This window comes from Chamaea fasciata, unplaced genomic scaffold (genome assembly GCF_029207755.1).
Source record: "Chamaea fasciata isolate MVZ Bird 193981 ecotype frontalis unplaced genomic scaffold, bChaFas1.0.hap1 SCAF_50, whole genome shotgun sequence".
Classification (NCBI taxonomy): Eukaryota; Metazoa; Chordata; class Aves; order Passeriformes; family Sylviidae; genus Chamaea; species Chamaea fasciata.
Window position 1 is genome coordinate 32,795 of NW_027094135.1, and position 70,418 is coordinate 103,212.

A 70,418-nucleotide genomic window follows, 5' to 3' on the forward strand; every position below is an offset into this window, starting at 1 on the left:
GCCTCAGGAGAAATAACCTGCTGCCAGCTAATGGCTTAAGGACCTTTTTTTTAAGCAATATTTCTACATCCCTCCTGAATTCTCCCATAACTTTACCAAGGGTCACAATTCACAGGGCAGAAAGGCAACTGAAGCACACACTTTTCAATAGAAAATTAATGCAATATATCCACTGTTACTGTCTGATGAGCAAGACTGGAGGCCATGATTTGTTTTATGTTTATTGACTCTATGACCTCAAAGTTTTACGTTAGATTTACTTTTTTTTTAATCTGCGTCACCAAAGACTTTCTATTTTTGCAAAGTTCTAGCAGTTAGCGTATTGCTCTCCAGCAGGAGACTTATTTATTAAACTACCAAAGAAGTTTAAAGCTTTTCAGGTAATAATAAGAAAATATATATATTTTGCTTCTCATCAGTGCTCTCGACCTGGTTTGCATTTTAATTAGGTCATGTAAATGACCGTGCCTTAGAAAACAAAAACCCAAATGCAATTATGAAGTACCTTTTAATACCAGCACCTGTGCCAAGAGTGCATTGCCGCCAGCAATGAGAAAGGAGAGCGCAAACTGAATACAGGCCATGCGGGCATCTGTTCTCCCCTGGAAACATAAAAATGTAAATATAAAATTAAAAAAAAAAAAGTTGTCAGCACACAGGCTGTACCCAACTGCAGAATCAATACTGCAACTGCTGATTACCTGTACCAGTGCCACAAATGGGCAAATGAAACAACTTCTGTAAACATGCTGCATGCAGCCACAGACCCACATTTACATGCAATACATCCACAGTGTATTCAGCTAAAACACTTCTGGCATGAAGCAGATCACTTTTACCTAAAAAGGAAAATGTGCTAGTTCACGTGCTCTTCAATTCCGGAGATATGAGACCAGGCCACAGATCTAAAGAAAAAGGAAACATTAACAGCAGTTTCATGCCAAACCCTGCATCACTGAACTTCCTCCCTTGTGCCCTGCTTGGTCAGGTCACAAAAATGCCCATTAAAAGGGGCAAGTATAAAACTACCAACTCAGGCACACTGGAAGCAGCGACACCCTGACCTGTAACAGCACCACAGGATATGAACAACGGATCACGGAACGGTTCGAGTTGGAAAGGACCCTAAGGATCACCTCATTCACCTCCTGCCATGGGCAGAGATGGCTTCCACTATCCCAGGGTGCTCCAAGCCCTGTCCAACCTGACCTTGGACACTTCCAGGGACAGGGCAGTGACAGCTTCTCTGGGCAACCTGTGCTGGACAGCGTCTCACCACCCTCATGGCCAAGAATCTCCCCCCAATATCCTATGTAAATACACCCTCTTTTAAAAAAACCCTCATCCCTCACCCAATCACTACACTCCCTGACAGAGTCCCCCCATGATTTACAATTTTTTATAAACCTGCTGTGCAAAATAATCTGCATGTAAAGATGATTCTGAGTAGGCAAAAGATAAGGCAGCAGGGACTCATGAAAAGGCTGAAAGAAGAAATAAAGAGAAACAAACGAAATTTTGCTGGAAGCTTTGGGCCTGGTATTTTTGTGTTAAAAACTCACCTCTGATAACCAGCTGTGACATGATTTCATTGAAAGCTGTACAAGAGTAAGACCTTTGGGATGCTTTTTTCCTTGTACCTTACTGGAGTACTTAAGCAGCTTGCGGTCAAAAGACTGCACCCAAGCATTGAAAATTAAGGGTGGAGGTACTCCTGCAGACAACTCCTGCAGTGAGGTCAAAACTTGTGGAATCTGACAGTTCCAGAACTATAAAAGGTGGTTCCAGGGAAAAAGGGATGTTTGGTTTTTTGCCTTCCCTTTGACTGCTTAATAGAGAAAACGTCTGAATTTTCACCTCAGATGGCACAAACCTAACACAAACTTACACATTCACTCTGCAAGTAATCTTTAAAATCTAGAAACAGTATGTCAAGATTGCAACCAATACTGGATTTATTTTATACTTGCATTTGGAATGACACTTAGATATTCTTGTCCTGGTTTGGATCAATCCTGACTATTTTTAGCAAACAGGGAGGAAACAAGAGATAGTTTCTTCAGGAAAAAAAGGAGTGACTTCTTCCCCTAATTCACATATTCCTCTTAAGGATTTCCAGTTAGAGATAATTTGGATTATTCTGTTTATGCTTTCAAACACAATTACCCTGTATTAGTACTGAGCAATATCCCCTCTCCAGTTTCCATTTATTTCAGTGGGACCAAACCACAAAATGACTGACTAGTTTTCAGGAGTGTACTATCACTTTCACTCTGTTTAAAACACCAGAAGGACAGTTGACAGAAACTGCACATTTATGTTTCTCCACAGCTCGTTGGCAACACGTACGGCATTTTCATGTGCCCAGTTAGGCACAGTCAAGGACTTCAGCCTGACACAGGACAGGAAGGGAGAGTTAAGTTCTTGCAGATGAAAATACAACAAACATTGGCAACAGCTTTGTTCCCAACAGTTAGCTAAAAATGCTGGTGGAGCCATGGCATAGCATTTCATTGCATGCAGGACCTTAATTTACCTTCTTGCATCTTCTTTCCAACAATCCAGGCAGGTATTTGTCATTGAAATCCAAATGACTATATACATCCCTTGCTGAACCCGGGCCCTGAGCCACCATTGCTGACAGCAGTGTAAGGCACCCCTGGCTCACCCTAAAAAGACAAAGCAGAGGGAAAACCTGCAGGTTATTTCCAGGATCATGGTTATACTAATCACCAAACCAACAGATTAAAACTTAGAGAGAAAATAGAAGGGAAGTTAAATAATCAAAGTAATTATTTTAGGTAGTAATAACAGCAGCTGGGAAAGAGGGGTGAGGGAAGAAGGGAGAAGGAAATGCCTTTTTATATTCTTCCCCAAAATTAAGCCATAAGGTGAGGCTGGATAATCCCTTTATAAAATAGTTTTAAAGGGTGAAAGTGCCAAAATGACCAACTCTAAGATGACCCGTACATGGCAGTGGGGCAGGACTACGCAAGCCTTAATTATGATTCTATGAACTCCTAAATTCATAGAGGTCTGCCATTTATTTCAACAGGAATACGTAAGAGGACAGCAGACCTCCATCATCTGAACAGCCACTACCATGAACAGATTTGTAACCTGTCCATCGTGCATCTGTCATGGACAATCTGTAAAAAGCCGTGTGGTTCAAGCAGAGATTCTATCTAGACATGCAATAAAGAAAATCCCTCTGCACAGCAAAGAGGTTGCACAGAAAATGCAGAGCATCTCCCACCAGAAATCTGCAGCCCCCTCTGTGCAGGTTCTAGAAGGATTCCTCCAGAACCTGCAATCTTTAAACATTTTATCAGAAGCGCACATCTTGCACAGCCTCAAAATTTGTTTCCGGTATACAGATTTGAGATTCTTTGTCAGGTTAAAAAGCCTGCTGCAATAAGATCATCTGCACAGCTCAGGAAGCACAGCTGTGCCTATGAACTAGGCAAGCAGAGAAAAGGTTTTCCAGTTCTGCTCAAAGACTGAAAGATGAGACATTTGCCTCAGACAAGTCAATTTCAGTCTGTTTTTTTTCTCTACTTCCCTCTTCCTCCCAGGTTTGTACCGAAATGTCTCTGGAATTTGCAACTTTTTTCCCCATCCACAGGAGCACGAGAAATTGTTTGGTCTGGACTAAATAACAACAGTTATTGAACAACCTAAAATGACCTCAGTTTTAAGAGACTGAAAAAATTACAGAAGCAAAGCCAGTCTGAAAGAGAAAAATCCATTATAAACATGGCAACCTGACTCCAAAAAATACAGGGAAACACAGAACTCAAGAGCCGCTCTTTTTGCTATCACAGGAAGACTGCCCAGCCCTGTTCCACGCAGTACATTCCACCCCACAAATCAAGCAGCAATAAAGTAAGAGGACTCAAGGTACCACCTGTGTTAGCTGTCACTAGGGCAGGCCCAACCGATGAAAACTACACCTTCAGGAAATTATCCTACAGCACTGGATTGTATGATGCATCAGAGCTTTCACTTTGCAAAGACTTCCACAGGCAATTATTTTATGACAAGTGGAAAAGGATTATTAAATAAAGGTGGATTATTAGCAATAACTCAAAATGAATTTTGCAACGTCCAGTACAGTCCCTCCAGATCAACTGACAGAGATTCTCCAGCAGAGCACCAAGAAGACTTACTTGTGATTTTCAGAATACAAAGCAGCATAGACCAGTCTCATATAGGAATGAATCAACTTTCTGACGATGTTCATTCCCACAAATGTGAGCGGTCGCTGGCTGTCCTCAGTAAAATGGCTTCTAGGGCTTGAAAGACTAACAGCATCTGCAGGATAAAAAAGTATGTTAGCATCTGACAATGATCAGGTAAGACTTGAAATTATTAGCTGAGCAAATAGTAATAACCACCATCAATAAAGGGTAACCCCACCCCAAGAGGAAAGCTTCCACACATGAAAGTGACATTAACTTCTAGATTCTCTCCCAAATTAATGCTTCCTCTCTGAAAAGATCACTTGGGAGAGCATGCAGTTTCAAGGAATCAGTGCTTCAAGAGACGGCTGCTCCTAAGTGGACGACGAAAACCAAAATGCGCTGGAGAAAAACACTGGGGCTGTTCCGGTCTTGCAATTATTTCCCTGCAGAGGAATCCGGAAACCACACAGCACTGGGCTGCGCCCATTACAAACACCAGCCCCTGTGAGCAATGGGATATTGAGGGAAGGCTGTCACTGAACACGACACAGATAAAAATGATACTGGAAGACAAAGAATAGCAAGCGATGGTTAAAAAGCCACACAATACAGTACTATGTTGTAAGCAGTCAGCAATGCTGCACCAGCATTCACAGTGAAAAATTACTGAACTCTTTGTTCATTCGTCATATTCCGATGAGGATAAATTGTGTCCAGCTAAAATAAGAAAAATGAGGTCAACTTTACCAGCGGCTTCCTAGAAATACTGATATATCAGGGAGATACCTAAGAACATTTACTTTCACCAGACTATTGTTTTGCTTACTTAACTGCTTTTATTGATCCCCTTATTTCCTAAAAGATCTTTTGATAACATTTAAAGAACTTTAACAGCTTGATTTGGACGGGACTATTGGCTGTGTGTGTCATTAAATCCAGGAACATCTATGAACTGAAAAGAGCATCTCCCACTCGGTAGGTGCTTCTGCCACTGCTACTTCCAGAAAAAAAGAAAAAAACCAAACCAAAGCCATATTCAATTATCAGAGTTATCTACACTGTTACTGATATGTTTGTTCATTAAATCCAGGATGTGGGTGACAAGTTAAGTGATAAAGGTAGTCTCGCATAATTTGCGGTTGTAAGCAGTATTTTCCAGGAAGTCAGCGATTCTGAGTCTTGAAACGCGGCAGGGGAAGAGCAGACCCCAGCAACAGAGACGCACATGCGCAGAGTACTATTCAAGGAAGTCACGCACGCCGGAAACCGGACTGTATAAGAGGAAGAACTAAAACCCTGACTGGCGCGGCAGTGGCGGGACAATGGTCCCCCTGTCGCCCAGCGCTGCATTACCTTATTGTTACGCTTGCTGTAATTAATAAAATCCTTGATTGGGACAAGCAACGGTGTCAGACTATTCCGTGCAAAATTTCCTCTATAACAATTTGGTGCCGTGACTCGGATAAGAATACGGATCCGACAGAGGGACTAGGGGAGGCGCCCCGCCTGTACAGGTGGCCTCTGGTTCTGAAGTCGGGATCTTGCTCTTACCGACGAACCCAAATTTGTAACAATAAGGTAAGGAAAACCCTATAAGCTCGGTGCACTCGAGGTCCGGACGAAGACGCAGGAGACGCCCATTGTGCAGGGGAATCCGTCCGGGCTGGGTTGGGATCCTGGAATACAACGTGTGTACGTGTGAGTGAGAGGAGAACTGGCAGCCAGATTCTCCAAGTGAGTGCGGACCCTTAAGTAGTGCGTTTCCCATCGCCCGCGAGGGACTGGGCCACGAAAAAGGGGAAGTGAGTGAGTACACACACGGCTGAGAGAGGGTATTCCAGAAGATGGGACAGGGGAAAAGCAAGCCCCCTCCACCCATGAGACCCCCTTCGGTTCTTAGGGATTCACCGCTGGGGTTTATGTTAGAGAATTGGAAATATTATCCCACCACGGGGGACAAGGACAAAGTTAAGATGATACACTTTTGTGTAGAAGTCTGGGGAGGACAAATCTCCAAGGCAGTTTGGTGGCCCAGGTTTGGGTCATCAGAATTATGGGTTCAGAGATTTTTGAATCAGTGGGTACGTAGGTAGGTCCCCTTTAATCAGGAAGAGGCTGATTATGCTGCAGTATGGGTCACCCGCCCAGGGGACCAGGGAGTAGCAATATTCAATCTCTCCCAAATGGAGTTTGGGCATAAAGATAAAAAGACTGAAAAATTGCAGGAGGAGGAGGATGCTCCCCTAATACCACCCCCGTATGCACTTCCCCCATTACCACCGGTGCCTCAGATATTACCTCCTCCTACACCCCCTCCCTCCCCTGGAGATGAAGGTATCGGAGCCGCAGTCAGAAGGAGGAGAAGGGAGCAAAGAGAACATAAGTTACACCCCTTAAGGGAAGTGCCAATAGGAGGAGCCCAGCCACAACTAGGATTTGTATCTGTCCCTTTGAACTCAAATACTGTTAAGAAATACAGTCTATTTTGAGGATTTTGTTTACTGCAGAAGAAAGGACACATGAAAAGAGACTGCAGACAGAGGATAAAGGATGAGGCGGCATTCAAAGAAGATTAGGGGGGTCAGGGGCTCTATGTATTGGGGACCCGTACGAACAAAGAGCCCTTGATAAAACTGAGACTAGGTCCCCAGTCACAGGAGGTAGAATTTTTGGTAGACTCAGGAGCTGAGAGGTCTACCCTCCAGCAAATACCCCCTGGGTACAAATTATCTAAAGATACTGCCCATGTGGTTGGAGCAAAGGGAAAACCCTTCAAGGTAGGGATTATACAACAAGTTTTAATAGAAACAGAATCTAAATTAGGTATGGGAAATTTTCTCTTAGTCCCAGAAGCCGATTTTAATCTTTTGGGAAGGGATTTGATGGTAGAATTAGGAATAGGTTTGGAAGTTAAAAAAGGGGAGCTGGGAATTAAAATATGTGCCCTTAGGGTTGAAGACGAACAAGAAATTAATCCCGAAGTCTGGTATACCCCTGAGACTGTGGGCAGACTAAACATCTCGCCATTTAAAGTAACCCTCAAGAACCCGGAGAACCCCGTCCAAATTAAGCAATATTCTATGTCTATAGAAGGGCGGAAGGGGTTGAAACCCGAAGTTGAGAGATTAATATCTCAGGGACTATTAGAACCGTGTATGTCCCCATTTAATACCCCAATTTTACCAGTAAAGAAACCCAATGGCACTTATCGACTAGTGCACGATTTAAGAGAAATCAATAAGCGCACTATGTCCAGATTCCCAGTAGTAGCAAACCCCTATACCCTTTTGAGTAAATTGGGGCCAGAAAATTTGTGGTACAGTGTAATAGACTTAAAGGATGCTTTTTGGGCTTGCCCTTTAGACGAAAGCTGTAGAGACTATTTTGCATTTGAATGGGAAGACCCTGACACAGGGCGCAAACAACAATTGAGGTGGACCGTGCTTCCACAGGGGTTTACAGAAAGCCCTAATTTGTTTGGACAAGCCCTAGAACAGATTCTTCAAGATTTTACCCCAGACCCAGAAATTACTCTGATTCAGTATGTGGATGACCTATTGATAGCAGGAAAAATGGAAAATCAAGTCAGAAAAGAAAGCATAAAACTTTTAAATTTTCTGGGGCTTAAGGGGCTGAAGGTATCAAAATCTAAATTACAATTTGTAGAAGAAAAGGTAAAGTATTTAGGACACTACATTGAGAAGGGAGAGAAGACAATTGACCCGGAACAGGTACAGGGAATTTTATCTTTACCCCCTCCAGCAAGTAAAAAACAGGTTAGACAATGGTTAGGACTATTGGGATATTGCCGCTTATGGATTGAAAACTACAGTAGTAAAGTTAAATTTTTATATGCCAAGCTCACCGAGTCTAATCGTATAAGCTGGGGAAAGACAGATGAAGAGCAACTCTGGGCATTAAGGAGAGAATTGGCAAATGCACCAGTTTTAAGTTTGCCAGACTTAAATCGACCATTTTATCTATTCGCCAACATAGAGAATGGGACAGCATATGGAGTATTAACCCAAGATTGGGCAGGGAAAAAGAAGCCCATAGGATACTTGTCTAAATTATTAGACCCTGTGAGTAGGGGCTGGCCCACATGTTTACAGGCCATTGTTGGATGTGCCTTAATGACAGAGGAGGCTCGAAAAATAACCTTCAATAGTACCATTAAGGTATTATCCCCCCACAATGTGAGGAGTGTTTTGCAGCAAAAAGCTGAAAAATGGATCTCTGATTCCAGATTATTAAAATATGAGGGAATCTTGCTGGAGGCCCCGAATTTAACATTAGAAACTACATCTTTACAAAACCCTGCTCAGTTTTTATTTGGGGAACCAAAACCATCAGAAGAACTGGCCCACGATTGCCTCCGAACTATTGAGGAACAGACTAAGATTAGGCCCGATTTAGAGGAGGAGGGGCTCTCAGAGGGAGAAGTAATTTTTGTGGATGGCTCATCCCGGATAGTGGATGGAAGACGTAGATCAGGGTATGCACTAGTAGCAGGGAAGGATTATGAGGTATTAGAAGCAGGACCCTTGAGTCCATCATGGTCAGCCCAAGCATGTGAATTATACGCCATCTTGCGGGCTCTTAAAAAATTTCACTGAACTTCCCAAGGTGGGAAGATATAAGTATGTGTTAGTACTAATAGACCACCTCACCCACTTCGTAGAGGCATTTCCAACCGCAAGGGCCACTGCACACACGGTGGCCAAAGTGTTACTAGAACAAATTGTGCCCAGGTATGGAGTAGCTGAAAGTATAGACTCAGACCAAGGACCACACTTTGTATCAAAAGTTATTAAGGCCTTGTCAGAAGCCCTTGGAATAAGATGGGAAGAACATACCCCGTGGCATCCTCAAAGTTCGGGGTTAGTAGAGAGAGTTAATGGAGAATTAAAGAAACAGCTAACGAAGTTAACTTTAGAAACCAAACTTAATTGGATTAAGTGTCTCCCCTTGGCCTTGTTAAATCTCAGAACTCTGCCCCGATCTGATGTGGGGATATCTCCTTTTGAAATGCTGTATGGGATGCCGTATGATGCAGGTATGCCTCGAGACCATCCCGGAATAATAGATAAGCAAATGAAAGCATTTATAACTGAGATGATGGCCTTTAGGAAGAAGTTATGGGAAAAAGGGCAGATATTGCAGAGACCACCCTTAAATATCACTCTACATCAGGTGCAACCGGGAGACTGGGTCTTAATCCGAACTCGGAAAGAAACTACTCTCCAGCCCCATTGGGATGGTCCATATCTGGTGCTTCTCACAATGAATACAGCAGTACGGACAGCAGAGCGGGGATGGACTCACACCAGTCGTATAAAAGGACCAGTGCCCGAGCCTAGGTGGAAGGTCATCAGCCCAGCCGGAGACTTAAAGTTGAAACTCACTCGGGGAACTGCAACAGGAAATTAAGAAAGGACATTCTTGATGAATAGAAAATATTGGTATAAAACTTTTAGGATAGAATATCAACTAGAGCTTGAAAGAGATCATAAGGGAAATATATATGCTGATTGTGTTTGTATTAAATGTAATGATTCTTATTGTAATGGGAATTGTTACCCCTTTGTATGTTACCAATGTTTAGTTTGTGAAAACAGGTGGTGGACCCATTGTCACAGAGGCAGGCCCCCGAGAGGTGTTTGCTGCCTCTGTCTAGAAATTCAGCGGGAGCTTACTGATTTGGTATTGGCTCAGAAAGTAGCTCAAGGGGAATTACAAGTAGACTCTAAAGAGTGGTGGGACATATTTGCAGAAGGCATAAATCCCGAACTATATTGTTACCATTCCAATGAACCAGTCCTTTTTGTGGCACAAATAATAGCTGGAGTGTGTCGCCGTCGGATAAAAGAAGTAAGGTGTGACGCTCCTCAGGTTAAAGACCACAACTGGAACACCTATATCCAGAGATCCTTAAAGAAAGGGCGAAAGTCCCCTCCTGAAGAATATCCCTGCTGCCGAGAAGATGGGTCTCCCCATGGCTCGCAGCAACCGAGTCGACGGGCGAGGCAGAGGGAGAGAAAACTGCGGAGGAAGTCGCCCTGGGATAGGTGGAACCAGGAGGTCATGGAAAATGAAATGCCCAAGGACTGGGACTAAAATCAGGGAAGAAGAAAAGGAGATGGGAACAAGCCACTGTTACAATGAAAAAGCCACCTGTAGACAACTGTTACTGTCACTACTATTATTATCCCTATGGGTAAGGCAGACAAGAGGTCAAACACACCAGCCTTTCAAATGGTCCTTGATTCGTATGAATGACCACAAAATTTTAGACTCCCTTGTGACCAGTCAGACCCCAGCCTTTAAGGCTGGGTTATGCAACATGACAAACATAGAATAGTGCGGGAGAGTTTTGAATTTAACTGGGTTTTATATGTGTCCGGCCTCAAATCCTGGAAAGAGCTACTGTAATTACCCAGGGGAGTATTATTGTGGGTATTGGGGCTGTGAGACTATTGCTTCCGATTGGACTCCAGGGGGAGGTGCAGATCAATTTATTAGAGCAGGATTTGGTCCCACAGGGTGTGCACAGCATTGGTTAGGACCATCTGGAGAAATTTCTTACTTGGGAACTTGTGAATATGTGTATATAAATGTTACAAATCCAGAGAGCCCTGACTGGGTATTAGGAAAATATTGGGGAATTAGACATTGGGAACCTGGGCGTGATAGAGGGAACCTAATAGTGATAAAGAAAGAACCCACCCCAGCTGATACCTATGGTATGGGACCGAATAGAGTTTTAGAGGAGGATGAAGAGCTAACACCGGTTACAAATTACCCTGAGACTACAGGCTCCCCACTAACCATATCCAGTCAGCAGAAAGCACCCTTGCATACCTATAGTACTTTGTGGAAAATTATGCAAGCTAGCTTTGAGATATTAAATAGAACATATCCGAACCTTACCCGGGAATGCTGGCTATGTTATGATATCCGACCACCCTTTTACGAAGCAGTGGGGTCAAGTGCCAAAATCAAAAGGGCCAACGGAACTAACCCTCGAGAATGTAAATGGGTGGAAAGAAACATCACTGAGGAGGCCCCGGGAATCACCATGTCAAAAGTCACTGGAAAGGGGACTTGTGTAGGTAAAGTACCCCCTCCTAAAGAAACACTGTGCAACCGAACGGTTACGGCCAAGGATTCACAGTGGATGATTCCAGCCAAGAACGCTAAATGGGTATGTATGAAATCCGGAGTGACTCCTTGCATTTCGACAAGAGTCTTAAATGATACACATGACTTTTGTGTCCAAGTAATGATAGTTCCACGGGTAATTTATCATCCTAAGGAGTATGTAATTGAACACCAAAATACTGCTGAGCATCACCTAACCAGAAGGGAGCCTTTCACCGCCTTGACTTTAGCAGTCCTATTAACATTAGCCGGTACTGGGGCAGGAACTGGAGCTGCAGCCTTGATCACACAACCTGGTAAATTGAGTTCTTTAAGACATTCTGTTGATGAAGATCTCCGGAAAATTGATGAATCAATTACCGCACTAACTAAGTCAGTACGCTCTTTATCAGAAGTAGTTTTACAAAACAGACGGGGCCTGGATTTATTATTTTGGCAACAGGGAGGACTCTGTGTAGCCTTAAAAGAAGAGTGTTGCACATATATAGATCAAACGGGAATAGTCTTTGACACCCTAGGAGAACTAAGAAAACAACTAGAAAAAAGGGAAAGAGAAAGAGAATCCCATCAGAGTTGGTATGAGAGTTGGTTCAATCATTCCCCATGGTTGACTACCTTACTGTCCACCATAGCTGGACCAATATTTTTACTAGTTCTTGTATTAACTTTTGGTCCCTGTATTTTTAACAAACTTATTACAATAGTAAAAGGGCGACTGGAAGCTGCCCACTTGCTGCTGGTACAGGCAAAATATGAGGACTTAGAAAATAGAAAGGGAGAAACGGGAGATGGATTGGAATGGAGCAGACAAGAGCTTAAACGATTTAATGCACAACATAAATTAACCTAAAGACAAAGGGGGGATATTGTTACTGATATGTTTGTTCATTAAATCCAGGATGTAGGTGACAAGTTGAGTGATAAAGGTAGTCTTGCATAATTTGCGGTTGTAAGTAATATTTTCCAGGAAGTCAACGATTCTGAGTCTTGAAACGCGGCAGGGGAAGAGCGAGACCCCAGCAACAGTGACGCACATGCGCAGAGTACTATTCAAGGAAGTCACGTACGCCGGAAACCGGACTGTATAAGAGGAAGAACTAAAACCCTGACTGGTGCGGCAGTGGCGGGACAATGGTCCCCCTGTCGCCCAGCGCTGCATTACCTTGTTGTTACGCTTGCTGTAATTAATAAAATTCTTGATTGGGACAAGCAACGGTGTCAAACTATTCCGTGCAAAATTTTCTCTATAACATTCTCTAGCTGACATTGCCACCCCTCAAGTCTCTTGATACGCATTTACATGACTCCGTAACCGTGTCCTCCTGACCCTTCCCAAACTCAGCCTGATCTCCAGGCCTACAGCCTCTCCCTGCAGATGAGGGACTGTGAGAAGGGCTGCAGACAGACCTTTGCATGACCCCAGCTATACAGCCCATGCTAATCCCAGCCCAAACCTGTCCTGCTGTTGGGATGCCCCACTTACAGTTACAGTAACCCCTGTGGTGGTTTCACTTCACTTCATCTGTGAGTTGCAATCTCCCACCCTTCACTCCTTTGGTAAGAAATGCATTAGTGTCTTAAAATAAATATTTCATTTTATGTATAAATTAAGTATAGAAAGCATTCAGAGGGAATACATTTAATCCAAAATCGCACCTTAAAACTGTAGCTCTCAATGTTCGCTCTCAGTTTACACAACTATTACACAGAAAAGTTTCCTTCAGTTTTCCCCCAAATCAAGTGTGATATAGAGCGCTTTGTCAAATCTTCCTGCTTCCCAGCCTTTGGCACCCTGAGGCATGGGATGACAGAAGGAGAGAGGGTGACGCTGCCCAGAGATGGGCTGACAGGACCACCTCCTCGGCACAGCCTCCCAAGAAGGGAATGCTCCCAACACTATCACTTCTTTGTCATCACATGTCCAAATGCCCTGTGCCCTGCACCTCCATGATCCTTGCTGGGATCAGCCCAGTGCCAACTCACACACTTGGACACATTCATTGCAGAGCTTGAATTCCAGGAGTTTGGCATCGAGGAGTCCAGGGTATGTGCAAGGTCCGTGTATGGACCCAGGAGACGAGTGGGCTGGCATGGCTGAGGTAAAACCACAACTTTTTTTATTCTAGATGCTGTAAAACAAAATCATCTCTCCTCCTCTTCTTCCTCCGCCTCCAATCCCGTAGTTATTTCAGCTGGAGTGCAAGGGTGCATTTTAAGCCTGACTAATGGCAATTTATCTTCCTCCCACGAGGAATATTAGAGCCTGTCGATATGGAAGGATCTGCTGACCAGGCATTATGAGCATCAGGGGTTTGAGTCAGAGCATGGGGAGACTCTGGAACTGGGCTGCATGCCCAGCTGCCGAAGATGGGTGGAAAGACCAGAAAAAAAGGGAAGAGGACAGAAAAGTGTCAATGAGCAGGCTGTGCAGAGCCAGAGGAGGCATTTGCTGAGAGCACCTCTGAGTATCTACTGCGATTCTCGGGTATTTCTGTGTACTGAAATCCTTCCCACCTTATACACATGGAATAATCTTCAAGCATCATCCAGTCTGAGTTTGACATAGTCACTGAGTCACAGAATTTACCAGGGAGCCCTTACAGTCTTGACGGGAAAAGCAGGCACTTACAAGCACTGCAATATCATTTTAAATTTTTGTTATATGCTTCTAATTTCACTGTGCTCAGGTCGAATTAGCCTGAGGTCTGGTTCTCAAAACTATTAACTCTCTCTGATTAGATATTGATATGGGCTATTCTTTTCTGAAACACCACCAGTTTTGCATGCCTTTGCATACCTAACTTGAGAGATCTGGAAGCCCGATTTTTTCAAGGCTCTTGGAAAAGCCACAGTTTTTTCAGTGTTTTGACATTGATTCTGTGGCTTTGAAAAGCTTCTGTCTTGAATTTCAAGTACGTAGTCATTGGTCATTTTGGAAAATCTTGTCTTAAATACTTACGGAAGGGGAACAGTGTCATGATAACGACCCATCAGAGGCAGGCTCATAAAACCGTAGTAAAGCACTTTGACAAAGAGGTTGATTTCCCTGACCGTGCTCCACCCAGTAACTGTGGCCTAATGTCCTTCCTAACTGAGGGGCAGGACACACAGTCTTTCCCAGTGTGTCTTTGAAACATCATGTCGGGAAGTGACCAGGGACATTCTCTTGTTTGCAGCGTAAGCTCTCTGAGATGGGACATGCCTCTTACTTCATGTCTATACAAGTGCCAGGTGCACTGCTAGAAAAAATAATCTGCGTACAGGAGAAGTGCCAGCAAGACTGGCAGCATTCAGGGGGGTGGGGAGCGGGGACGTTCTGCTGCCTCTCCTGAGGAAATGGAGTGAGGTTTCATTCCAAATGAAACGTGAGGAGATTGGCTTTGCAAACTTCATGGGTCACATCTTCTGTCTCGTGAAGTGGTGGGGGTCTCTATGGTGTTATGGCTAGTTTGGCCAAGGAGCAGCTCATGATCACCAAACTCAGAACTTGCTTAGCTCAGCTCACTCTCTCTGAAGCAAGTCAAAAAATAGCAGAAAACAGCAAATCATTCCCCTCCTTCTAAACCTGCTGGGTGGAGTACTTCACTCAGAATTCATTCCAATTTCTATTTACACACACAAGAATGTTTCCTTACTCTGGCTCACAGAATTGGTCCTCTCCAGTTCAAATTACAGCACACTTGAAGCTCTTGTTAGATCGTATCATCCATAGCACCTTGTGAGAACTTAACAGCATCCTAAACACATTCAGAATTGGAAAAAACTGTGGAACAGGCTTCTCTACAACGATTTTCAGCTTGTATCCATAGGAATAGAGGTTGGATTGGGGAAAATTCGCTCTGTTATTTCAAATAATGAAAATGCAGTGATTACTGTGAAGTATGTGCTTTGTTTTAAGTGGTCTGACACTCATTTCCATAGAAACAGAGAGAGGATAACAGCCCACTTGTTTGAACTGTCCTGTGGATTCTGTCTGTGTCAGAATGCAGGAATATAAAGCTTTTAAAAATGTGGGAAAGGCCTGGGGTTTTGCTCTTAATTTTTTTTTTTGTTTTGTTTTGTTTTGTTTTAATCCTCAAAAGCCAAAAAGAACATTAGGGAACTTCTTGGAAATTTTATTCTGGGAGAATAGAATGAAAATGACAAATATCAGCTCTTAAAAAATTACAGGGGAGAAAGCAGGAAGAAAAAGCAGTAGGATGGGGAGAAGTGTACACACACACAGAAGAGTGAGAGAGTGTGTGTGTGTGTGTGTGTGTGTGTGAAAAAGTATTTCTGAGATATTTTTCTGACAACTCTTGTTATTCTACATTAGATCTAGTGATTTTTTTTTTCACTAATAGAAGATTTTAGGCCATCTAACTGAAGTATTTTATTTCAAATTACTATTTTCACATTCACTTGCTTTATTTCACATTGTTTACTTCTTAACTGACACACTAATTTTATCGGAATTTCCATACACTAAGCAATGATATGAGTTTTGAATTGGCAGTTTGGCTGAAATTCAGGGGAAAATGAATAACAAGGAGAAAAAGAAGTTAAGTGCTCAAATTTTGGCTTTGCTTTTTTAAAGCTTCCATGTAACAACACAATTCCTGCATTTCTGGCACAGTAAAATAATTCCTCCCCAAGTTCAAAAGAGAGAAACTCTCTGAAGCAGATGTGATATTTCTCTTGGATTCTAACTTCTGGACTTTCAAGTGATTTTTTCTGTTTGGGGAAAAAATGAATCCAATTCCTGTTGCTCGTGAGGGAAGGACAAGGCTGAGATACTGTAATTCTACATGCTGAACATGTCTGGATTAGTTATATTGTCTTCCAGCAACTGAATGTTGCCAGCTTGTAGAAGCAGCTTTCAAGGCTGTAGCAAAGAGGTGCATTCTGCACATCATGATAAACACTCCCTTCCTGCCTTTGTGTTTTACACTACTGTCTCCAAGTTTTCTATTCACACACTACCCATCACAGGGGATAGCAGAGATTCGCAAAAATACTTTCTATATTTTAGGGTAGTTGGTTTTTAGGTTAATGTTGAATAGCAAAGTAGCCCCCATTCAGCGGGAAAAGAAAAAAAAGTGTATATATATATCTCAGTGCCATTCCACTGAAAGCATGTCTTCAGTTCCTGTCAGCCACAGTGTCCGTGAGTTTTCCTTCTCCACAGGAAGGCTTCCCTGGAAGATGTGTACAAGCCGGAGCACCCAGCTGCCTCTTGCGCTGTCGTTCAGCCCTCCCCGCTTCACCTCTCTGGAGGTTACCTACATTTCAAACCTCTCCCAGTTCAGTCATTCCACTTGGAAACTGCCTTGGCCTTTGGGTTATACTTGCACAGTGCCAAAAGCATGCCAGGCTCATTCCTGCGCTTTGGGATGGTCTTTTGCCTACAGCATCACCAGGCTAGAAGAAGTTACGTTATCTCACTGGGAAGATTCACAAATACTCATCAGGCAACAGCCCTTGCAGACCTTCTGATTCAAAGCCTTTCAAGCACAAGTATGGGATACTTCCCAGTTATTTTTGATGCTGTCTACATTCTTCTGCATTGGTTGAGCTTCAATGACCTCCCACAAAATTTGTTTGAATTTTAAAACCCCACTGTGTTAAGAGATTCTTCCCCTACAAAACTGGGGGACAGACAGTACAAAAGGTTTGACTGTAGCCATTTGCATTAAGTGTCCTTTGCAGGCTTTGACTATTTCCACCCACCCCTGAAAGAGCCTGGGAGACGGGCATTAACGGCCAATCATTAGGCCAATGGCTTTTTGAGATAACAATCAGGCTTGCCTAGTATCAATGAGACCTGTTAAAATTCAGTCTTTGCCTTGCAGAGTCACTTTGTGTTGACATGTGGGATGCTGAGATGCGATACAGTGCATCCTCTTCCCCTAGGCAAGTTTGATCTCATCTTCTCATAATCTCAAAATTCTGCTTGTCCCTGCCATTGCCATCCTGGTTATCAAACCAGCTGTGCTAATTAAATGTGTCTTCCTCTCTGTCTTGTGTATTGCCACATCCCAGCATTCATTTCTGCCTTTGGCAGGACTGACCTGAGACAGCAAGTGCAGGAAGTGTCCAACTGAATGATCACCCTGAAGGCAAGGTCCAGGGGAAAAAGAAGGAGAGTAGGGGGAGACTACCACAAGTCTCCTTCCAGCTCCCCAGGTGGAAGGCAGAGGGTAACTGACTGAGTTCAAAGGCAAACACTGTCCTTATCTGAGGCAAGGGTTTCACCTGCAGACCTACTGTTTTCTCTGCCCATCTGTGTTTGCAGTTGCAGATGTTTCAGAGTGATTTTATACTGTTATTTGGGAATCTTTGATCCCATTTGAGTTCAGTAACACTTGATGGAATGTCCCTGACCTCAGACAGGTTCATGTGAAACCTGTTTTGCTCTTATCTGCCCAAGACTAAGGAGGAATAGTCTGATATATGTGATACCCAGTTGTTTTTCTGGGTGTGAAGAGGGACAAGGTGAGGAACAAAAGTGGATTCAGATTCAAACGTGAAGACCAAGTTGGTCAAAGTTCAGTGTAACCTCTGAAAAGAGGTGCCAGACTTTGGAAATTCAAATCTGGATGCATTCCAACTTCAGCTGGAACAGGAGGAGAGGAATAGTTTTAACACAATTAGTTTGGTTCCATCGTCTTTCACCTACTCACTCATGGGGTTTTGGTTTTGTTTTTTTTTTTTTCAGGAGAAAGATCAGTGTGAACATGCATAGCATAATGTAAACAGTTGGATATTCATGTTTACCTACTGTATACCACAGCACAGCCCCAGGAAGAAAAGATGCTTTCATTCCCCATTTTCAGAGTTGGTTCTAAGCTCTCTTTCCTGAGGACAGCTCTTACAGGAACTGGGAAATGAGTGTCCTGATTTATCCCCTTGAGTCCCTCATACCTTAAAAGAAGCACCAAATTACATTTGAAGGTAGTTTAGCAGGTAGTAATGACAATTTGCTTGAACTTCTCACCGGTTCACTTTTCTGTATCACAAAAGATTACAGGGAACAACTTGAACTCTCTCAAAGTAACTTCAAGATGTTTCCCCACTTTGCAGTGAAGGTTTTAAGCCAAGCCTACACACTTCAAACTCAAGACCCGCTGGAGTCGGAACGCTGCGGGGATGAGGTAAGGTGGTGTCACCGGTGTGAGGAAAGAGAGAAGGTCCTTTTGCAGCCTGGAAGAGTCAGTGCTGTTTGCCCACTGAAATCCCTCATCCAGAGATCCTGTCAGGCGTAGGTCCCGGCTGGGTCCCCTCAGAGACCCGTGAGCCGAGGTGTAAGGGCTGCAGCGGCAGACTTGGCAGGGTCTGGCATGAGGGCCGAGGGCATCTGGAGCAGGCAAGGCAGGGAAGTTGGGCTGCGGGGAACAGGGAGTGATGGGGAGCACCTCGCACCTGTCTCGGGAAAAACACAAGCGGGGAAACGTGGTCACGAGTCGCAGTGTGTGTAAGTCCGTGAAAGTCCTCCAACCATTGCAGTTGGCCTTCCTATTGCAGTTAATATATTTGAAAAACTTTTTTTAATATCCTGTACAAAATTGCCAAATTAAGTTTGAATTGAGCTTTGGACTCCCAAACACTTTTCCTACATGCCTTAGCAATCCCCTTAAATACTCCTTGACCTGACCCTCCTTCCAAAGATGATACATCCTCTTTTTATTCCTAAGTTCCTTCAAAACCTCCTTGCCCATCCAGGCTGGACGTTTGCCTCGTCAGCTCATCTTTTGGCACACAGGGAAAGCCTGTTCCTCTGCCCTCAAGATCTCTGCTTTGAAGCACGCCCACCTTCCCTGGACTCCTTTGTTTTTAAGGGCTGCTTCCCTAGCAACTCCCTGAATAAGTCTTGTAAATAGGCCAAAGTCTGCTGATTGGAAGTCCAGTGTAAAAGTCTTCTTGATGTTCTTCCTGATTTCACCAAATATCGAGAACTCTATAATTTCATCATCACTGTGTCCCAAGGAGCCTCCAACCACCACATCTCCCACCAGCCCTTCTCTATTTGCAAACAACAGGTCGAACATAAGCCCTCCCCTGGTGGGGCTCACTCACCAGCTGCAACAAAAAGTTGTCCTCCATACACTCCAAAACCTTCCTGGACTGCCTCTTTCCTGCTGTATTAAGTTCCCAGCAGATATCTGGCAGCTTAAAGTCACCTACAAGAACAAGGGCTGGTGATCCTGAAACATTCTCCAGCTGCTTATAGATTAAGTTGTCCACCTCATCTTCCTGGCTGGGTGGATGATAACAGACTCCCAGCAGGTTCCCCCGGTACCCCGTCCTGTTTTCCTAGGGTACAACGGTAACAATGGAAACCTTACCAAGGGCACAACTCCCAAGTCCACAAGGAAAAGAACAGACAAGCTGTCAAGTTCTTCAAATATTTGTCCTGCTTTGCTGCAAGACTCCTACTGCACACACAGTGTGGAAAGCCAAGGGAAGCTGCAGTTGGTGGCACGTCTTGTGACAGAAGCTGCACCTCGTTCTCCAGGAAGTGTTCTTGGAAAGAGCAGACAGGAGTGTGGAGAAGATTCTGGGAAAACTGAAGGATCTTTTAAGAAATGAAATGGAAATGTAAAGAAGCAATCAAAGATGTCCTTGTCAAATGATTTTGATGCTCCCCTTTTCCATCTTGCACTACTTCTCCATCCCATGAACTACAAATGGATCTCACCTCTAAGATCCATGATTTGGCAAGTTTGAGATGCTGTAAAATACCATGAGCTACACACAATTTGCCTTCCCCTGTTTTTCTTGGAAAGCAATGCTGGAGACACAAGTGCAGTGCTTGGGCCAGGTACGAATTCTGCATTCAGGGAACGTGCTCTGACAGTGTCTGACCCTCAGCAGGGACAATGCACAGCAGCAACCAAGGGGATTGCTCTGCCACAGTGCAGGAGTCAAGACTCTGGGTCTTGGCTCCTGTGGGCAAAGTTCCCGTGTTTGGACAGGCTCGGGGCTGCCCCCGGGGAGCGCGGGGCTCGGCGTGGGGCTGAGCGGGCAACGGACAACTGGACCTGGGGAAAAACGGCCCCGGGGCTTCAGTTGCTACAGCAGCAGCGGCAGCAGCAGCAGCAGCAGCAGCAGAAAAAGCGACTTTTGTCGACTTCCTCCTGCCTTTCCTCTCCCTCTCGCGCAGGCCCGCACCCTCTCCCTTAGTCCCGCACCCTCTCCCGATCTCCCTGTCCCAGTGTCCCCGTCCTCTCGCAGTCTCCCTCTCCCCTGCAGGGCCGGGCCATGCCCCCGGCCCGCCCCCGGCCCCGGGTGGGGCTGCCCTGTCCCCGCCCCCGGCCCCGGGCCTCCCGCCGCGGTCTCGCCTCCGCCGGGCTCTGGCTGTCCTGGCGATGGCGGTGGCGGACGAGGATCAGTGCCTGGGGCTGCGGCGGCATCGCCGCCCTTTGCCTCCGCCTGTGCCGAGCCCGGCCCCGGCCCCGGCCCCGGCCCCGGCCCCGGCCCCTCCCGGGCCCTGCGGAGGACACAGGCGGCGCGGCCGCTCCCGCAGCCTCCGCCGCAGCTTCCCCGGCCCGAGCTCCGCCGCTCGGCAGCGTGGCCGCCGGCCCCGAGCTGCCGCAGTCACATTGCCAGGAGCGAACGCCTGGGGATTCCCGGCCCGGGGCGGTTGAGGGGCGCTCGGGGGCCGTTGCTGGCCCCGGGCCGAGCACTGACAGCCACGTCTCGCCGGCAGGGAAGGCGCAGCAGGGCCTCCAGGAGCAGTACCGGCTGGGTTCGCTGCTGGGGCGCGGCGGCTTCGGAAGAGTCTTCGCAGGGACGCGGCTCTCGGACGGCGCACCGGTGAGCGGCGGGGCTGGCGGCGGGCGCAGGAGGAGGAGGGCGGAGGAGGAAGAGCATGGGGCTGGGCAGCGTGGGCAGCGTGGGCAGCGAGCTCAGGCCGCTGCTCCCCTTGGCTTGCAGGTGGCCATCAAAAGGGTGCCACGGAACCGCGTCCGGCACTGGGGAGAGCTGGTGAGTGAGCGGGGGCCAGCGGGAGAAGCCGGGGCGTGCCGGGCGGGGACGAGCCGAGGCCCGGCAGGGTGGAAGGCGCCAGGACGCCTCGAGGGAGAGCGGGCGTGGGGCCAGCGGAGGGTGCAGAACATCCCGGGCTGGGTGAGGGCTTCCCCACCCCTGGCACGGCCTCAGCCCCACTGACGGCATCGTGGTCCTCCCACAGCCCAACGGCACCAGCGCACCACTGGAGATCGTGCTGCTGGACAGGGTCTCCACTGGCTTCCCTGGTGTCGTCCAGCTGCTGGAGTGGCTTGAGCTCCCCAGTGAAATCGTGATGGTGCTGGAGCGCCCGCAGCGGTGTCAGGACCTCCAGCATTTCATTCGGGCACGGAGGTTCCTGTCCGAGGAGGTGGCGCGGGAGCTGTTCCGCCAGGTGCTGGAGGCCGTGCGGCACTGCACCAGCTGCGGGGTCCTGCACAGAGACATCAAACCAGAGAACATCCTGGTTGACCTGGCCACCGGGCAGGCCAAATTGATCGATTTTGGCTGTGGCACCTACCTTCAACACACGGCATACACGCAGTTTGCAGGTGAGCCCACGCAAGGATGTGCTCCCAGCCCCTGACATCTCATGGCCCAACATCTCACAGCCCAACCTGGGTGTGGCAGTGGGGATTCTCCCTTTTGCTGCCACTCATGGCACTGAGACTTCAGCTGAGTTGCTTTTGAGCAGGGGTGGGTTGGGGCCCAGCTTCCAGCCCTGCTGGCAGCCTTTGCCAGCCACTCTGCCCAGGACTGGGGCTGGGGCAGCCAGCCCGACAGAAACACCCGTGGGTGGGGCTATCAGAGAGCGTGGAGTCAGAACCTGTGCACCAGCCAGTTTGGTGTGCAGGTGAGAAAGGGCTTGGACTGCTCCTCTGGCCTTCTTTGCCTTGTGTTCATAATGTTATTTGGGGCAATGCAGGCAGGGAGGAGGAAGGCATGGTTTTCCTCCTGCTCTGAGTGGGTTTTTTCTTGTTCTGGTCAGGCCTGTCCAGGGCTTCTGCCGCCCTTTTCCTACACCAGTGGTTTCTTTTCCAATGCCAATTTTTCACACAAGGCCCAGGTCCTGGTGGGAGGGCAGCGGGTCACACCATGTGCCACTGGGGCAGTCCCCACATGCCCAGGGATGCTGGGGCCAGGCTCTGGGAGCAGCAGCATCCTCCTGATGAACTCCATCTGTATTCCACAGGAACACCAGCATACAGCCCCCCAGAATGGACCGACTTTGGCTGGTACTATGGCGAGCCAGCTACCATCTGGTCCCTGGGCATGCTCCTGCACCAGATGGTCTGCGGGCAGCACCCTTTCAGGAGCGGCTGGAACATCAGCTGGGGCCAGCTCCCGCTGCCACAACGGCTCTCTCCAGGTGGATCTTCATCTCTGGGCACGGGGGGAATACCAGTGCTGGGAGACAGCAGTTGGCTCGTGAGCGTCCTGCTCTGGCAGCTGCTGAGGAGGTGGCACATGTCCTGCTCTCCTGCTCTCCTCCAAAGCAGGGAATTGATGGGAAAGTTTAGGCCCAGCTCTGAGCACATCCAGCATGGCCTGGGCATGGGAATATGGGGCAAAGCAGCCAGGGGCCTTCTCCAACTGACTGGCAGTTTCTGGTTTCTCTTCCCAGAGTGCAAGGATCTCATCAGGTGCTGTTTAGCCGTGGATGACATGGAAAGGCCTTCATTAGAAGACCTTTTTGGTGATCCTTGGATGCAGGATATTCATCTGGAGTAGAAGAAGGGAGAGAGCCAGAGGTTCATTTTGATGCAGGGCCCTGGTAAGTTCCAGCTGCACACATGCCTTGGCAATCAGAAGCAAAGAAAGCCAGACTTTTTGTGCTGCCTGTGTCACTGCACAGGGGTCATCAGGTGGGCACAGGCAGCCCTTGTGCTGGAGCTGAGCTGCTCTGCCCACCACTGGTGGCTGCCGTGCGAGTTGTTTTGGCATGTGCTGGTTCACTGACAGCTGGGGCCCTGGGCAGAACACTGACAGCCTGGTCTCACCCCCAGGGAAGGAGAAGGAGCCCCTGGAGAAGCTGGACCAGGTGGGGCTGCTGCTGCTGGAGACAGCGAGGACGACAACAAGGATGACAACCTCTTCCTGAACCTGGCCACCAGCAATTGAAGGTGATGGACTTCAATTCTGGCACCTTCTTCAAAGCCAGGCTCCACAGCCAATTTGCAGATGAGTTCACACACAGGGGGATGCTCCCAGATTTGGGCATTGCACAGCCTGGCCAGGAACCAAAGGTTCCCCCCTTTCCTGGGGCTGATGCAACTGATTGTTCAGTGGGCTGCCAAGCTGCTTTTTGGCAGGGCTGGGGGCACGGGCTGGGGTGGTTCTGAAATGGGAGTCGGCTCCTGGCCCTGCCAACAGCCGCCACCCCCCACCATGCCCTGGGCTGGGGCTGGGGCAGCCGGCCCGACACAAACCAACCCCCAAGGTGGGAGCAGAGGTGGGACTCCAGAACCTGTGCTCGGCTGCTTTGCTTTGCCGACAAGGAAGGGCTTGGGCTGCTCCACTCCCTTTGTTTTCTTTGGGATCACCATTAGTTTGGGGGGCAGTGTAGGGGGGGAAGAGTGAAAGCATGGGCTTTCCTCACTGGTGGGTGGGTTTTTCCCTAGCATGCAGGGCATGGGGGCTTCCTCAACCTCTGACAGAAATAGGATCTTTTACCTTTTCCCTTTTCTCCCTTTCTTGTCTGTAATCTCTTTTTGTTAATTTGATGTTTGTTTTTCTAAAGGAAGCCTTCTAGGTGGTGTCCAGTCTTGACTGGGAAGTGCTTGGGACCAGCTGTGGAGTGGATGAAGGAGAAGGCTGAGGACGTGGTTTGGGAGCAGCTTTTCTTTGCGCGGCGGATGGCGTGAGGTGTGTCCCCGTCTTGTTGGCATGGGTGGGGTAAGAGCTTTTGGGAGATGGCAGCCAGCACAGGAGCATCCTGCTCTGGGCAGCTGCTGGGGAGGTGGATCTGGCCTGGCTGGCTGCAGGCTGGGCACGTGTCCTGCCCTCCTGCTCTGCTGCCAAAGGCAGCAATGATGGGCAGCTTTGGGCCCCGCTCTGAGCACGGCCAGCATGGCCTGGGCACCGCGGGCGGCTGGGACAAGGGCATAGGAGCCTTCAGCTGACGGGCGGTTTCTGGTTTCTGTCCTTGCAGCCGGGCTCTGCGGATGCTGAGGCTGCTCTGGGCTCTGCCAGGGCTCTGCTGGAGCTCAGCACCGGGCCGAGATCAGCCAAAGAAGAAACGGTGTGACCTGCAGCAGACTTGCCTTGAGCATTTTGGCAATGCAGCTCAAGTTTGCAGAGGGCGCATCTCCAAGGGAAAACATGACACCTCCCCAAAATAAACTTGTTCAATACCTTCTGAAATGAAATCAATATGGGGTGACGCCAAATGACATTTTTCAGCTTGCTCAAGCTGTAGCTCAGGCCTTCTCTGAACAGTTCTGTCCCTCACCTGCATTTTCCTTCACAACTGCTCCCTATTTTCCCCCAGTGAGTTCCCAGCTGATTGCAGTCTCCATCACACACAGGGCCCCCCAAGTGCCCGCCCGGACCCCGAATTATCCGACAGAATCCTTTAGTGCCCCGCCAAGGGCCCACGCGGCTCCCCCAGGTGTCCTCCAGACCCTTAAGTTCTCTAGAAATTCCTTCCCCAGCTCCAAAACATCCCCAAATGGGCCCCAGAAACGTCTCAGTGGACCCCAAAATAGCCCCTTTTACCCTGTCTGAGAAAATGATGAATACGATTACAAAAGGACTAAAAACAGGACTAATTAGCATAAGAAGGGACAAATCAATAGCCAGTAGAGGTCAATGAATTTATGAAGGGAATTGTGTTACTTAGAACAAATGACCAATATTGTCTTTAGTTGCTAAACATGAGTACCTTTTTCAATTTAAATCTAAAATTAGGTATGTAAAGAACAATAATAACATAAATCTGGAAAATATAATTTTAAAATTAATTACATTTTATTTTTTAACGTAATTTTTTTTATGTTTTGTGATGTCAGTCCTTGGTGGGTGAGGTAAGATATGGTGAGGTTGGGGTGAGGAGCAGGTTGTCCAAACAAGGTCAGCCTGCAAGGGGCTCATTCTTCACCATGCCCAGGCCTCCTATGGAGACATTCTGAATTAAGATCACTTGGGGAATGCTTCTGTCACTTCTTCAATGAACTGAAATATTAAAAATGTGCCCTTGATTAAAAAAAAAAAAATACAAAAAATAAAGAAAAGCACACTTGGCAATCTTCCTCCTTAACAGAACTCCAAACTGACTCCAACCAGCTGCACAAGCCTTAGGTGATAAGAACGGGCAAGGAGACCAGCTCCTTCTCAATGCCATTACTAAGATCAGCAATGGGTGTGGGGGGCTCGAAGGGCTGCGCCCACCGCCACTGCCCCCAATGAATAACGCAGGGAAGAAGCTATTCCCCACCGCCGCAGGGCAGAGCCAGGCTTTCCACCCTCGCGAAAGTCCCTTGGACAGAACCCCAGGAAAAACACTCATAACTCGTGGTCTAGAGATGCCTGTCTGGTCGAGTGCTGTTGCAGTTATAGGGACGAGGCGAAATCTGGCCCTGATTGTTGTCAGGTTCTCTATGGTTCTGCCGACCCAGAGGGGTTTGTCTTAGCCCTTGGTTTCATGTTGGCTCGTTGTTTTTAGGGTTTTTTTTCCGCTCCTTCTGGGCACTGAGGTCCGTGGGAGTCTTCTTCATTTACATACCGGGTGGAGTCACCGGTTGCCGTGCGGGAGCCAGCAGGGCGGGAGCCGGCAGGGCAGGAACAGGTACTCGACGGGGAAGAATACAGTTCTAAAGGAAGAGACTTTGAGGTAAATAGCATTTACCAGGGAAAGCATTACAATAACAATGGGTATGGGGTAAACAGTGTTTAACAAAGCAGACCTTTCAATAGGTACGAGATACTGCGATAAGTAGCCTTTAACGAGAGAAGGCAGGTATGGGGTAAACGGTATTTAACAAAAGAGACCTTTCAATAGGTACAAGATAACAAGGTCACCAGTATTTTAACTGAGAGAAGGCACCTTACAGTAGAAATCTTTAACTGAGTTTAGAAACTTGTATTTTATTTCTTACATTGGAGACATGAAGACAACTGAAGAGAGAGAAAGAGCTCGTGAAGGTATTCTGTATTTTCATGAGCCCCACACTGGATTTGGGGCTGAGTCCAGGACGCTTAGGCATGGAGAGAGGGTTGAAGAAGCTGCTCAAGGAGGCAGAAGCCAAACTCCAAGTCCCTTGGAGCATCCCTGGGCCCCACTGAGGGCAGGGAGTGCCAAAGGCTCCCCAGGGACTGCTGAGAGCAGATCCTTGAGGCCAGGATTGCAGGGAGCCGCAGGCTGTGAGCAGGGAACTGCAATGCTGAGCAAGGCCTGGGCTGGTTGGAGGCAGCAGAAAGGCCAAGCCCTGAGCCCAGGCCTGGCACAGCAGGGCCTGTCCCTCCCGGGTGGCTCGGGGCTGCTTGTGGGGCAGTGGGATGGGAGGGGCAGCAAGGACAAATGGCACAAAGCTGTGTGACACTCCCGATCCTCATGGCACTGCGGGCCAGTGTGACACAGCAGGGCCTCATGGAAACAAGAGGCCGTAATGAGCCTGCGGGGCTGTAACACCCCAGAACACTGAAATAATGGGGGTACCCAAAGGTTCTCTTACTCGAGTTTGGTGCACAAGGAGAAATGCCAACCAGATAGTCTCAGGATGAACAGATGCACAGAATATTCTTATTTGCAAGGAACAGTCAAGGATCATAAGTCCAATTCTGAAGTTAATGGCCCATGGAGGGATGGAACCCTAAACCTCGGTGATATTAGCACCATACTTTAACCAACTGAGCTAAGAGGTCAAAGCAACACACAGCTCTACTGGCAAAATATAGAAAATCAAGGAACTTGGAAAACCATTTAATAGTTTTTTTGTGGAGCAGGCCCAGCTGAGACACCCTGAGAGGAGCCCAGCACTCCTTGCCCCTCTCCGCAGACACGTGAGCCTTGTCTGCTGTCGGGATGACCCCGGCTGTGTCAGGGGGTGCTGCTACGTGGACACGAGACAGCCAGTCCTGTCCTGCTGGGTCCCAGCAGTGCCTTGCAGCAGTCCTGCATCCCCGTCAGGATGCCGGCCAAGAGAGGTCCTGGAAGCTGAGGGAGCTGATTTGAAGCCGGCGCGGGTGCCTACAGGTCAAGGCCAAGGGCGTTCCCTCAGGATAGAGCAGTCCTGAGAGGTCTCTAGAATTCAAAGAAATCAGCAGACAAATGCATTGTCCACCAAAAGCTCTTTGATTGGCAGGAGGTTAGGCCTCTGCACCCCACCACAAGGCTTCTTTGCCACGTCCAAATTGCAGTGGGTTTCTGTAGGAATTCTATCAAAAATACCTTCCGTCTTTAGACTGCTGAGGTGATTCCATAGGCAGGGGCTTAGAAAGAAACACATTGCGTCAGAATCCTAGACTTGAAGCTAATGTCCACCTGCTGGCCAGGAGGAGCCTCAGCGCACCAAAGCAGCTCATCTTCCTCACCCCTTCCCTGCACAGGGCTGATTCTGTAGCTGCCCTTAGGTCTTCCCCAAGGCTATGGCTAAAGCTTTTTGTCAAGTCACTCTCTTGCTAAGTTAGGCTTCCAGATTTTTCTTATGTTAACTGGCACTAAGTACTTCTGGATATGTGTGCTAAGTACTCTTTCCTTCTGTCAATTGCCTGTGCTTCCTTACATCAAACAAAGGCCTTGTTTCATTCCTAAATGTGCCTGATGCTGGCCCAAGTCTTTTGGCACTACTTGCTCTCCTGTGGCATGCTCTATCTCCCCCGAGACTAAAGAGGGAGCTGGAGAAGGAGCTTGCCAGGCTGCTCTCCATCCTTTACCAGCAGTCCTGCTTAAGCGGACAAGTCCGAGCTGAGCGCAAATGGAACAGCCGAGCACGGGAAGGGTGGGTGGGAAGGATGATCCAGGAACCGTAGGCCTGGCAGCCTGAGCTTGCTGCCGGGGAAGGCCTTGGAGCACATCCTCCTGAGTGCCATCCCACGGCACATGCATGGAACCAGGGGGTGGGAAAGCTCTGCGGAGGGATGGGGACAGCTGCGGGTCTTGGCAGGGCGTTGAACTGGGGTTGGTGTTGCTGGGCGTGTTGGGGAAGGAGTCGTCTGGAAGAGGAGAGGTCTAGGCTGGAACTGGAGTCACTTTGAAGGCACCACCTGTGGTATGGCACAGCTTTGGTTATGGAGGACAGAAGGAATAGCTGGGACTTTTTCTCTTAGTCATCCTGCTTCTCCTGCAGAGAAGAGGAGGGGAGAGCTGTGCTTTCTTGGTCACTTAGATATCTGTAGCAGGGGCAGGATTAGGCCTTTTGCAATCTACTCATTTGTTTGGGCTACTTTTGTAACACTGAGTGGACTTTCATTCGTGGAGAGCTTTTATTCCTTAAGAGAATTAGGCTCTTAACATGCCTTCCTAGAAAAATGTTTGAAACCAAAGCAAGGCCTTTATTTTGCCTCTGTGTGGTCTTAAGCTTTGTAAAGTGACATTCAGTGGATGACCTTAAGGCAAATGTGTTGCTGCTTTGAGGTGGGAAGGAAACTTCCAAATCTATCAGGTTCTCAGGCCATTGTTATGAATTTAGGAAGTTTGCAACTTTTTGGAACTACTTGAGTTGAGTAATGGGAAGAAAAGCTTTCCTGAATTGAAGATTCTTAAATGCCAGATCCTTCTCTGCCTCTGCTGCCAGGGTGATTTTGTGCTTCAGGAAATGGCTCCAAGTAGAAAACAATTTCAGCATGGAGTAACAGCTTCTGACAGAGCGCAACAGTTGCCAGCACTTGCTCCAGGTGCTCCTGCCCACATGCCCTGTAGGAAGGAGCACGGCCTCCAGCGCACGTTGGCTTTGGCTGCCCTGTGGCAGAGAAGCGCCCCGGGGCACAAGTCTCTGGGGCAGGAGATGACACCAGCACTGCCAGGGCTCGGGGGGCAGCAGCTCTGCTTGGGCGGGGGCTCCGTCACACCTGCCGGTTTCAGCGCTCCCCTGGCCCCAGGGCTCAGAGCAGCATCCGTGCCCTGGCCCACACGTTCCTCGTCTGCGTCACACCCGTGGGTTTAGGACGGCCAGCGGATGGGGACGTGTCCCAGGGAGGCCGTGCCAGCTTCTGTGCAAGGCCCCGTGCCCTTCCCGCTGCGGCCGCGTCGGCAGCCCTGGGGGCTCCTTCTGCTGCCCTGGGCCCGCAGAGCTGGACAGCGTTTGCCCACGGTTTGAGCCGCTCCGAAAGATGCTGTCTCAGGGCTGTCTTCGACACTTGGGGTGAGGGATTCCTTCCAACCTGGGCCACCTTGGCTGGGCTGGGGGTGGCCCCAGGGCAGGTGGCAGTGTGTGCATTGGCCCTTTGTGACACGGTGCAGCAGCAGGGTCACCATGGCATGGAACGGGACAGGGTGTCAAAGGACCCTTTGTGACCCGTGGCGACATAGGTGCTGGCGGTGACTCAGCCAGGCCACAGTGCTCGGAGCAGGCGACGGGACAGGACGGGATAGAGCGGTGTCGTGAGGAGCCCCCCCAAGGCACACTCATTCCCGTCTGATCCGGAGCTTTTCCGAGGCGGTATTCCTAGAGGTGACCTCGAGGCCAGACCACAGGACTTGGTGACCTGTGGCCTACCCGAGGCTTCTCTTTTGCACGTACCATCGAGGACTTGTTGACTCAGAGCTCTTCTGAGCCATCTCTCTAGAAGGCGCCCTCAACACCACACTCTGGCATGGCGGGCAGATTTCTTGGCCTCTTCAAAGTCTTCAGGGGGGAAAGAAAGCAAGCCCGTGGAGCACAACGGCCTGAAGAGCCAGAGCAGCTCCAGCCAGTGCAGGACGGTGAGTGGCAGAACTGGGCCACAGGGCTGATGGCTGCAGCCAGCTTGGCTCCGTCCTCTCCCACCTGTTGTGGACATGCCCAAGGACAGGACGGAAGAGGGGCTGGGGCTGAAGCTGGCAGCACCCATGCTCCATCCCCTGGGGCATCCCGGGGCAGTCCCAGCCTGGGGAGGACAGGGCTGGGCTGTGTTCTCCGGCCTCTCCCGCAGCCCCTCAGCTCTGCCTGCTCTCGCTCTTTGCCAGATGCAGCCACGGACGGCACACAAGAGCACAGGCCTGCTAGTGGCCGCTTCCGCAGGACACTGAAGGTACCTGCAGCCCTCCCCACCTGGGCTGGGCCTGCTGTCACTGCTCGGCCGAGCACCGCGCTTGGAGCGCTCCACGGAACATCCATGGCTTTGTTCCCCTGCAGATGTTCCCGAAATTCCTGCGCATTCGGCGTAGGAACACCAGCAGCACTGCAACTGCAGGTACAGCCAAGCTTAACTCCAGGCTGACCAGCTGCCAGGCAGAGCCTGATGTCAGCACAAATTTGACTGCACACTCAGAAAATTTTGTCACTGCAGTGAATGATCTCCGGGCGAAGGCTGCTGTCATGGAAATGACCGAGGGCACGAGCATCACAAACCCTGCCACCAGAATGACTCAAGGCCTCCCAGATACTGACAGCACCCCCACTCCCACCATGACTCATGCTCCCACCGTGCATTTTTTCGAGGAGAGTTCTTTTTCTCCTCAGCAGCGGGTAAGCAGCCTGGGGCCAGGGCTGGAGGCCTCCCAGGATTGTGTGTCCCCTCCAGCCACTGGGTCCTCTCAGCCTCTGAAGCCATTAGAGTACTGTGGGAAGGGAAGCTGGAGAAGTTGCTCCCTTGGACAGTGCTCCAAGTCTTCCCCATGCCTCCTCCAGGTACCAGCCATTGTTAGGAATATTCACCAGACACTAGCATCCCATGCCACTGTGGATGCCGGAATGGAAACTGACATTGTGAGGCTGGCTGAAGAACACCCAGCGGACGTGGTGCTGACCCTCCTGCGCTGTGCCCCAACATGTGACAGGTATGGGACCACCTGCCTTGAGAGCTCAGGGCTCACCGGCCTTTAGGGCCATGGCCCTGCCCGGCCTGTGCAATGGGCTCTGCCAGACAGGCAGACAGGTCCAGGACCCTCGGGCCCCTCTGTTTCCCGAGCCTGCTGCCATGGTCCCTCCCTGCCCTTCAGGGCACCGGGGCTCTGTCCCCTGGCCCCCAGACCCGCACAGGGCATGGTAGTGTGGCTGAGATGTCCCTCTGACAAAGAGCTCTGATCCCACAGAGCTGCTGCCATGATGTGGAGAACCATAGGTTCATCGAGTTCCACGGTGGAGAAGGTGCTGCCAACACTCCTCAATGTGATGGAGGACTGGCCTCTGTCTCGCATGGTTACCTCTGATGGGGACAAGGAGGACGTCTTTGCCCTGGCTGTGAGTTCCTGGGCATTTGCTCACCCCCAGGTCGCCTCTCCAGCAGCTCTCCATCCTCTCCCTGCCTCAGGCCCTGGGCTGAAACCTGGGCCAAGGGCAGGCTCAGGGGGCACCAGGCCTGCTGCTCCCCCTGCGTCTCCCCTGGGGCCCTGCCACATGGACACCTCAGCACTGAGCGCTCTCCTCGGCAACTTCTTTTGCAGGCGACTCTGGTGGTGTGGGTGATTGTCCAGGTGCCTGAGTGCCACGAGGCACTGATCCTTTATTCCTCCCGCCTCTTTGTGGCTCTGCTTTTCCATGTTGTCATCACCACGCAGCAGATGCCACCACAGGAAGTCGATCACTTCTGGAGAGCATGCCGAGAGGAACACCGCCTTCCCAGCGACACCAACAGGTCTCCGTCCTACTGTCCTTCCCATGTCCTTGTGGCCAGTGCCAGTGCTCCCAGTGTTACCCGGGCTTTGCTCTGCACACAGGTTTGCAGTGCAGGCCGTGAGGTCCCTGCTCTGCCGGCTGGAGTGTGACAATGAGGTGATCGCTGTGGAGTCCAAGCATGGCTGGGACACGCTGCCCTGTGCTGACACCCAGCACTATGCTATGGCTCTGCTGGCCAGGTGAGATCCCCTTCTCCCTGCTGTCCCTGGAATTTGTGCCCTGTGCCCAGGCTGCCCCACACAGTCCCTGTGGTCGTGGGCCAGAGGGCCTCGTCACTTTAGGGATGGCCGAGCAGACTGGAAAAGGCTGGGAGAGGAGGGTGCACAGGAGTGGCCGCCTCCCAAAGCACCCACGTCCCCTGCAGGGATGCTGGGGAAAGACTGCCCCTCTATGAGTCAGTCCTGAGAAATGTGTGCCCCCCCACCTCAGGCTCTTTGTTCCTTTTTGCCCCTGACAGGGAGATGCGCCATGTCTCGATCGCTTTGTCTTCCTGCATCGCAACCCACTTGCTCCGGCTGCTCAGCACTGAGAAGCCAGGCTGCGATCTGCCTCTCCTGGCATTCCTAGTGGAGGTGAGCCTGAAGGCCAGCGCGGCCTCGCTGAGCTGCCTCCCAGCTCTCTGCCCTCTCGCAGCCGCATCCCTGGCCTGGGATGGAACCAGGGCCCTGTGCTGCTGCCTGGGGCTGGCCCTGTGCACTTCTGGGCTCCTGCCAGCCGGGCCCTGTGCCACTGCCCTCTGCCTTTCAGGTCCTGCAGTACATGAACTTTGCTAACTGCGGTGACAACCTCCTGGAGATCATGTCCAGGTACCTGCGGATCGAGTTCAGGCAGATGTGTCGCCTGGCGCTCAGAGGCCTCCTGGTGCTCAGCAAGGATCCCCTGATGATGAGAAGGGGGCAGCAGCTGAAGCTGCACTGGGGAGAGCAGCCCCATGGGCTGGCTGGGCTTCAGGAGCTGAGGCAGCTGCTCCCAGCTTTCCTGCCTCAGCTGCCCGAGTGCTTTGGGACAGGCCCTTGGTCTCTGGGCCCTGCGGCAGCAGGCTGGGCTTGCAGTGCCAGGGCGCTGTCGCTGGTGCAGCTGCTGACGGCTTCACAGCACAGCCTTGTATTCCACACAGGCCAGAAAAATGTGCTGTCTGTCTCGAAGCTTTGTGGATCTGCTGGGCGATGAAGATGGAGTGGTGGTTGCCCTGACCCTGCGTGTGCTTACTAATATGCTGAAGAACGAAGACATCCTGGTATCCAGCACCACCGCCCCAAAGCTGGCTGAGGCACTCCTGGCGCTCTTTAACAATGTAAGGTTCTGCAACCCGAGCCACAGGCACTGGGTGCTGCCCAGAAACTTTGTGCTGTCTGCATTTTCAGGCCTTTGCCTAGGTGGGCCTGGAGTAATTGGTGCTTAGGTTTTTTCCTTTCCTCTAGGAAAATAGCTTCATGCAACTGCTCTCCATTGACCTCTTCCGTAAGGTGATGGAGTTGGTAGTGGATGAGGGAAAAAAGCCCCTGAAGACAATTGTCAACAAGAGCCTGCAGCTACTTTTAATCTACTGCCGTGATGAGAACCGGCGTGTGGCAAATGTGAGGTTTTGGGCATGCCTGGGAAGGGGGCTGAGCCGCCTCCTGCCCTGGTGCCACGCAGGCTGCGTCCTCCTCCAGGCCTTGGCACAGGGATGCGGGTCCTTGTGCCCTGGGCTGTGGTGCCATCTCTGCATCTCTGCTGCTCTTCAGGCCTCTCGGGAAACCCTGCATTGTGCGGCCAAGTTCCTGGAGTGGAGGGATCTCGAGGAGCTAGTGAGGAAGAAATATCCCTTGAATATCGATGAGTGTAAGGTAAGGATGGCTTGGAGAAGTGGCAGCCTCAGCCTGGAGAAGATCCGTGGCCGCGGGGCTGGCAGCCGTGGCCCCTGCCCAGCGCTGCACCCAGGGGCTCCGGCCTGCGCCCCACACGCCGCTCCCTTCCCTGGGCCCCGCGGGCTCTTCTCCAGGCTCCTGCGGCCCCGAGCCGGGTGCCCGTGGAGTCCCGGCCCAGCGGGGCTGCGGGGCGGGGCGGCAGCGCCGCTCCCCGGGCAGCAGCCGGCCCTCTGCCCCCTCCAGAGCCCGGCACCAGCGGCTGCTGGCCGGGCCTCAGGGCCGTGCGGGCAGGGGAGGCCGGGGCTGGGCGCGGCCAGAGTCCGGCCCAGGGGCTGAGCCCGCGCCAACCCTTCCCTCCTGTCGCTCTCTCCAGCTGGCAGACGACAGGAGCCGAGCGGCCGAGCACCTGCAGAACCCACAGGAGTCCCTGCGAGAGACGGCCATGGGGTTTATCGGTGAGCCACGAGCCCGGGCTCCCTCCCCGGCCCGCCGCAGCTCGGCCCCGGCCCCGGCTGCTGCCCCGGCTGCAGCGGCATTCGGGCCCGGCGCCGTGGAGCCCCGCCTGCCCTCGGGGCTGCTGCCGCCCTCTGGCAGCCGTGCCCTGGGGCGGCAGCAGGCGGCAAGGGCCCGGGCTGAGCCCTGCCGGGGCAGGAGGCCGTGTGGCCACAGGGCTGGCAGCGGCGCTGGCAGGGAGCCGTGCCGCTGGGGCCGTGACACGCTCTGTCTTCACAGGCATGGCCGGGCAGTAGATGAGGGTGTAGCAGGGAGAGCTCCAGCTCATCGCCAGGGGTGAGTGAGGGCAGCGGGTTGTCAGCGGCTCTGTCTGGCAGGGGAAGCTGCACTGCCTGGGCCGAGAGCTGCAGTCCCCGGCTGGGGAGGGCTTTGCTCCTTGTGTGGACGAGGGCTGGAGAGGGCACAACACACAGAGATTTCAGGGGCACATTGGGGATTCGTGGCAAGCACCTTCTGGCTGATCCCAATGTCTCCTGCTTCCTTCTGGGTGGGATGGCCCTGGCCGGAAAATCTCCTAGGATTCCCACAGATCCCGGCTCTGACCATGGCTCTGTTCTTCTCTCTTCCAGTCCTTCAAACCCAGAGGCAAGACAACAGCCCGTCATGCTCTAAGCTGCAAGATGAAGCCCGGTTTCCGCAAAAAGCTCAACAACTGGGGACGTCTTCTGAATCCAGTGAACCAGTGTCCCAAGAACACACCAAAAGACACTGAAGAGGACACCATCTCTCAGTGCTGCTGGAGCTCCACGCACAGCTGAGGCTGAGCACAATTCCCACGGCTTCAGGCCTCTCCCTGTTTGTAGTTAGCTCCCTCCCTCCAGCCTTCAGACCCTGCCCATGCCCTATTTTTCCCTCCACTCTCCACCCCTTTTGACAGCTCCTTCCCTCCCAGCCCTCAAACCCTGCCCAACCCCCTTATTCCCTCCCAGCTCATCACTTTGCTTTGCCTTTAATTAATAAACACTTTGGCTTCTTCACTTTACCTGCGTCTCTGTGGACCTGAAGCGGCATAAAAACCTGAGCCCTGGCACACACAGGCCCCTGCTGCCGTCCTCTTCCGCGCTGTCTTTTGTGCAGAGACACAGAGGAGCGAGGCCGCGTCAGGCTGGAAAGGTGCCTGTGCTGAAGGTCCAGTTCCACAACACTGTGGAGTTTAAGGTCCTACTGAGCAGCCTGAAGCTCCTGGATTTTGGAAAAGCCAACCTGAGTATGCCCTGGGCCCAGCTGTGAGGGATTCCATGGCAAGCATCTACAGAGAGCAAAGGAGCTTGGAATGCTGAAAGCTTTCAGGAATAGCTTCCTGAAAGCACAGCAGTGCTCCACCCCTGCACAGGGGCAGGGAGAGGGCAGAAGCAGAGACCATCAGGCCTTAACAGGGAGCTTTGGGTGTGCCTAAGGGCAAGTGAAGCAGCAGCAGCATGGTGGCCGAGACTCGGACGCGTGACCGAGCCAATGGCCCAAGCGCCGTCAGGCAGTGCGGGGATCCCGGCTGCGGTTCTGGTGCCCAGAGCTGAGGAATCGCAGCCCCTGCCTCAGAGCCTGTCAGAAAGCCAAGCAAGTGAGAGCAGAGTGAGGGCAGCCTTCCAGTCTCTCTTGGGCATGGCCACAAAGCAGCCCCTGCTTCTCCTTCCTCCGCCTGCGTTTGGGGCGTGCTGATGGCAGCGCCAGCCAGGCTGTGCTCTGTGTTCCAAAGGCTGTGGAGAGCGGGCACGAAAAGTGCTGCGTGCACAGCGGAGAGTCCTGGAAGGTGCTGGCAAGAGCGTCCTGCGGGAACAGGGCTCTGGTCTCTGGCCGGGAAGAGCCTGGTTTTGCTGCTGTGAGCGCAGGCAGGCGTCGAGGCAGGTGAAGAGGCGGCGGGCAGCTTGTGTTTGTAGAGGGCCTGGGGCTGCGTGTGCGAACCTCCACCTGGAATCACACTGGGAGAAATCCCAGCTAGAGCTGGAGCGCCTGTCCAAAAAGCACCAAAAGGAATTCAGCCTTGCCAGGGTTTCTTAAGAGTGTGTTGGATTTCCCCAGGAAAGGTAGACATTTGGGGAAATGCCTCTGGGGAAAGGGGCTTGCTGCGGCAGGAAAGCGCTTTTCTAGGAGCTTCCAGTGATGTAGGAGCAGCTGTCCCCCTTTAGCTCTCTGTGGTCCTTTCAGTCTTTGAGGCCCGTTGCACTTGGCAGATGGACAAGGGAAGGGAGAAGGCTGTGAAGAGCGGGTTTGGAATCCACCTGGACCTGCGGAGACCAAGGCCAACACCTGCAGCAGGGTGTGTTCCCCCCCTTTGGACACAGGTGTGAGCAGGAGCATCTCTGTCCAGCTGCCAGCCCCAAAGCTGTCTTTGAGAGCTGTGAATTCAAAGGCCTTCGCGCACACACCTCTCACATCTTACCTGTCTGCTGTGTTTCAACTCTTGGCAATATGCATTTGCCTCTTGCTTGCTGGAAGCTGCTGCGGCCCAGAGGGTCCGCACCGAGCTGGGCTGTGTGGGCCAGGCGGCACGGAGAGTCTTGGCTGATCTTGGGGTGTCCGTGGCCTCAGAAAAGGCTTGGAAGGTTTGCCTCCCAAGGCGCCCTGCTCACTGGCTCTCCCTGTGCATCTTGGAGAGAACAAGGCAGGCATTTCTGGCAGCTGGGCATTAGCAGGCCTTCAAACGGGGGCGTGTTGTGGAGCAGGCCCAGCTGAGACACCCTGAGAGGAGCCCAGCGCTCCTTGCCCCTCTCCGCAGACACGTGAGCGTTGTCTGCTTTCGGGATGACCCCGGCTGTGTCAGGGGGTGCTGCTACGTGGACACGAAACAGCCGGTCCTGTCCTGCCGGGTGCCAGCAGTGCCTCGCAGCAGTCCTGCATCCCCGTCAGGATGCCGGCCAAGAGAGGTCCTGGAAGCTGAGGGAGCCGATTTGAAGCTTGCGCGGGTGCCTACAGGTCAAGGCCAAGGGCATTCCTTCAGGATAGAGCAGTCCTGAGAGGTCTCTAGAATTCAAAGAAATCAGCAGACAAATGCATTGTCCACCAAAAGCTCTTTGATTGGCAGGAGGTTAGGGCTCTGCACCCCACCACAAGGCTTCTTTGCCACGTCCAAATTGCAGTGGCTTTCTGTAGGAATTCTATCAAAAATACCTTCCATCTTTAGACTGCTGAGGTGATTCCATAGGCAGGGGCTTAGAAAGAAACACATTGCATCAGAATCCTAGACTTGAAGCTAATATCCACCTGCTGGCCAGGAGGAGTCTCAGCGCACCAAAGCAGCTCATCTTCCTCACCCCTTCCCTGCACAGGGCTGATTCTGTAGCTGCCCTTAGGTCTTCCCCAAGGCTATGTCTAAAGCTTTTTGTCAAGTCACTCTCTTGCCAAGTTAGCCTTCCAGGTTTTTCTTATGTTAACTGGCACTAAGTACTTCTGGATATCTGTGCTAAGTACTCTTTCCTTCTGTCAATTGCCTGTGCTTCCTTACATCAAACAAAGGCCTTGTTTCATTCCTAAATGTGCCTGATGCTTGCCCAAGTCTTTTGGCACTGCTTGCTTTCCTGTGGCATGTTCTACCTCCCCTGAGAGTAAAGAGGGAGCTGGAGAAGGAGCTTGCCAGGCTGCTCTCCATCCTTTACCAGCAGTCTTGCTTAAGCGGACAAGTCCGGGCTGAGCGCAAATGGAACAGCTGAGCACGGGAAGGGTGGGTGCGAAGGATGATCCAGGAATCGTAGGCCTGGCAGCCTGAGCTTGCTGCCGGGGAAGGCCTTGGAGCACATCCTCCTGAGTGCCATCCCACGGCACGTGCAGGGAAGCAGGGGGTGGGAAAGCTCTGCGGAGGGATGGGGACAGCTGCGGGTCTTGGCAGGGTGTTGAGCTGGGGTTGGTGTTGCTGGGCGTGTTGGGGAAGGAGTCGTCTGGAAGAGGAGAGGTCTAGCCTGGAACTGGAGTCACTTTGAAGGCACCACCTGTGGTATGGCACAGCTTTGGTTATGGAGGACAGAAGGAATAGCTGAGACTTATGAAAAGCCTGATGTCTCTGTGGAAGTGAAGAAGGACTCGAGAAAAATGCAGAACACTTCCACAAGCCAAACACAGGTCCCAAATGGGAAAACAAACAAACAAACCATTGTGACCTCCAGAAGGAGCCCATGCACCCTTGGGCTAGAGCGCTGCAGAAGCCAAGACATAGAGCTTCACTGAGCCAGATGCTCACCTGGAGCACCAGCCCTTTGGTGCCTCAACATGGCAGATCAAAGCTCATTTCCCAGCTGTCACTTGCTGGGGCAAATGCTAGGTCCTGGCAGGATTGCAGCACTCAGGATCTTTAGCCAGCAGCAGCAAGTGCTGGCTGGGCAGAAACTTGCACCTCTGCCTTGCACTAAAGACAGCACCCTCCAGAATTGGCATTTACTATCTCAGGAAAATCTGACTCTGCTGTCACCACAGCTGTCAGGTTGTGGTAACTTTGCTCATTTTGCTCCTCTTTGGCCTCTTCTCCAGCAGAAGAGAGAGCCATCAGCACTGCAGGTGGCTGAGGAGCTACCACTAACTGTAGCAATGTATCTGCAGCAATGTATCTGCATAACTTGGAATACAAAGTGCTCAAGCCCAACTACCACCTAGAGATATTAGTTACAAGTAGCAGCTCTTTGGGAATATATCAAGGCCACAGAGACACAAACTGGTCTAAAAAGAAGAGGAGCCTGGGAAATTGAATACCAGGACAAGAAGAATGAGCTAGAGGCCATGAAGGCTCAGAATTATAGCCAATCAAATTGCCTAAGGCACGTGTGCTGAGCCAACAAAGCAGACGAACCAATCAAGAAAGGCATGAAGGTGTGAACAGTGGTCTTACAATCCATAAACATAGTGTAATGTAAATATGAAATGGCTTCTGCAGAAATCCTATTGGTTCCGTCGTTCAGAGGTACTGAGCTCCCACAAATATCATTCAGATGTATTTTCTGGCAGGCAGAAATGAAAATTCAGGACTCAAACTGTAGCCCTAAAGAGCAGGGAGATGCTCGAGGAGGCACCACCTTTGTTTTAGCAATTCAGCAAGCGAGCGAGTCCTTCTGTGAAAGGAACCACTACCCCCCTTGCCTTCCTTCTGGCACCTGAGAAGGACAAATACTGTCCCAAATGCAATTTGCAGGCTGCCACAAGTCTGTGCTTCTTGTGTCTTTTCAACACAGCTCTACCCAAAGCTGCAGCCACAGCTGACACCGGAGAGGAAAGCCCCTGAGAGCAGCAGAGTCTGCGGGGGCTGTTGGCATTTATCTCTCCTCCTGTGGCAGTGTCGAGTGCTTTACAAACCTCTCCAAAAGTCCGAGAAACAAAAGAGCCACAAAGAAAGGAGAAAGTGTTTAGATCTTGGAGTGCAAGCCAGTCCAGACTGGAGATCTCTGCTGGAAATGCCTAAAACCTGCAGGATGCAGAAGGGCTCTGTCAGAAGGCAGATGAGGCATTTTGCTCTCAAGTGCATGGCCACTGGGCCTGAAGCATTGAGGATGACTGCCTCAGCTCAGAAGGAGAGTTTCTTCTTTCTTCTCGGGTTTCAGTCTCTAAATTATGCAGTTCTAATCCTGACCATGGAATATTTCCTTCAGCAAACTCTTGGAAAGAAAGCTGTGCTAGGGGGTAGGTTTCTCTTTCAGGCAAGCAAGATTCTTCTTCCTCTATTTGTGTTGCCAGCTGATTATAGATATACAAAAATGCAGAGGAAATAAACACAGAGATGTCCCACGCTTGAGAGACCAGGAGATCTACCAGGTCATTTTCCTTGCTCCAGGCAAGACCTTGGCAGTGTGAGCATTTGAGAATTTGACAATGCCTTCTGGCCACGCTTACAAATTCTGACTGGTACTGAGAGATGGGACAATCTATCCTCAGTGTCTGAACATTTTTGCAGCTTGCCTGACTTCAGACTTGATAGATATTCTACCAGGAAAACACCTGGCCGATGGTTTTGTGGTTGGACTCACCCGCTGCCGATATTTTTGACTTTGATGGATTTTGTCATGGGATTTTCCATGCTCACAATTGTCCCTGAGGAAAACAAAATTCAAGATGCTGACTTTCAAGCAGAGATCCCAGCTTCCAGGAGGCACAAAAGGCAGCCCCATGGCTGGGGCTCTGAAAACTTTGTGGTCAGCTGGGTAACAACAACAAAACAACCAGACAGACAGCTCTGAAGCAGAAATGGCCAGAAGAGACTGATTTTCTCCAGAAGTTCCTATGGGGAATCCTAAATGTCCCTGTGATATCAAACTGAGGAGGAACATTTGGTCCAGCTACGCTGCCACGTGCACACAATACGCTATCCTCCAGACAACAAATACACAAGACGTACTCAGCAGCTCCAGGGAGTCCTCCTCGATCTGCAGTTGCTGAGCAGCAGCTGTGTCAGTGCAGGAGATGAACCGACTGCCCGGGATCACCGTCTCAGCTCGGGGAGCAAAGGCTCCTTGACACAATGCTCCTGCTGCAGCTGGTTTGGTGCAAGAGCCTGTGTAGATCTGGGAGAAGAAATGAGTTTGGTTCAGAAAGGTGGCTGGCAGAGATGACCCTGAGATGCCGTTCCAAATGCCAGCCCTTAGGAAGATGCTGTCAGCCTGCCACACGCAGGGCTCTTCAAATGGATTTTTTGCATGTCCACTTCCCTTTGACTGGATGGCTCAAAGCCAAAGACTGGTTTTACTGCAGTTCATGGCCAGATTCATCTTCCATTTTCAGGGATCTTCTGAAGGAGGACTGCCACAAGGACCATTCCACCTCCTCCCAAGGACCATATTCCACTCCCTCTTTTCCCCCTCCAAGGGCTACAGACACACTTGCAGCTCCCTGTTCAAATGTTCTACCTCCTCCCACGGAGTGCTCTTGTCCTCCACCACTTTCAGGTCATGCTCAACCGGCAGCACTTCTGGTGGAGACAGTTCCTGTGGCTCACACCGACCCTGGGGCTCCTCCTTCTCAGTCATTTGCAGGAGGCCTTTGCAGGCTGCCTGGCCAGATGTCAACACTTCCACCTCGAGTCAAACAGAACAAAGCAGTCAGAGACTACAGCTCGTCCCTGTCAGCCAAGAGTCATCAGCTGTGAGCAAAGGGAAAGAAGAGATTTACAAGGGCTACAGACAGCTTGTTTCCATCCTCCGTCTTGGGCACCATGTTCCACTGTTAAAACACCACAGGATCAGGAAGGGCAGAGCCATGGGGGAGGGAAATGCACAGGGACTCCCCCTGGGAGGGACCTCGGGAGGTTTCCAGGCCAGGCCAAAGCACAGTCAGTGGAGAAAGGGACACAGGGAGGAGCTGTCTGTGTGCTCTGCCATGGCAGGATGAGATGCAGAGCTGCACAGACACCCAGACCATGTGGATCCCTGCAGGAGCTGATCTCACTCAGTGGCTCCCAGGCCGCTGCTGCTCTCTGGTTGCTCTGGTTTGATGTTCCCTGGTGGTCACACCCAGCCCCACACACACCAGTGCTGTGTGCACACACACCAGTCTCAACAGTGCCTGGGCCCCAAAGGACACAGGACCTGATGGTTTGTGGTCCCCACGCCAGTATCTGACACTTGGACATCCCTCAGTACCATGAGCAGAGAGAGCTCCCTTGTCCCGGAGAGTTCTTGGCAGCAGGGGGTTTAGGAAAATGGCACAGGCTGTGGGGATCAGCTCTAGGGCATGGCCAGGGATGGGCACTGACCATCACCTCTGAGCAAACCACCTTGATCCCCCATCCTTTCCCTTCCTGGGGCCCTTTCTTAGATACCCCATGGGAAAGCTTGCACACTGCCCAAATGCCCTTTGTGGATTTCCATCGTAAATCTCAGACCCCAACGCAGAACCTCCCATGCTCAGATGACATCATGCTGGAAAGCTCTGCCATTTACCCCCTTGGTGAGGCTTTCATGAGGAGGTGTCAGAACTTCCCTAAAATTAAATTTTTATCTTCTGTTTTTTTTTTAAATTGGAATGGCCCTAAAATATCATGTACTGCAGCCCCCTTGCTGTGAGAAGGCACAACTACCACTGCAACAGATGGTCAAAGCTCCAGATCTTGAACACTTTTTGGGATGGGGCACTCACTTTTGTGGACAACCTGTTCCTGTCCTGTCAGCATAAACACAAAATATTTCATTCTTATATCAAGTCTGAATTTATGTTTGACAATTTTAAAGGCTTTTCGCTTTCCACTGCCAATACAGGCTTGTAAAAATATGCCAATTTTTCTGGGATGTTTTAATCTGAAAAGACCTTGAAAAGACACAAAAATCTCCCAAGATATGATCTGGAGGCCACAAGCACAAAGCCCGTGAGACTAAGGGCCCTGGGCTCAGTGGTGTGAGTAGCCTGAGAGGGCCTGAAGGGGTGTTTCAGAGATGGTGGAGCTCTTCTTCATTGTGTGAAACTGCCTGAGGATGAAAAAATGCCAAACAGATCTCCTGGGGAGTTCCAAACTGGACACAAGGAGAGAGGAATTTCCGTCCCAGGGCAGGGCTGTGGTGCAAAACATCCCCCAGAAAGAGTCTGGAGCAGCCCAAGGCTCTGTGTGGCCAGGCAGAGGCAGGCAGGACGCAGAGCTGTCAGCAAAGGAAGGGCCCAGCCAGGTGGGGCAGCCGGGGGATGACGACAGCCTGCAGGGACAGAGGCGCAGGGCACGGACACCGTAGCACAGCCTGGGCTGCACAGGGCACAGGGATGGGCAGCAGCTGCAAGGCCCTGACAGAGCCAACTCCTGCAGCACTTTGGCCATGGCTGCTGGGCCTGGGCCTGAGCCATGAGGAGGAGACAAGTGACCCTTGCAGGCCTGGGGCCTCATTGCCTCCTTGTCCCTGCTCAGCAGCCTGGCAGGGGCCGCCCCATGCTGCTGCCCTTGGCATTGCACATCCCCACATCCCAGTGGGCCGGGAAGAGCCCTGAGCACTGAGGGAGGGACAGGATGTGCCTTGGCAGGGGCTGGGGCTCGGGCCTTGGCCCTTTGCCTTTTTGGAACAAATGCAGGTTTGCTCAGCACCAGAGACACCTTTGCCTTGTTTGTCCCCACCTGTCATCAGTGCCTGCGGTGTTCTGCTCTAACTGGAACCTGGGGACACTTTCTCAGTCGTGTCCCTCAGTGGGACCCATTAAAACTTCAAGAAACTTTGGAGTTTCAATTTGACTGTGAGTTTTGAGAAGTTTTTTGAACACACTCTCAGGGACAGAGTTGAATGTAAACAACACCAAATCCACAGGAGGATCATTAAAGTCCTTGTGCTTTTCCTGTGCTGCTCAGCTGGCTTGGGCTCCTGGAACAGAGGCAGCTCCTGGCAACCAAGAAAAGTTTCAAAAAGTCATTTCTCCTGAGGAGAAATCCACCTTCAGATGGGCCACCTTTGTTATTTGAAATGTAGACTCAAAGTTTTCAGTGGCATAACATACTTTTCTGTTCCTTTCTCATTAATTGTTAACCCTCTCTTTTTTGTTTGTTTTGGTTTAGTTTTCCTCTTAACAATATAGAACATCATTCTCTTACGTGGAATATTAGCTTTTGCATTAATGCCTGTTGGTATCAATGCCTATGCAATTTTAACTTTTGAATACAATACGTGTGTTTCACCAGCACACTAATAAACACATAGAACTGAACAATAGAACTAATCTGTCTTTAGCTCCCACTGCTGCTTCAGTAAATTGTCTTGCTCCTTTTTCAGTTTGTGTTGCTTTTTTCTCCTGCAATTTCAGTTCTTCCATCAGCTGAATCAACATCTCTGCTTGCTGTTTCTCTCCCTCTTGTCTTGTTCTTTCCAACACTTCCCCTTGGGCAGTTCTGTAGTTGTTTTTATGACATTTCTTCTCTTCAAGGTCGGTCACCTTCTTTTTGGTTTTTTTGCTTTATTTGGTCACTCCTAGCTTTTCTTACGCTCCTTTTGTGCAGCTCCAACTCTGCCTCTCAGAGCTCTGCCCCTGCTTCCAGCTACGCTGTGCTGCCACCAACACTGGCACGTGCCGCCCCAGGATCCGCAAATTGCGGCCGTACCTTGGGGTCGGTGTCTCATATGTCACCAAGACTCTCAGGCTCTCAGGGCTGCCTACATTGCTTTTACGCTCTCAGGTCCTCCTGGCTGCAACTCGTCTGGACTTTTAGGCTCTCAGGTCTGCCTGTTTTGCTCTCAGGTTCTCAGGTTCGCCTGCTCTGCTGGTCAGGCTCTTGATCAGCCTGGCTCAGCTCAGCTGGGCTCCACCATCTTACTGCTCTTAGGTCTGTAGTCGTCTGCCAGGATCACATCAGGGTCACCACTCATTGTCACCCAGTCCTCATAGGGGGCACCAGCTGACAGTGGAGTCACAACTGATGCCTGTATCAGTCCCTCATTATCTAAAAACTCTCATACCTTTCTCTCTGTAGCCTACCCACGGACAGCTCCATGGAGCTTTCTGACTCCTTCTCTCTTCCTACTCTCTTCCTCCTCGCTTCCTTCTTCAGCACTGGATTACTCTTTCCTGCCTTTTGCATGATCACCTGACCCTTTCTGTCCATCAAACACCTGCTAGACCCTTCTTCCTCACAGCACAGCCTCCAACTGATTCTCAACCAGCTAACCCACTGTTTTATAACACTCATTCTCATTGGATGTAGCTGGGATCTATTAAGGGCAAGGCTGTTCCCACTCCTGGGAGATGGTACCGCTGCAATTGATCAGGGGCAAGATTGCCTTCAGCACTATCCCTATTCTCTTTACAATCCATCCTCCCACACCATGGAGAATCTGTGTACAGTACAGAACCTCATGGAACCAAGGGGCAATTGTGATGCTGCAGGGCCCCAAGGATCCAAGAACTTGGAACAGGACTGGCTGGCTTGGCCTCTGGTCTGACTGGTCCAGCTGACCTTGACATGTTGAGGGCTGCTTCTCATGTACCCCTGAAACCCTGGAGTTCTGTGCATTCCTGCCTGTAGGACAGAAATGTCCTCCTCCAAGGCTTGATGGCCAAAACTGGGATTTTTCCCCTAAATTCAATTATATCCAAAGATTGCTCCCATATGAAACCTGCCAGGACAGACAGCTCTGGCTGGCCTTGGCCTCTTAGGGGCCATCTCTTATCTGCCTTCAAAACACTGGAGGGCTGTGCTTTTCTTTCTATGGAAAAAAACCCAAAAAACAACCCATCTTTCAAGTCCAGATGTCCATGGCCAAAACTGGGAACCTGCCTCCAAAACTCCTTCTATCCAAGGACAGCTCCCAGACAAAAGCTGCAAGGACAGTCTGGGTTCCCTTGGCTTCCTGAGGGCCAGCTCTCACCTGCCTTTGAAACACTGGGGCTCCCTACTTTCTTTCCTGTGGAAAAGAACTGCCCTTCCTGTCCTGACATCCATGGACAAAGCTGGGATTTGGCCTCCTGAACTCCATCTATCCAAGGATTGCTACCAGACAAAAGCTTCCATGACAAACAGGTCTTGCTGGTGTTGGCTTCCTTGGGGCTGCATCTAATCAGCCTTTGAAACACTGGGGCTCTGTCCATTCCTTTTTGTTTAGAAGAACTGTCATTCCAGTCCTGGCACCGATAGCTGAAATGGAATCCCACCTCCAAAACTCCACATATAATCAAGGGCTCCTTTCAGACAAAACTGCAAGGACAGACAGGTCTGGTTTGCTTTGGCCTCAGGTGAGTGCCTCTCATCTGCCTTCAAAACCCTGGGTTTCCTTTCTATAGAAAAGAACCGTTCTTGTCCAGGTGCCCATGGCGTCAAGCACAAGGCCACAATCTAGGGACAAAGGAGCTCAGTGCTCATTGGAGTGGAGTCTGGGGACAGGGGATGAGAGCCCTGGGAGTGCTTGAAGGGTGGTTTCAGAGATGGTGGATCCTTTTGACATCATAGAAAACAGCCAGAGAAAGGAAAAAATAATGCCAAGGGCACCTGGGGGAGCCCAGACTGGGAAAAAAAACGAAGGAATTTCCGTCCCAGGGCAGGGCTGTGGTGCAACATGTCCCCCCGAAGGAGTCTGGAGCAGCCCAAGGCTCTGTGTGGCCAGGCAGAGGCAGGCAGGACGCAGAGCTGTCAGCAAAGGAAGGGCCCAGCCAGGTGGGGCAGCCGGGGGATGACGACAGCCTGCAGGGACAGAGGCGCAGGGCACGGACACCGTAGCACAGCCTGGGCTGCACAGGGCACAGGGATGGGCAGCAGCTGCAAGGCCCTGACAGAGCCAACTCCTGCAGCACTTTGGCCATGGCTGCTGGGCCTGGGCCTGAGCCATGAGGAGGAGACAAGTGACCCTTGCAGGCCTGGGGCCTCATTGCCTCCTTGTCCCTGCTCAGCAGCCTGGCAGGGGCCGCCCCATGCTGCTGCCCTTGGCATTGCACATCCCCACATCCCAGTGGGCCGGGAAGAGCCCTGAGCACTGAGGGAGGGACAGGATGTGCCTTGGCAGGGGCTGGGGCTCGGGCCTTGGCCCTTTGCATTCCTGAAACACATGCAGGTTTGCTCAGCATCACAGACACCTTTGCCTTGTTTGTCCCCACCTGTCATCACTGCCTGCAGTGTTCTGCTCTAACTGGAACCTGGGGACATTTTCTCAGTCATGTCTGTCAGTGGGACCCAGTAAAACTTCAAGAAACTTTGGAGTTTCAATCCGATTAGGAGTTCTCAGAAAGTTTTTTAAACACTCTCTTAGGGACTGAGTCTGATGTAAACAACACCAAAGCCCCAAGAGGGTCATTAAAATCCTGGTGCTGTGTCTGTGCTGCTGAGCTGAGTCGGGCTCCTGAAACAGAGGCACCTCCTGGCAACCAAGAAGAGCTTTAAAAAGACATTTCTCCTCAGGAGCAGCTCCTCTACCAGCCCAGCAAGGCTGAGGGCACTGCCTGCAGGTACCTGAGAGCAGTGAAGCAGACAGAGGCTTAAAGCAACTGGAAGGACAATTCTGAGATAATTCACGGAGAAATCTTCACAACTTTTAAAAATTCTAAACTTCTTCATGGAGAAATCCTCACCACTTCAGACACGGTCAGTCTCTGGCTGCAGGGATCTCCTAAAGCTGACCCAGGACAGGACTGACAGCACTGTAAGGATGGCTCTGCTGCCCTTTCTGCTTTGGGGGAGGATGTGCTCCAGAGCGGGGCTGCCCTGGGCACCGTCAGAGGGACAGGGCAGGACGGCTCCTGCTGCCAGGGACGGCTGCAGGGGCTGAAGCTGGGGCTGCAGCCAGGGGTGCCCAGGGCTGTCGTGCAGAGCAGGTGCTGCAGCCCTGAGGGCTCTTGGCCAGGCCGGGGGATCTGTCACCTGCCAGGGGCAGCTCTCAGCCTGCCTGGCAGCTCCCATGGATGCTGGAGGGGAGCTGTGGGTGCAGTGAGTGACTCCTGCCAGGGTAGGTCCTGCTGCTGTGGAGAGGGTGCTGTGTGTGCCAGGGCTGCTCAGAGCTCCAGCTCATGCCCAGGTAATTTCTGAGGGGACTTTTCATGAGCTCGTTCAGGGCAGGAGTTCCCTGCTTGAGTCTCTACTTTCCTGAATCTGTGCTCCCACTTTTCCCTGGCTCAGCTTGGCGGCAATGGAAACTCATCTGTGCAGAGTAGAGCAGGGGCTGAGGCTCTTAAAACATCACACTGAGCTTTCCTGGGAACACTTCACAGGGACAGAGCAGCTCCCCTCAGTCTGCCGTCAGCCTCAGACAATCCTCCTCCTCCCTGTTTTCCCCAGGTGCAGCTCTCTCATTCTGCTTCCTGCAATCTCCATCTCTTTGCTCTGGCAACTCCCATGCCTTATCAGGAGATTCTTTGTCCAAGTTCTAACACCAGGACTGGCCCCTGCCCTCACTGTTCCCCTGCACTGACTGGGGGTCAGGGCTGACTCCCAGGTGTCCTGCAGGTCAGGGTCTGGCTCCTCACTGAACATTGGCCAGCAGCAATCAGGGCTCCAGCAACCAAGGTGAAGAAGTTCTCCTAGACATAGACAAGAGGGAGGTGTTTAGTGACAGAGAATGTTCTCCGAGAAAGGACTTTGACTCTTCTGTGAGAAATCCCCCCTCAAATGTCACTGTCTTTCCTCCATCTGCAGGTTGGGATGTCCAGACACAGCAAATGTCCAAAAGCAGCTCCATCAGCCACTTCCTCCTGCTGGCATTGGCAGACACGCGGCAGCTGCAGCTCCTGCACTTCTGCCTCTTCCTGGGCATCTCCCTGGCTGCCCTCCTGGGCAACGGCCTCGTCATCAGCGCCGTAGCCTGCGGCCACCACCTGCACAGCCCCATGTTCTTCTTCCTGCTCAACCTGGCCCTCACCGACCTGGGCTCCATCCTCACCACTGTCCCCAAAGCCATGCACAATTCCCTCTGGGACACCAGGACCATCTCCTATGAAGGATGTACTGCTCAGATCTTTTTCTATTTTACATTTCAGCAGAGTATTCCCTCCTGACCATCATGTGCTATGACCGCTACGTGTCCATCTGCAAACCCCTGCACTACAGGACCCTCCTGGGCAGCAGAGCTTGTGCCCACATGGCAGCAGCTGCCTGGGCCAGTGCCTTTCTCTACGCTCTGCTGCACACAGCCAATACATTTTCCCTGCCCCTGTGCCATGGCAATGCCCTGGGCCAGTTCTTCTGTGAAATCCCACACATCCTCAAGCTTTCCTGCTCACATTCCAATCTCAGGGAACTTGGGCTTCTTGCTGTTAGTGTCTGTGTAGCTTCTGGTTGTTTTGTGTTCATGGTTTTCTCCTATGTGCAGATCTTCAGGGCTGTGCTGAGGATCTCCTCTGAGCAGGGACGGCACAAAGCCTTTTCCACCTGCCTCCCTCACCTGGCTGTGGTCTCCCTGTTCCTCAGCACTGGCACATTTGCCAATCTGAAGCCCCCCTTCATCTCCTCCCCATCCCTGGATCTGGCATTGTCAGTTCTGTACTCGGTGGTGCCTCCAGCCCTGAACCCCGTCATCTACAGCCTGAGGAACCAGGAGCTCAAGGCTGAAGTGTGGACACTGATGACTAGATGATTTCAGAAACATTAAACCGCTTGCTTATTTCTGCAAATCACTTGTGATAGAAGTCATCTTTGATACCACTTGTTGGTGTGGTTGTCAGGGTTTTATTCTTTCTTTGAGTTTTCAGTGGTGTTCACAAAGCAAGGCCATTGTTTGTGCCCTGTCTTGTTTTGTTTGCTTCCAGATTTTCTGTGGTCAAAGACTGTGTCAGTGAGGAGCTGTGCACTCAGTGGCTCTAAATGAACTAAAGAGTCTCCCAGAAAAGTTTTCACTGGAGATCCCTTGTTTTGTTCCCTTCCTTTGCAGCTGCAGCAGCAATGTCTGTGTGCTAACTGTGATGGCACAGCAGCTCTGCCCCAGCTGGCCACACCATTCCTGATCCAGGCCAGGAGCCATTGGCCCTCTTGGCCACCTGGGCACACTGCTGCCTCATGTCCAGCCTGCTGTCCAGCAGTCCCCTCAGGTCTGTTTCTGCCTGACCGCTGTCCAGCCACTCTGTCCCCAGCCTGTAGCACTGCAGGGGTTGTTTTGGCCCAAGTGCAGGACCCGGCCCTTGGTCTTGTTAAACCTCCCATTGCTGGATTTGGGCCCTGGATCCAGCCTGTCCAGGGCCCTGTGCAGAGCCCTCCTACCCTCCAGCAGATCCACACTCACACCCAGCTTGGTGTCAGCTGCAAATTTGCTGATGGTAGACTCAATCCCCTCATCCAGACCGTCAATGCAAATACTGAAATCCACGCTGGCTGGGTCTGATCCCTCGGCCATCCTGTGGGTGCCGTGTGATGGCACTCAAGGTGATCTGTTCCATAACCTTGCTGGGCACCGAGGTCAGGCTGACAGGCCTGGAGTTCCCCAGATCCTCCTGCCAGCCCTTCTTGGGGATGGGCTCACATTGGCACCTCCAGTCCTCTGGGACCTCCCTGGGGAGCCAGGACTGATGAGAAATGATGGAGAGCAGCTTGGGGAGCTCATCCACCAGCTCCCTCATCCCCCTAGGATGGATCCCATCTGGTCCCAGAGACACCTGTGAGCATGTGAGTGGCTCAGCAGGTCAGCAGCTGCTTCCTCCTGGATTACAGGGGGGCTCTTCTGCTCCCTGTGCCCATCTACCAGCTCAGGAGAACACTTGTCCTAAAGACAACCTGACTGATTGTTGAAAACTGAGGCAAAGAAGGGGTTAAGTACCTCAACCTTTTCCTCGTTTTTGGTAACCACATCCCCCCAATAAGGGATGGAGATTTTCCTTACCCATCCTTTTGCCATTAATGTATTGATAAAATCATTTGTATTATCATTTACAGAAGCAACCTGCTTAAGTCTTAATTGAGCTTTCACCTCTGTAATTTTCTCTGTGCATGACCTAGCAACATTCTTTAATATTTCCTGAGTTTCTTCCCCATCTGTCCAAAGGTGATGTACCCTCTTTTTTCCCCTGAGTTCTTGCAAAAACCTTATGCCCAGCCAGGGCAGTCATTTTCCTTTCTAGCTCATATTTTGACACAAAGGGACAGGCTGTTCCTGCTCCTTCTAGATTTCTTTCTTGAAGTGTGTCCATCCTTCTTGGAATCCTTTGTTTTTAAGGGCTGTTTCCCTTAAAAAAATTGGTACCTTATTTGCCACTCCCCAAATCTGCATCCTGAATAGGTCAAAGTCTGCACTCACTAAGTCCATTGCAGCATTTTGTTGATGCCCCTCCTTTTTTTCACAGACTATTTAAAACTCAATAATTTCATTGTCACTTTGCCCCAAAATGCCTCTGACCACCATTTATCTCCCACCAGCCCTTTTCTGTTTTGGAACAGCAAGAGACAGAGCTTTCCTTGGCAGTGGGAAGAGAAGGAAACCTCCCCAAAGCTTGAAAGGTTCAGTCTGGAGCTGAGCAAAAAGAAAAGACCCTCTAGGGCAGAATTTTGGAGCAGGCGTCCCAGCGTGAGGCCGGGCAATGGCCTGGCTCTGTGTGCCAGGAGCCGGCAGCGCTGGGTGCAGGGAGCCCAGGGAGGGCACAGAAATGCTGGGCTGAGAAATGCTGGGGGGACAGCGAGATGGGCGTGTGCAGCCGGCCAGGGCACAGCAGCAGCACGCACAGGGGGCACAGCCTGCAGGACACATGGCCAAGGGCTGGGCAGGGCTGGCAGGGCCACAGGCACCCAGGCCTTTGTCCCCTGGGCTCTGCCAGCGCCTCTGCAGGCCCCACAGAAGGAACTTTCCTTTCAGGGGCTGCACTTTGCTCCTGCCCGGCCCCTCCCTGAGGAGGCTGGCAGGGCTTGCAGCTTTGTGCCATTTGTCCTCGCTGCCCCTCCCATCCCACTGCCCCACAAGCAGCCCCGAGCCACCCGGGAGGGACAGGCCCTGCTGTGCCAGGCCTGGGCTCAGGGCTTGGCCTTTCTGCTGCCTCCAACCAGCCCAGGCCTTGCTCAGCATTGCAGTTCCCTGCTCACAGCCTGCGGCTCCCTGCAATCCTGGCCTCAAGGATCTGCTCTCAGCAGTCCCTGGGGAGCCTTTGGCACTCCCTGCCCTCAGTGGGGCCCAGGGATGCTCCAAGGGACTTGGAGTTTTGCTTCTGCCTCCTTGAGCAGCTTCTTCAACCTTCTCTCAGTGCCTGGAGCTTCTGGACTCAGCCCCAAATCCAGCATGGGGCTCGTGAAAATACAGAATACCTTCACGAGCTCTTTCTCTCTCTTCAGTTGTCTTCAAGTCTCCAGGGCTTGTGCAGCTGCTTGGAGTCAGTTTGGAGTTCTGTTGAGGGAGATTTGAAAGTGCATCTCATGATTTTGTTTTCTTGGTTTTTTGTTGTTTTTTTTTGTTTTTTGTTTTTTGTTTTTTTTTTTTTTTTAAATCAAGGGCACATTTTTAATATTTCAGTTCATTGAAGAAGTGACAGAAGCATTTCCCAAGTGATCTTAATTTGAATGTCTCCTTAGGAGGTCTGGGCACGGTGAAGAATGAGCCCCTTGCAGGCTGACCTTGTTTGGACAACCTGCTCCTCACCCCAACCTCACCATATCTAACCTCACCCACCAAGGACTGATATCACAAAACATAAAAAAATTATGTTTTTTAAAAAATAAAATGTAATTATTTTTCAAATATAATTATATTTTCCAGATTTATAATGTTATTACTGTTCTTTACATACCTAATTTTAGATTTATATTGAAAAAGGTATACATTTTTAGCAACTAAAAAAATATTGGTCATTTGTTCTAAGTAACACAATTCCCTTCATTAATTCATTGACCTCTATTGTCTATTGATTTGTCTTTTCTTATGCAAATTAGTCCTGGTTTTAGTCCTTTTGTAATCGTGTTCATCATTTTCTCAGATAGGGTAAAAGGGGCTACTTTGGGGTCCACGGAGACGTTTCTGGGGCACATTTGGGGATGTTTTGGAGCTGGGGAAGGAATTTCTAGAGAACTTAAGGGTCTGGAGGACACTTGGGGGAGCCGCGTGGGCCCTTGGCGGGGCACTAAAGGATTCTGTCGGATAATTCGGGGTCCGGGCGGGCACTTGGGGGCCCTGAGGGGACTCTCTGGGGCGCGGGGGATGATGGGAGTTGTAGGCGCGGGTAGAACACGGTGTAACGGGGCCGCGGAGCATCACGGGAGTTCGAGGCGCGGCTCCAATGGCTGCCGGCGGGGCGCGGGGCATGACGGGAGATGGAGTCACGGCTGGAATAGGGCTCTGTGTGCGCCGAGGAGCATGCTGGGAGCTGTAGTCCCGGAAGTGGCTCGAACGGGGCGTTTGGGGTCCGGGAAGGCGCTTGGGGGACACTTTTGTGTCCGAGCCGTGACTTGAGGTCCTCGGGGGGAACGTGTACGGTTCGGGAGCACTTGGGGGGAGCTTGGGGAGCTGTAACCGGGCTCTTGAGGCCACGGGGCATGGCAGGAATTTTAGGCACAGAACCGTGTTATGAGGGGCTCCGAGGCCAGGGGGGATGATTGGAGATGAATTCCCTGAAGTCGCTCCAACGGGAATCGGTGGGGTTGGAGCATTCAGGGAATCCAGGGATGCTTTTGGTGGGGGGGGGTGTGTGCTAAATGGACGCTGAGGGGACAGTTAGGGATCCTGGAGCGTCTGGGGGACAATTGTTCACTTCAACGTGTTTATTTGCTCGTGAAACATACGTATTGTATTTAAAACTTAATATTCCATAGGCGTAGGTTCCATAGGCAGAGATATCAATAGGTCTAAGTTCAAAAGCAAATGGTCCATGTAACAGAATGATGTTCTCTACTGTTAAAAGCAAAATTAACCGAAACAAACAAAAAAGATTGTGTTAACAATTGATGAGAAAGGAGCAGAAAAGGTTGTTTGTCACTGTAAACTTTCACTCCGAGTCTACATTTCAAATAACAAAGTTGACCCATCTGAAGGAGGATTTCTCCTCAGGAGAAATGTCTTTCTAAAAGTTTTCTTTGTTGCAAGGAGCTGCCTCTGTGGCAGGAGCCTGGCCCAGCTCAGCAGCACAGACACAGCACAAGGACTTTAATGACTCTCCCGTGGATTTGGTGTTTACATTCAACTCTGTCCCTGAGAGAGTGTTCAAAAAACTTGTCAAGTACTCAGTTAAATTGAAACACTGAAGTTTCTTGAAGTTTTAATGGGACCCACAGAGAGACCAAATGGAGAAAGTGTCCCCAGGTTCCATCACTGCAGGCACTGATGACAGGTGGGGACAAACAAGGCAAAGGTGTTTCTGATGCTGAGCAAACCTGCATGTGTTTCAGGAATGACAGGGGCCAAGGCCCAAGCCCATCCTGCCTGTCCTCACTCACCTGGGACCTGCTTTGCTCAGAGAGCTGCCTGCACTCAGACAAAAAGGGCTTTTCTATTTTTGAAGCAATGTAAAACTCGTAATTTTCCCCACTGAAAACAGACACACTCCTCAAGTGTGTGCCAGCCCAAGGGGCCACCAAAACCACTCCAGCCCTGCCCTGGGCCGGCTGTGAGGGTGGATCAGCATCCCAACCTGCCCTGGGCCACTGCAAGGGGCTGTGGCCATGGACACTGCACTGACCCCACTGCTGGGTTTGGGAGCCACAGCAACCAGGAGCAGTTCAAATGTCCTTGGAAACACTGGGGAGGACTGAGACATACTGGGGGACACTGGGAACACTTTGGGAGACACTGGGACATATTTTGAGTGATACTGGGGGATACTGGGACAAACTGGGGACAATGGCAACACTGTGGGGAAGACTGGGGGATACTGGGGCGTTCCATGAAACATATTGGGGGGAACTGGAAGGGAATGGGAATGAACTCAGGTGTATTGGGAGGGACTGGGCTGTACTGGTGATGAAATGGGCTGTAAAGGGGGGGACTGAAGGGGCACTGGGGTACAACTGGGCTGTACTGGGGATGAACTGGGCTGTACTGGGGATGAACTGGGCTGTACTGGGAAGGACTAGAGGGGTTGAATCGGCTGTTCCCGCCTCCGCAAACTCCCATTTGCCGAGGCTCCCGCCCGTCACCGCCAGCACCCAATCAGTGCCAGGAAACCGGGGCCTCGGGGCGGTGCCTGCTGTCGGTGCCACGTTTCGGTTTTGCCTTCAACTCCCGTCATGCACCGCGGCCCAATTGAGCCCCATTGCACCCCGGACTACAATGCCCGTCATGCCCCGCGCTCCACAGAACCCCGCCCCCGTATCCCCCCTCCCCCCCATGTGTACCCTACCTTTCCCCCAGACCATCCAGGATCCCGAAGTGCCCCCTCAGTATTTATTTGGAACCCCCCAAAATCGTCCCCGACTCCCCTGACTGCTCCCAACCCCAGAGATGCCCGTTAGAGCCACTTCTGGGAATTCATCTCCAATCATCCCCCGTGCTCTCAGAGCTCTGCCGAACACAGTCTCGAGCCGAAAATTCCTGCTGTGCCCCGTGTCCTAAAGTGCCCGGTTCGAGCTCCCCAAGTTCCCCCCAATTTCCCCCAGAAATGTCTCCGTGGACCCCAAAGTGGCCCCTTTTACCCTGTCTGAGAAAACGATAAAGAAGATGACAAAAGGAGTAAAAGTAGGACTAATTAGCATAAAGAGGGAGGAATCAATAGCCAGATGTTGTCAATGAATTAATGAAGGGACTTGTGTTACTTAGAACCAATGACCAATAATTTTTTGCGTTGCTAAAATTGTATCAATTTTTTAAAATACATGTAAAACGTAGGTTAAAACATACATAATAACATTTTATATATTTATAAGTATTAATATAATTTCCTTATATTTTTTTAAAAAAAGAAAAATTCATAATTTACAAAAATTATTTCAGATGTCAGTTTTTGGTGGATGATTTCAGACACGGTGAGGTTGGGGTGAGGAGCAGGTTGTCCAAACAGGGTCAGCCTGCAAGGGGCTCATTCTCCATGCCCAGACCTCCTAAGGAGACACTCAGCATTAAGATCACTTGGGGAATGTTTCTTTCACCTCTTCAATGGACTGAAAAATAAAAAAAAAATGCAGCCTTGATTAGAAAAACAAATCAGGAGATGCACTATGAAATCTTCCTCCATAAGAGAACTCCAAACTGTCTCCAAGCAGCTGCATAAGCCCTGGAGACGAAGACAAGTGAAGGAAGAAAAGGAGGTCGTGACAGCTTTCTGGATTTGAATCAGCCCCATGCTGGATTTGGGGCTGAGTCCAGAAGCTCCAGGCACTGAGAGAAGGTTGAAGAAGCTGCTCAAGGAGGCAGAAGCAAAACTCCAAGTCCCTTGGAGCATCCCTGGGCCCCACTGAGGGCAGGGAGTGCCAAAGGCTCCCCAGGGACTGCTGAGAGCAGATCCTTGAGGCCAGGATTGCAGGGAGCTGCAGGCTGTGAGCAGGGAACTGCAATGCTGAGCAAGGCCTGGGCTGGTTGGAGGCAGCAGAAAGGCCAAGCCCTGAGCCCAGGCCTGGCACAGCAGGGCCTGTCCCTCCCGGGTGGCTCGGGGCTGCTTGTGGGGCAGTGGGATGGGAGGGGCAGCAAGGACAAATGGCACAAAGCTGTGTGACACTCCCGATCCTCATGGCACTGCGGGCCAGTGTGACACAGCAGGGCCTCATGGAAACAAGAGGCCGTAATGAGCCTGCGGGGCTGTAACACCCCAGAACACTGAAATAATGGGGGTACCCAAAGGTTCTCTTACTCGAGTTTGGTGCACAAGGAGAAATGCCAACCAGATAGTCTCAGGATGAACAGATGCACAGAATATTCTTATTTGCAAGGAACAGTCAAGGATCATAAGTCCAATTCTGAAGTTAATGGCCCATAGAGGGATGGAACCCTAAACCTCGGTGATATTAGCACCATATTTTAACCAACTGAGCTAAGAGGTCAAAGCAACACACAGCTCTACTGGCAAAATGGAGAAAATCAAGGAACTTGGAAAACCATTTAATGGTTTTTTTGTGGAGCAGGGCCAGCTGAGACACTCTGAGAGGAGCCCAGCGCTCCTTGCCCCTCTCCGCAGACACGTCAGCGTTGTCTGCTTTCGGGATGACCCCGGCTGTGTCAGGGGGTGCTGCTACGTGGACACGAGACAGCCGGTCCTGTCCTGCTGGGTCCCAGCAGTGCCTCGCAGCAGTCCTGCATCCCCGTCAGGATACTGGCCAAGAGAGGTCCTGGAAGCTGAGGGAGCCGATTTGAAGCTTGCGCGGGTGCCTACAGGTCAAGGCCAAGGGCGTTCCCTCAGGATAGAGCAGTCCTGAGAGGTCTCTAGAATTCAAAGAAATCAGCAGACAAATGCATTGTCCACCAAAAGCTCTTTGATTGGCAGGAGGTTAGGGCTCTGCACCCCACCACAAGGCTTCTTTGCCACGTCCAAATTGCAGTGGGTTTCTGTAGGAATTCTATCAAAAATACCTTCCGTCTTTAGACTGCTGAGATGATTCCATAGGCAGGGGCTTAGAAAGAAACACATTGCATCAGAATCCTAGACTTGAAGCTAATGTCCACCTGCTGGCCAGGAGGAGTCTCAGCGCACCAAAGCAGCTCATCTTCCTCACCCCTTCCCTGCACAGGGCTGATTCTGTAGCCGCCCTTAGGTCTTCCCCAAGGCTATGGCTAAAGCTTTTTGTCAAGTCACTCTCTTGCCAAGTTAGGCTTCCAGGTTTTTCTTATGTTAACTGGTGCTAAGTACTGCTGGATATGTGTGCTAAGTACTCTTTCCTTCTGTCAATTGCCTGTGCTTCCTTACATCAAACAAAGGCCTTGTTTGGTTCCTAAATGTGCCTGATGCTGGCCCAAGTCTTTTGGCACTGCTTGCTCTCCTGTGGCATGCTCTATCTCCCCCGAGAGTAAAGAGGGAGCTGGAGAAGGAGCTTGCCAGGCTGCTCTCCATCCTTTACCAGCAGTCCTGCTTAAGCGGACAAGTCCGAGCTGAGCGCAAATGGAACAGCCGAGCACGGGAAGGGTGGGTGGGAAGGATGATCCAGGAACCGTAGGCCTGGCAGCCTGAGCTTGCTGCCGGGGAAGGCCTTGGAGCACATCCTCCTGAGTGCCATCCCACGGCACGTGCAGGGAACCAGGGGGTGGGAAAGCTCTGCGGAGGGATGGGGACAGCTGCGGGTCTTGGCAGGGTGTTGAGCTGGGGTTGGTGTTGCTGGGCGTGTTGGGGAAGGAGTCGTCTGGAAGAGGAGAGGTCTAGGCTGGAACTGGAGTCACTTTGAAGGCACCACCTGTGGTATGGCACAGCTTTGGTTATGGAGGACAGAAGGAATAGCTGGGACTTTTTCTCTTAGTCATCCTGCTTCTCCTGCAGGGAAGAGGAGGGGAGAGCTGTGCTTTCTTGGCCACTTAGATATCTGTAGCAGGGGCAGGATCAGCCCTTTTGTAATCTAGTCATTTGTTTGGGCTGCTTTTGTAACACTGAGTGGACTTTCATTCGTGGAGAGCTTTTATTCCTTAAGAGAATTAGGCTCTTAACATGCCTTCCTAGAAAAATGTTTGAAAGCAAAGCAAGGCCTTTATTTTGCCTCTGTGTGGTCTTATGATTTGTAAAGTGACATTCAGTGGATGACCTTAAGGCAAATGTGTTACTACTTTGAGGTGGGAAGGAAACTTGCAAATCTATCAGGTTCTCAGGCCATTGCTATGAATTTAGGAAGTTTGCAACTTTTTGGAACTATTTGAGTTGAGTAATGGGAAGAAAAGCTTTCCTGAACTGGAGATTCTTAAATGCCAGATCCTTCTCAGCCTTTGCTGCCAGGGTGATTTTGTGCTTCAGGAAATGGCTCCAAGTAGAAAACAATTTCAGCATGGAGTAACAGCTTCTGACAGAGCGCAACAGTTGCCAGCACTTGCTCCAGGTGCTCCTGCCCACATGCCCTGTAGGAAGGAGCACGGCCTCCAGCGCACATTGGCTTTGGCTGCCCTGTGGCAGAGAAGCGCCCCGGGGCACAGGTCTCTGGGGCAGGAGATGACACCAGCACTGCCAGGGCTCGGGGGGCAGCAGCTCTGCTTGGGCGGGGGCTCCGTCACACCTGCCGGTTTCAGCGCTCCCCTGGCCCCAGGGCTCAGAGCAGCATCCGTGCCCTGGCCCACACGTTCCTCGTCTGCGTCACACCCGCGGGTTTAGGACGGCCAGCGGATGGGGTCGTGTCCCAGGGAGGCTGTGACAGCTTCTGTGCAAGGCCCCGTAGCCTTCCCGCTGCGGCCGCGTCGGCAGCCCTGGGGGCTCCTTCTGCTGCCCTGGGCCCGCAGAGCCGGGCAGCGTTTGCCCACGGTTTGAGCCGCTCCGAAAAATGCTGTCTCAGGGCTGTCTTCTACACTTGGGGTGAGGGATTCCTTCCAACCTGGGCCACCTTGGCTGGGCTGGGGGTGGCCCCAGGGCAGGTGGCAGTGTGTGCATTGGCCCTTTGTGACACGGTGCAGCAGCGGGGTCACCGTGGCATGGAACGGGACAAGGTGTCAAAGGACCCTTTGTGACCCGTGGCGACATAGGTGCTGGCGGTGACACAGCCAGGCCACAGTGCTCGGAGCAGGCGACGGGACAGGACGGGATAGAGCGGTGTCGTGAGGAGCCCCCCCAAGGCACACTCATTCCCGTCTGGTCCGGAGCTTTTCCGAGGCGTTATTCCTACAGGTGACCTCGAAGCCAGACCAAAGGACTTGGTGACCTGTGGCCTACCCGAGGCTTCTCTTTTGCACGTACCATCGAGGACTTGTTGACTCGGAGCTCTTCTGAGCCACCTCTCTAGAAGGCGCCCTCAACACCACACTCAGGCATGGCAAGCAGATTTCTTGGCCTCTTCAAAGTGTTCAGGGGGGAAAGAAAGCAAGGCCGTGGAGCACAACAGCCTGAAGAGCCAGAGCAGCTCCAGCCAGTGCAGGACGGTGAGTGGCAGAACTGGGCCACAGGGCTGATGGCTGCAGCCAGCTTGGCTCCGTCCTCTCCCACCTGTTGTGGACATGCCCAGGGACAGGACGGAAGAGGGGCTGGGGCTGAACCTGGCAGTGCCCAATCTCCATCCCCTGGGGCATCCCGGGGCAGTCCCAGCCCGGGGAGGACAGGGCTGGGCTGTGTTCTCCGGCCTCTCCCGCAGCCCCTCAGCTCTGCCTGCTCTCGCTCTTTGCCAGATGCAGCCACGGACGGCACACAAGAGCACAGGCCTGCCAGTGGCCGCTTCCGCAGGACACTGAAGGTACCTGCAGCCCTCCCCACCTGGGCTGGGCCTGCTGTCACTGCTCGGCGGAGCACCGCGCTTGGAGCGCTCCACGGAACATCCCTGGCTTTGTTCCCCTGCAGATGTTCCCGAAATTCCTGCGCATTCGGCGTAGGAACACCAGCAGCACTGCAACTGCAGGTACAGCCAAGCTAAACTCCAGGCTGACCAGCTGCCAGGAAGAGCCTGATGTCAGCACAAATTTGACTGCACACTCAGAAAATTTTCTCACTGCAGAGAATGATCTCCGGGCGAAGGCTGTCGTCATGGAAATGACCGAGGGCACGAGCATCACAGACACTGCCACCAGAATGACTCAAGGCCTCCCAAATACTGACAGCACCCCCACTCCCACCATGACTCATGCTCCCACCGTGGATTTTTTCAAGGAGCGTTCTGTTTCTCCTCAGCAGCGGGTAAGCAGCCTGGGGCCAGGGCTGGAGGCCTCCCAGGATTGTGTGTCCCCTTATGCCACTGGGTCCTCTCAGCCTCTGAAGCCATTAGAGTACTGTGGGAAGGGAAGCTGGAGAAGTTGCTCCCTTAGACAGTGCTCCAAGTCTTCCCCATGCCTCCTCCAGGTACCAGCCATTGTTAGGAATATTCACCAGAGACTAGCATCCCATGCTACTGTGGATGCCGGGATGCAAACTGACATTGTGAGGCTGGCTGAAGAACACCCAGTGGACGTGGTGCTGACCCTCCTGCGCTGTGCCCCAACATGTGACAGGTATGGGCCCACCTGCCTTGAGAGCTCAGGGCTCACCGACCTTTAGGGCCGTGGCCCTGCACGGCCTGTGCAATGGGCTCTGCCAGACAGGCAGACAGGTCCAGGACCCTCAGGCCCCTCTGTTTCCCGAGCCTGCTGCCATGCTCCCTCCCTGCCCTTCAGGGCACCGGGGCTCTGTCCCCTGGCCCCCAGACCCGCACAGGGCATGGTAGTGTGGCTGAGATGTCCCTCTGACAAAGAGCTCTGATCCCACAGAGCTGCTGCCATGATGTGGAGAACCATAGGTTCATCGAGTTCCACGGTGGAGAAGGTGCTGCCAACACTCCTCAATGTGATGGAGGACTGGCCTCTGTCTCGCATGTTCACCTCTGATGGGGACAACGAGGACGTCTTTGCTCTGGCTGTGAGTTTCTGGGCATTTGCTCACCCCCAGGTCACCTCTCCAGCAGCTCTCCATCCTCTCCCTGCCTCAGGCCCTGGGCTGAAACCTGGGCCAAGGGCAGGCTCAGGGGGCACCAGGCCCGCTGCTCCCCCTGCGTCTCCCCGGGGGCCCTGCCACATGGACACCTCAGCACTGAGCGCTCTCCTTGGCAACTTCTTTTGCAGGCAACTCTGGTGGTGTGGGTGATTGTCCAGGTGCCTGAGTGCCACGAGGCACTGATCCTTTATTCCTCCCGCCTCTTTGTGGCTCTGCTTTTCCATGTTGTCATCACCACACAGCAGATGCCACCACAGGAAATCGATCGCTTCTGGAGAGCATGCCGAGAGGAACACCGCCTTCCCAGCGACCCCAACAGGTCTCCGCCCTCCTGTCCTTCCCATGTCCTTGTGGCCAGTGCCAGTGCTCCCAGTGTGACCCGGGCTTTGCTCTGCACACAGGTTTGCAGTGCAGGCCATGAAGTCCCTGCTCTGCCGGCTGGAGTGCGACAATGAGGTGATCGCTGTGGAGTCCAAGCATGGCTGGGACACGCTGCCCTGTGCTGACACCCAGCACTATGCTATGGCTCTGCTGGCCAGGTGAGACCCCCTTCTCCCTGCTGTCCCTGGAATTTGTGCCCTGTGCCCGGGCTGCCCCACACAGTCCCTGTGGTCGTGGGCCAGAGGGCCTCGTCACTTTAGGGATGGCCGAGCAGACTGGAAAAGGCTGGGAGAGGAGGGGGCACAGGAGTGGCCGCCTCCCAAAGCACCCACGTCCCCTGCAGGGATGCTGGGGAAAGACTGCCCCTCTATGAGTCAGTCCTGAGAAAAGTGTGCTCCCCCACCTAAGGCTCTTTGTTCCTTTTTGCCCCTGACAGGGAGATGCGCCATGTCTCAATCCCTTTGTCTTCCTGCGTCGCAACCCACTTGCTCCGGCTGCTCAGCATTGAGAAGCCAGGCTGCGATCTGCCTCTCCTGGCATTCCTTGTGGAGGTGAGCCTGAAGGCCAGCGCGGCCTCGCTGAGCTGCCTCCCAGCTCTCTGCCCTCTCGCAGCCGCATCCCTGGCCTGGTATGGCACCAGGGCCCTGTGCTGCTGCCTGGGGCTGGCCCTGTGCAGTTCTGGGCTCCTGCCAGCCGGGCCCTGTGCCACTGCCCTCTGCCTTTCAGGTCCTGGAGTGCCTGGACTTGACTAAATGTGGTGGCTGGGCCCTGATAGTCGTGTCGAGTTACCTGCGGATCGAGTGCAGGCAGATGTGTCGCCTGGTGCTCAGAGGCCTCCTGGTGCTCAGCAAGGATCCCCTGATGGTGAGAAGGGGACAGCAGCTGAAGCTGCACTGGGGAGAGCAGCCCCATGGGCTGGCTGGGCTTCAGGAGCTGAGGCAGCTGCTCCCAGCTCTCCTGCCTCAGCTGCCCGAGTGCTTTGGGATGGGCCTTTGGTCTCTGGGCCCTGCGGCAGCAGGCTGGGCTTGCAGTGCCAGGGCGCTGTCGCTGGTGCAGCTGCTGACGGCTTCACAGCGCAGCCTTGTGTTCCACACAGGCCAGAAAAATGTGCTGTCTGTCTGAAAGCTTTGTGGATCTGCTGGGCGATGAAGATGGAGTGGTGGTTGCCCTGACCCTCCGTGTGCTTACTGATATGCTGAAGAATGAAGACATCCTGATATCCAGCACCACCGCCCCAAAGCTGGCTGAGGCACTCCTGGCGCTCTTTAACAATGTAAGGTTCGGCAACTCAAGCCACAGGCATTGGGTGCTGCCCAGAAACTTTGCGCTGTCTGCATTTTCAGGCCTTTGCCTAGGTGGGCCTGGAGTAATTGGTGTAATCGGTGCTTAGGTTTTTTCCTTTCCTCTAGGAAAATAGCTTCATGCAACTGCTCTCCATTGACCTCTTCCGTAAGGTGATGGAGGTGGTAGTGGATGAGGGAAAAGAACCCCTGAAGACAATTGTCAACAAGAGCCTGCACCTCCTTTTAATCTACTGCCGTGATGAGAACCGGCGTGTGGCAAATGTGAGGTTTTGGGCATCCCTGGGAGGGGGCTCAGCCACCTCCTGCCCTGGTGCCACACAGACTGCGTCCTCCTCCAGGCCTTGGCACAGGGATGCGGGTCCTTGTGCCCTGGGCTGTGGTGCCATCTCTGCATCTCTGCTGCTCTTCAGGCCTCTCGGGAAACCCTGCATTGTGCGGCCAAGTTCCTGGAGAGGAGGGATCTGGAGGAGCTAGTGAGGAAGGAATATCCCTTGAATATCGATGAGTGTAAGGTAAGGATGGCTTGGAGAAGTGCCAGCCTCAGCCTGGAGAAGATCCGTGGCCGCGGGGCTGGCAGCCGTGGCCCCTGCCCAGCGCTGCACCCAGGGGCTCCGGCCTGCGCCCCACACGCCGCTCCCTTCCCTGGGCCCCGCGGGCTCTTCTCCAGGCTCCTGCGGCCCCGAGCCGGGTGCCCGTGGAGTCCCGGCCCAGCGGGGCTGCGGGGCGGGGCGGCAGCGCCGCTCCCCGGGCAGCAGCCGGCCCTCTGCCCCCTCCAGAGCCCGGCACCAGCGGCTGCTGGCCGGGCCTCAGGGCCGTGCGGGCAGGGGAGGCCGGGGCTGGGCGCGGCCAGAGCCCGGCCCAGGGGCTGAGCCCGCGCCAACCCTTCCCTCCTGTCGCTCTCTCCAGCTGGCAGACGACAGGAGCCGAGCGGCCGAGCACCTGCAGAACCCACAGCAGTCCCTGCGAGAGGCGGCCATGGGGTTCATCGGTGAGCCACGAGCCGGGGTCCCTCCCCGGCCCGCCGCAGCTCGGCCCCGGCCCCGGCTGCTGCCCCGGCTGCAGCGGCATCCGGGCCCGGCGCCGTGGAGCCCCGCCTGCCCTCGGGGCTGCTGCCGCCCTCTGGCAGCCGTGCTCTGGGGCGGCAGCAGGCGGCAAGGGCCCGGGCTGAGCCCTGCCGGGGCAGGAGGCCGTGTGGCCACAGGGCTGGCAGCGGCGCTGGCAGGGAGCCGTGCCGCTGGGGCCGTGACACGCTCTGTCTTCACAGGCATGGCCGTGCGGTTGATGAGGATGTAGCAGGGAGAGCTCCAGCTCATCACCAGGGGTGAGTGAGGGCAGCGGGTTGTCAGCGGCTCTGTCTGGCAGGGGAAGCTGCACTGCCTGGGCCGAGAGCTGCAGTCCCCGGCTGGGGAGGGCTTTGCTCCTTGTGTGGACGAGGGCTGGAGAGGGCACAACACACAGAGATTTCAGGGGCACGTGGGGGATTCGTGGCAAGCACCTTCTGGCTGATCCCAATGTCTCCTGCTTCCTTCTGGGTGGGATGGCCCTGGCCGGAAGATCTCCTAGGATTCCCACAGATCCTGGCTCTGACCATGGCTCTGTTCTTCTCTCTTCCAGCCCTTCAAACCCAGAGGCAAGACAACAGCCCGTCATGCTCTAAGCTGCAAGATGAAGCCCGGTTTCCTCAAAAAGCTCAACAACTGGGGACGTCTTCTGAAACCAGTGAACCAGTGTCCCAAGAACACACCAAAAGACACTGAAGAGGACACCATCTCTCAGTGCTGCTGGAGCTCCACGCACAGCTGAGGCTGAGCACAATTCCCATGGCTTCAGACCTTTCCCTGTTTGTAGTTAGCTCCCTCCCTCCAGCCCTCAGACCCTGCCCATGCCCTTTTTTTCCCTCCACTCTCCAACCCTTTTGACAGCTCTTTCCATCCCAGCCCTCAAACCCTGCCCATCCCCCCTTATTCCCTCCCAGCTCATCCCTTTCCTTCGACTTTCATTAATAAACACTTTGGCTTCTTCACTTCACCTGCATCTCTGTGGAGCTGAAGCGGCGTAAAAACCTGAGCCCTGGCACACACAGGCCCCTGCTGCCGTCCTCTTCCGCGCCGTGTTTTGTGCAGAGACACAGAGGAGCGAGGCCGCGTCAGGCTGGAAAGGTGCCTGTGCTGAAGGTCCAGTTCCACAACACTGTGGAGTTTAAGGTCCTACTGAGAAGCCTGAAGCTCCTGGATTTTGGAAGAGCCAACCTGAGTATGCTCTGAACCCAGCTGTGAGGGATTCCATGGCAAGCATCTACAGAAGGCAAAGGAGCTTGGAATGCTGAAAGCTTTCAAGAATAGCTTCCTGAAAGCACAGCAGTGCTCCATCCTTGCACAGGGTCAGGGAGAGGGCAGAAGCAGAGACCATCAGGCCTTAACAGGGAGCTTTGGGTGTGCCTAAGGGCAAGTGAAGCAGCAGCAGCATGGTGGCTGAGACTCGGACGCGTGACCGAGCCAATGGCCCACGCGCCGTCAGGCAGTGCCGGGATCACAGCTGCGGTTCTGGTCCCCAGAGCTGAGGAATCGCAGCCCCTGCCTCAGAGCCTGTCAGAAAGCCAAGCAAGTGAGAGCAGAGGGAGGGCAGCCTTCCAGTCTCTCCTGGGCATGGCCACAAAGCAGCCCCTGCTTCTCCTTCCTCCGCCTCTGTTGGGGGTGTGCTGATGGCAGCGCCAGCCAGGCTGTGCTCTGTGTACAAAGGCTGTGGAGAGCGGGCATGAAAAGTGCTGTGTGCACAGCGGAGAGTCCTGGAAGAAGCTGGCAGGAGCGTCCTGCGGTAACAGGGCTCTAGTCTCTGGCCGGGAAGAGCCTAGTTTTGCTGCTGTGAGCGCAGGCAGGCGTCGAGGCAGGTGAAGAGGCAGTGGGCAGCTTGTATTTGTAGAGGGCCTGGGGCTGCATGTGCGAACCTCCACCTGGAATCACACTGGGGGAAATCCCAGCTAGAGATGGAGCGCCTGTCCAGAAAGCACCAGAAGGAATTCAGCCTTGCCAGGGTTTCTTAAGAGTGTGTTGGTGTTCCCCAGGAAAGGTACACATTTGGGGAAACGCCTCTGGGGGAAAGGGGCTTGCTGCGGAAGGAAAGCGCTTTCCTAGGAGCTCCCGGTGCTGTCGGAGCAACTGTCCCCCTTTGGCTCTCTGTGGTCCTATCAGTCCTTGAGGCCCGTTGCATTTGGCAGATGGACAAGGGAAGGGAGAAGGCTGTGAAGAGCGGGTTTGGAATCCACCTGGACCTGCGGAGACCAAGGCCAGCACCTGCACCGGGGTGTGTTCCCCCCCTTTGGACACAGGTGTGAGCAGGAGCATCTCTGTCCAGCTGCCAGCCCCAAAGCTGTCGTTGAGAGCTGTGAATTCAAAGGCCTTCACGCACACACCTCTCACATCTTACCTGTCTGCTGTGTTTCAACTCTTGGCAATATGCATTTGCCTCTTGCTTGCTGGAAGCTGCTGCGGCCCAGAGGGCCCGCACCGAGCTGGGCTGTGTGGGCCAGGCGGCACGGAGAGTCTTGGCTGATCTTGGGGTGTCCGTGGCCTCAGAAAAGGCTTGGAAGGTTTGCCTCCCAAGGCGCCCTGCTCACTGGCTCTTCCTGTGCATCTTGGAGAGAACAAGGCAGGCATTTCTGGCAGCTGGGCATTAGCAGGCCTTCAAATGGGGGCGTGTTGTGGAGCAGGCCCAGCTGAGACACCCTGAGAGGAGCCCAGCGCTCTTTGCCCCTCTCCGCACACACGTGAGCCTTGTCTGCTGTCGGGATGACCCCGGCTGTGTCAGGGGGTGCTGCTACGTGGACACGAGACAGCCGGTCCTGTCCTGCTGGGTGCCAGCAGTGCCTCGCAGCAGTCCTGCATTCCCGTCAGGATGCCGGCCAAGAGAGGTTCTGGAAGCTGATTTGAAGCTTGCGCGGGTGCCTACAGGTCAAGGCCAAGGGCGTTCTCTCAGGATAGAGCAGTCCTGAGAGGTCTCTAGAATTCAAAGAAATCAGCAGACAAATGCATTGTCCACCAAAAGCTCTTTGATTGGCAGGAGGTTAGGGCTCTGCACCCCACCACAAGGCTTCTTTGCCACGTCCAGATTTCAGTGGCTTTCTGTAGGAATTCTATCAAAAATACCTTCCGTCTTTAGACTGCTGAGGTGATTCCATAGGCAGGGGCTTAGAAAGAAACACATTGCGCCAGAATCCTAGACTTGAAGCTAATGTCCACCTGCTGGCCAGGAGGAGTCTCAACGCACCAAAGCAGCTCATCTTCCTCACCCCTTCCCTGCACAGGGCTGATTCTGTAGCCGCCCTTAGGTCTTCCCCAAGGCTATGTCTAAAGCTTTTTGTCAAGTCACTCTCTTGCCAAGTTAGGCTTCCAGGTTTTTCTTATGTTAACTGGTGCTAAGTACTTCTGGATATCTGTGCTAAGTACTCTTCTGTCAATTGCCTGTGCTTCCTTACATCAAACAAAGGCCCTGTTTGGTTCCTAAATGTGCCTGATGCTGGCCCAAGTCTTTTGGCACTGCTTGCTTTCCTGTGGCATGCTCTACCTCCCCTGAGAGTAAAGAGGGAGCTGGAGAAGGAGCTTGCCAGGCTGCTCTCCATCCTTTACCAGCAGTCCTGCTTAAGCGGACAAGTCCGAGCTGAGCGCAAATGGAACAGCCGAGCACGGGAAGGGTGGGTGGGAAGGATGATCCAGGAACCGTAGGCCTGGCAGCCTGAGCTTGCTGCCGGGGAAGGCCTTGGAGCACATCCTCCTGAGTGCCATCCCACGGCACGTGCAGGGAACCAGGGGGTGGGAAAGCTCTGCGGAGGGATGGGGACAGCTGCGGGTCTTGGCAGGGCGTTGAGCTGGGGTTGGTGTTGCTGGGCGTGTTGGGGAAGGAGTCGTCTGGAAGAGGAGAGGTCTAGGCTGGAACTGGAGTCACTTTGAAGGCACCACCTGTGGTATGGCACAGCTTTGGTTATGGAGGACAGAAGGAATAGCTGGGACTTTTTCTCTTAGTCATCCTGCTTCTCCTGCAGAGAAGAGGAGGGGAGAGCTGTGCTTTCTTGGCCACTTAGATATCTGTAGCAGGGGCAGGATTAGGCCTTTTGCAATCTACTCCTTTGTTTGGGCTGCTTTTGTAACACTGAGTGGACTTTCATTCGTGAAGAGCTTTTATTCCTTAAGAGAATTAGGCTCTTAACATGCCTTCCTAGAAAAATGTTTGAAACCAAAGCAAGGCCTTTATTTTGCCTCTGTGTGGTCTTCTGCTTTGTAAAGTGACATTCAGTGGATGACCTTAAGGCAAATGTGTTGCTGCTTTGAGGTGGGAAGGAAACTTCCAAATCTATCAGGTTCTCAGGCCATTGCTATTAATTTAGGAAGTTTGCAACTTTTTGGAACTACTTGAGTTGAGTAATGGGAAGAAAAGCTTTCCTGAATTGAAGATTCTTAAATGCCAGATCCTTCTCTGCCTTTGCTGCCAGGGTGATTTTGTGCTTCAGGAAATGGCTCCAAGTAGAAAACAATTTCAGCATGGAGTAACAGCTTCTGACAGAGCGCAACAGTTGCCAGCACTTGCTCCAGGTGCTCCTGCCCACATGCCCTGTAGGAAGGAGCAGGGCCCCCAGCGCACATTGGCTTTGGCTGCCCTGTGGCAGAGAAGCGCCCCGGGGCACAGGTCTCTGGGGCAGGAGATGACACCAGCACTGCCAGGGCTCGGGGGGCAGCAGCTCTGCTTGGGCGGGGGCTCCGTCACATCTGCCGGTTTCAGCGCTCCCCTGGCCCCAGGGCTCAGAGCAGCATCCGTGCCCTGGCCCACACGTTCCTCGTCTGCGTCACACCCGCGGGTTTAGGACGGCCAGCGGATGGGGTCGTGTCCCAGGGAGGCCGTGCCAGCTTCTGTGCAAGGCCCCGTGGCCTTCCCGCTGCGGCCGCGTCGGCAGCCCTGGGGGCTCCTTCTGCTGCCCTGGGCCCGCAGAGCCGGGCAGCGTTTGCCCACGGTTTGAGCCGCTCCGAAAGATGCTGTCTCAGGGCTGTCTTCGACACTTGGGGTGAGGGATTCCTTCCAACCTGGGCCACCTTGGCTGGGCTGGGGGTGGCCCCAGGGCAGGTGGCAGTGTGTGCATTGGCCCTTTGTGACACGGTGCAGCAGCGGGGTCACCATGGCATGGAACGGGACAGGGTGTCCAAGGACCCTTTGTGACCCGTGGCGACATAGGTGCTGGCGGTGACACAGCCAGGCCACAGTGCTCGGAGCAGGCGACGGGACAGGACGGGATAGAGCGGTGTCGTGAGGAGCCCCCCCAAGGCACACTCATTCCCGTCTGGTCCGGAGCTTTTCCGAGGCGTTATTCCTACAGGTGACCTCGAAGCCAGACCACAGGACTTGGTGACCTGTGGCCTACCCGAGGCTTCTCTTCTGCACGTACCATCGAGGACTTGTTGACTCGGAGCTCTTCTGAGCCACCTCTCTAGAAGGCGCCCTCAACACCACACTCAGGCATGGCGGGCAGATTTCTTGGCCTCTTCAAAGTCTTCAGGGGGGAAAGAAAGCAAGGCCGTGGAGCACAACAGCCTGAAGAGCCAGAGCAGCTCCAGCCAGTGCAGGACGGTGAGTGGCAGAACTGGGCCACAGGGCTGATGGCTGCAGCCAGCTTGGCTCCGTCCTCTCCCACCTGTTGTGGACATGCCCAGGGACAGGACGGAAGAGGGGCTGGGGCTGAACCTGGCAGCGCCCATGCTCCATCCCCTGGGGCATCCCGGGGCAGTCCCAGCCTGGGGAGGACAGGGCTGGGCTGTGTTCTCCGGCCTCTCCCACAGCCCCTCAGCTCTGCCTGCTCTCGCTCTTTGCCAGATGCAGCCACGGACGGCACACAAGAGCACAGGCCTGCCAGTGGCCGCTTCCGCAGGACACTGAAGGTACCTGCAGCCCTCCCCACCTGGGCTGGGCCTGCTGTCACTGCTCGGCGGAGCACCGCGCTTGGAGCGCTCCACGGAACATCCCTGACTTTGTTCCCCTGCAGATGTTCCCGAAATTCCTGCGCATTCGGCGTAGGAACACCAGCAGCACTGCAACTGCAGGTACAGCCAAGCTAAACTCCAGGCTGACCAGCTGCCAGGAAGAGCCTGATGTCAGCACAAATTTGACTGCACGCTCAGAAAATTTTGTCACTGCAGAGAATGATCTCCGGGCGAAGGCTGTCGTCATGGAAATGACCGAGGGCACGAGCATCACAGACACTGCCACCAGAATGACTCAAGGCCTCCCAAATACTGACAGCACCCCCACTCCCACCATGACTCATGCTCCCACCGTGGATTTTTTCAAGGAGCGTTCTGTTTCTCCTCAGCAGCGGGTAAGCAGCCTGGGGCCAGGGCTGGAGGCCTCCCAGGATTGTGTGTCCCCTTATGCCACTGGGTCCTCTCAGCCTCTGAAGCCATTAGAGTACTGTGGGAAGGGAAGCTGGAGAAGTTGCTCCCTTAGACAGTGCTCCAAGTCTTCCCCATGCCTCCTCCAGGTACCAGCCATTGT

At 52.4% G+C, this 70,418-nt stretch overlaps 1 protein-coding gene across 1 annotated transcript; it reads left to right on the plus strand.

Annotated features, from left to right (window-relative positions):
• The first annotated feature begins 30,877 nt into the window (after positions 1 to 30,877).
• On the plus strand, positions 30,878 to 49,373 carry LOC136304095 (olfactory receptor 14J1-like). The gene is made up of 5 exons (XM_066207755.1): positions 30,878 to 30,937; positions 32,834 to 32,947; positions 33,814 to 33,915; positions 34,310 to 34,391; positions 48,778 to 49,373. Exons 1-5 carry the CDS (start codon positions 30,878 to 30,880, stop codon positions 49,371 to 49,373), a joined length of 954 nt encoding a protein of 317 aa, XP_066063852.1.
• Positions 49,374 to 70,418: the final 21,045 nt, after the last annotated feature.

Bases quoted from the DNA above. Each gene is read 5' to 3' on its own strand.
- LOC136304095 (XM_066207755.1), top strand. From the start codon at position 30,878: ATGACTCATGCTCCCACCGTGCATTTTTTCGAGGAGAGTTCTTTTTCT. The intron at 33,916-34,309 runs GTAAGGATGGCT...CGCTCTCTCCAG, and splicing joins TGAATATCGATGAGTGTAAG to CTGGCAGACGACAGGAGCCG. The intron at 34,392-48,777 runs GTGAGCCACGAG...TTTACATTTCAG, and splicing joins GACGGCCATGGGGTTTATCG to CAGAGTATTCCCTCCTGACC.